This window comes from Zosterops lateralis (genome assembly GCF_965231275.1).
Source record: "Zosterops lateralis genome assembly, chromosome: 9".
Taxonomy (NCBI): Eukaryota; Metazoa; Chordata; class Aves; order Passeriformes; family Zosteropidae; genus Zosterops; species Zosterops lateralis.
Genome location: NC_139769.1, coordinates 109,121 through 170,068, shown reverse-complemented (window position 1 = coordinate 170,068; position 60,948 = coordinate 109,121). Strand labels below are relative to the sequence as shown.

Sequence of the window (60,948 nt, the reverse complement as noted above, 5' to 3'; positions counted from 1 at the left end):
CCAGTCCCTCCCAGTAGAACATTTTCAGGACATGAACTGTTCCTACCTCAGCAGCTGGCAGCTAAGACCTCCAACCACTCCAGCAGCAGATACTGAGACCTCCCCAACATCAGCACCACCAGTGGGCACTCACATTCCCAAATGTAACCTTGGTACCAAATCCACTCATGGAGGACCCTCAGTAGTTGCCACTTCATCCTTACAACACACATACAGATGGGATAGTGAGATAGGGCTCAGTCAGACAAGTGTACCCACTGGTCATTTTAACATGACTGGTCCATTTAATGCTCCAGTCTTTATCTTCTCCTCTGTTCCTCCAGATGCCCTTCCCCTGCACTTTTCCTTCATTAGTTTGAATAGCTCCACAGATCCATTTCCAACATTATGGACTCTCAGGTTTGCATCTTATCGGGTGCAAAGTCCCAGTTTGCCTGTAGTTTACTGAGAGGCAGTTTGTTTCTTGTCTTTGTCACTATTATCTTTGACTGTCAAGTTTGTGTCTCCGTATTTTGCTTATGGCTTTCCACCTTTTCTTGTTATCTCACTTGACACGACCTTTGATCAGATAATCGTACTGAAATAAACATTCCTCATCACTTAGTATGACTGTCTGATTTGTGTCTCATCCCTGACTTCCTTACCATTTGTCAGTCTCTTCATGTTCTTGTTTGTCTTCCTCTGTTTCTGCACTGAAAAGGTTTATGGCCAGATATCCTTAAAGATATCCTTTACCATCCACATAACCATATGAAAAATATTTTTTTTAAATCTGAAGACTAATCAAAAATTTGCTCAATTGGTGGAATCTCAAACCCATGGAATCTCAAAGGCTTGTATGTTGGGACTCTTGTTCCAGATACTCATCAAAGATTTAAAAAAGGAGAGGAATACTGAAATGGGAAAATTTGATGCCAATAGTTATGGGGCTGAAAGAATTTCAGATAAGCTCAGGGCAAATAAAATGTAAAATGACATGGATAAGGGGTGCAGAGAAATAATTATGTACAAAGATGAGTTGACCATTACATCCCACATCTTGTTATCATAGATAATGTATGAAAATTTTCACTTTAGTGTTCAGAGGTAAGAAAAAAGGGTAACAGAAAAGCACACAAAAAGACCACAGAAGTTATACTCTTATCTTTTTGCAAGAACATGAGCGACTTTATGATTCTGATTCTTGGACACGAAGCTAAGACATTGTAGAAAGTACTCAAAGATGATTATTCAGCTTGGAAAAGAAATTGCTATGAGGATATAATATTTTTTATTATTTTTTTTATTAAAACATATTTTTTTATTAAATCTTTGACCTAAAGAGGATGACTGCTTCAAAGATGTTATGCTTGAATGTGTCTGTTTGAATTCAAGAAGTAGGGACCACAAATTCATTTGGCAGATGTCTGATTAAAAAGAAACAACCTGAAGCGGTTCTTCTTAGTGCAGAAACTAAGCTGTGGTTCCCAACACATTCAAAAAGCAGCCAGTGAAGTTAACGGAAGAGACATCTATGAAGCATTGTTAAACACAAAGGCATCACCTCCAGCTCAGGAAACTTACAAATTGAAAAAATTTTGGAGGGAAAAAAAAAAAAAAAAAAAAAAAAAAAAAAAAAAAAAAAAAAAAAAAAAAAGTCACTGTGTTATTGGTAAATGATCTGTTCTGGAACCATCTCCTGACCTTTGTTGCAGTGCCATAAACTGGATACTATGCCAAACAGATCTTTGATCTGACCTAGTCCTTCTTTTTCTTGTTGCCGGTCTGTGGAAAAGTTTTCCAGGAAGGGATGAATACTTCATTCTTTTTACGGGAATCCAGTATTGGGATGCACGCCCTTGACACAAAGATTATCTTACCACAGATGCATGTCGGGTGCTGATCTCTGGGCGGGGAAGGGATGAATACTTGATTCTTTTTACGGGAATCCAGCATTGAGATGCATGCCCTTGACACACAAATTATCTTACCATAGGTGCATATTGGGTGTTGATCACCAGGGACTTGCCCATCCCTGGAGGAGGCCCATCTTCGATGCTGCCACTATTGCAAATCAGTTTCTTCCCCTGTAGCAGCCTGTGGTTTCACAATTCCTGAAATCTTTAATCCTAAAGCACGAATTATTTTATACCATGTATCACAATAACAATTAAAAAAACCCGAAAGCTGTAAAGCACTTTAAATTACTAATAAAAATAATAGTTCAGCCTAGAATACAGTAACTGACTTTAAGGGATAAGCATGCTGGTTCTGGCCAGGACAAGGTTAATTTTTGCAGTGGCCAGGAGGCACAGGGACAGGACTCAGAGGTTATTCTTTACCTCTCACCATTGTTGGGGTGGGGGGGGAAGGGGCTGCTTCTAGTTGGAGTAGTCAGGAGTAATGAGCATTTTGCATGTGAATCGCTCTCTCTTTTGCACACTTTTATCATTATTGTTCCACTTACTGGTAATTTTTCTTATCTCCTTGCTGTTCCCAATAAACTGTTCAACCCATGACCTTTACCTTTTACACCTCAGGTTCTCCTCTCCAGCCTGCCGTAGGGGGAGTGAGAGAGGGAGCGGGAGCAGCCGCTCAGCTTTGTTTGGATAGTCACGGTGGGCTCTGAATCAGGGAGTACCATTCCTAAACTACGACATTACAATATCTTCAAACAACCCAATGTCTAGCATTATATAATACAATTTATACTTTTTTATGTTTAGTGGAGGAGCATGGAAAAGTATGGAATTTGCAGAAATGAAATTCAGAGATCAGGTTATGTCCTAGTTTGAAAGACAGGTGTCTGCTAGGGAAGGCAGAATCCTCCCTTGGAACGGAGAATGTAAACCCCCTCCCTCTGAATGATTATAATCTTGAAATTGAGGGGCTCTCAGGCACAGATATGAGGGTAGGAAAGAAAAACGAGTTCAAGATTCCTGGACACATGAGCAGATGGTGCTAGGTCCCTAGGACTGGGCTCTAGTGATGACGGTGAATTCTCCCCGTACGTAAGCAAGAACTTGACCTCCTTGCTCCTTCCCATGCTGAACGCGCGAGGGCAGCAGCCCCCACAGCCCCGTGCTTTTTCCCTGCCCCCAAAAAATCTCAGGGCTTCTCTCCCCTTGAGGGAAACTCCCAGAGATAAAAGAAGTGTAGCCAAATGCCACACTCCTCTCTCGACTTTGGCCACTCTTTTGTTTTGCTTAAGTACCCATAAGTACCCAGTAGTTAGTTTCCTAGCAACTTTTAGGAAAAAAATTCTGTAAGAAAAAAAAAAAAAAGAAAAAGGAAGAAATCTAACCCCCAACAGGTTATTATCTGACTGTACAAACTCAGATTATGACTAAGCAGTGTCAAATCTTGTGCACATAATCCATTTAGCTTGCTCCTGTAAGAATGTGTCTCCCTCCATGTTTTATTGTTGGATTTATTGCCCTGAATATCCTGCCAAGAAACAGATGCTGAATTCTTCTCTCTAGCCTGCCACAGGAGGAGGAGAAGAAGAGCGAGTGAGCGGCAGGGTACTTTGTAGTTTGGAGAGTCTCAGCATGAGCACTAAATTGGGGAATACCATTCCTAAACCATGACAGTGAGCTGTAGTTTGTAATGTAGTAATCTTACTGTGTTTACTTGCTAAGTTATAAATTTCAGCAATAAGTATCATGCATTAATGTACAAGAGAGTATTCTAGGTTAATAAAGCAACATACTGTGCACTATACAATTCTTACTGTAGTAAAAGTTAGCAGAGGAATAATAATTAAGAAATATTACACAGTAGTAAGCATTTGAGAAAATAAAAATGGAAGACAGATGCTGTATTTCCTGCTTCAGAAAGAAATGAAAAAAAAAAATCTAAGTACACCTTATGGAAATTTTTATCTATTGTCACTCCTTATATAAATAAGTTTGAACCTCAAAGTTCTAGTAGTTCAGGCTTTGACAGATAACCTTGCCATCTTTCATATCCCTCTATTTTCAAACACTTAGTAGACATGGACCATCTGGGCTTTGAATTTTCTCCTCCAGATTGGCTTTGGAAAAACTATTGTTACAAATGATTAGAAGCCAATCCAAAATAAAAGAATTTATTTAGCAATTTTCCAAGATCAAATTAAAAAGCCACAATAAAATCGGACAACACAGATCAAATGCTGGGTGGACAGGGTGACAGCAGCAACGGTGCCATCCAACCTTGCCCAGAAACGCTGGGTCTCGGAGTAGGGTTTTTATACAGTTTTTCTGTCTGGAAGGTAAGTCTATTGAAAGTTCGAATATTCATGCGTTTCTTTATTCCCAGGTAAGGTTTTGAAAAGGTTTCCCCCGTAAGTATGAAAGACATCTCAAGAGTCTTCCGTGACTCTTCCTTTGGGGTGCTGGTTTGATCATCCTCGGATCCTCCACAAAGATTGATACCAGGCCTTGAGTAGCATCCTTGATGAATGGGTCCAGCCCTGTCGTTTCTGTTGCAAATTTTGTGGTTTCACAGCTGCACAATGGGCCTTGGAATCCTGGAGATGCCCCCGAGTAGCTTTTTAATAGTCCAAGCTTTTAATACAGTATTTTATACGCGAATTTATACATGACATCTATCACACTATGTTGACAACACAGTGCCAAAAGAATTCTCATTCGTTTACTCAAGGAGATGTGAAGAGAGGCAGCAAGAAAATTTGAAGGAGAGAAGGAAGGTAAGCAAGGGTATAGTTTCATAAGTGCAAGCTGCATAGTGAGCAGCTGGTTTTAGTACCTTAACCCAGTTGCTCCTGTCATTTAGCAGAAATGTCCTGGAATACCTTTGTCTTGGCTCCACAGATTCTTTCCTTCCTTTTTCTGGAACAATTTCTGTTCTTTAATGTCTACAACCCTGCAGGAGATCACAGATGGTTAGCAGCTTTTTACAACAGAAGCTTGCTTCAATAAAGTATAGACATCTGTCTTCAGAAGCAAGTACCAAATTTCATATGCCAAGATGTTTCTAGTGTAAGGCTAACCTGGACAACAGCAAATGTTTCGGTGTATTCCTGACTCAGTTTCTTCAATTGGACAGTTTCAGACAACCACCTTCTCAGTCTCTGTCTACACGAACAGTTCAGTTCAGGTGAGGAGCATAGTTTTGAAGGGAGTCTCCAAATTGTCCCCACTTACTGTCTTACTTGATTCACAGAGAGAATCTAAGAGCACATTAATTGATTTTTGGATGAAATTTACTTGAAGACATGGTCTAGGAATGTACCCAAAGTGTTCCAACCCCTTACTAGGGAACACTATCAAGCTGGAAGTAAAAACACTCCAAAATGTTTTTTAGGTCTTAAATACAACATTTCACTGTATAAACCAAACAGCATTGTTCTGCTTTACTTCCTGATGTCATAATTCCCTCAGTGTAATGATTTATTCCAACCTCTGCCTTAGGGATGTCCTCAACCTCATTAAAAGCTGTCTCTTCACCTCAAAAAAGAGCTTATTCACTACTAAAGGGCTATGGATCCTAATCTGAAGGCATCTAGAAATAAAGTTTCATTTCTGATCACTGTGGGATATGAATCACTCCCTGCAGCTAGGAACTATGCTTAGTGTATAGCATTCTTACAGGTGTTAATCATGATCAGTCAGCTGAAGTTGCTTGTTATATAGGACAGGATATATTACATACAACATCAGCTTTTCATACATACTCTGAACCCATCCATGTATCTTTAGAATTTTGATGTGCTCCATCTTAGCATATGCATGGTATAATCCATGCCGCAAACAAAAATTAAAACTTTAAAGCTCTCAAATGAGATTAGTGTATTTCCTTATATATCATCACAACATAGTGTTGTGATGACAAATAAATTGAGGAATACAAAGATATTGCATACACATAAACCACACAAATAGTTAAATAATATATAGACAGAAAATGGACTGCTCAGTAATGAAATTCCCACACTATATTCAGAAACATGATCTATGGAAGAGAACCCAGATAAAACTGAACACAAAACGCAGACTTTGAGTGCTGGTATTTAAAAGCTTCACTACAACTTTACACTCCAAAGGTATGGTGTACTTGAAACAGGAACATACAGAATCTTCAAAAATACTTGAGCAACATAGAGTTATAAATTATGCTTATGCCTTTTACTCAATTACCCTTAAAGTATAGGGAAAAAATTCTACTGATATTAGAGTGAAAAAGCAGCAGTCTATGCTGCTTTTCACTCAATCAAAGGTGCCTACATGCCTCCCTTAGGTAATCACCTGCAATCACAACAGTACGAAGTCTATAAAACAGTACAATCATCTCCTTTCAGACAGTTGATAAATATGTCTGGAAATAACTTTTATATGGCTAGTTTTCTATCAAACTGTTTCATTGGTATTAACTACAAAATCAATACTCTCAACTGTCAGAAACAAAACAAGCAATTAAGAGCCAAACATAAAAAGGCAACAATGATGGAAAAATATTTGTTGCATATTATTTTGTAATATTATGCAAAATAAAATGTTATTCAAAATCCAGCTTCCAGCAAAATACTTTTGTTAATCCTGTTAAAATTTCACACCAAATAAAGAATTCACAGAAAAATCAATGGCTGCCATTTTTCTTGTAATCTTTGATTTAATAAACAGTTAAATAACACTGCTGCACAACAGTGAAACAATTATATTCAAAAGCGTGTATTTTATGCACCGCAGATAACTTCCAAAAGCATTGCTTTTCCTTTAGAATACAACAGGAATTAAGAGCATTTATAAGAATATTTTATGTAATTATCAACACAGTTGGTAACAACTCCTGTGTGCCAGGCCCAGTCACTCTCCCGTTCCTGGCACACCCCCGAAACACGTGTTTATGATTCCCGGAGGCGCAAATTACAGTGAAACTGCTTACACGGGCTGTTCTACTGACAGGTGAGTGACGTGGCTGACCGGAGCCAGCCTGGGACACTCAGCAAACAGGATCGAACCGCCCCGGCCCAGGGCACGGACACCCCGCCCGCGGGCGAAGGCCCGGGCCGGTTCCTCCCCCAGCGGGCGCGGGAATAGAACCCGCCCGGGGCCTCCGGCAGGAGCGGAGCGCGGCCGGCGGGGCGGGGCAGCCCCGGGATTCCCCGGCTCAGTGGGCGGCCGCCGTGGCACCGCCCCGGCCACCCCGGACCGCCCCGCGAAGCCGCCGCCGCTGCTGCCGGGCACTCCCGCCGAGATGGCCGCGCTGAGGGCGACGCGGGTGAGCGGCCGCGCCGGGCCGGGCCGGGCAAACACTCGGGGGACACAAGACCGGGGGAGAGGGACGGGACGGGACGGGACGGAGCGAGGCGCTGCCGGTGCTGGCGGGCGGGTGGCGGGGCCGGCTGGCGGGGACGGGCCGCGGGCTCGCAGAGGGCGAAGGGCGGAAGGGGCGGAAGGGGCGGGGCCAGCCCGGGCGCTGTCACCGCCGGAACAGCCGCGGGCGGGGCGGCGGCTCCGGAGGGGAGAGCCCCCGCACTGGAGTCTGCCCGTTCTGCTGCTTTTCCTGCCGCGCAGTATTACCCGGGTTTGCGGCGTAATCATAGCGGTTCGGGCGGGTATTGCCATCTGACGTTCTTCAGTGGAGTTACTGCACAGCCTTTGCGGTTCCTCATGTGGCAAAGGCCGCGCCGTGCTCAGCGTGTCTGGCACCTCCCATTTAACGGTGGAGACGGCTAAACTTCAAAACACCGGAGTTAAGAGTTCAGGGTATTTTGTCCAAAGCATTTCCTTTAGCATACTTAGCTGTACTACCTATGTTATTAAAAAAAAAAAAAAAAAACGGGTGAAATATAATAGTTGGTTTTCTAAAGTGCAAACTTTTTACTGCATTGAACCACCAATATCCTCAGCTTCAAACTAGAAAATAAGAACTATTCAAAACACATTTAGCATTTACACATGCCTTTTCCTGGATTCCCCATATCCAGAGGCAGTCATGAGTCTGAATTACTTGAAAGGCCCTTCACACCCCCTGGGAACAGTGTTAGTTTGCCACAAATTGATGCAGCTTGGCCACAGGTCCTAAGTGTTGTGAGAGTGAAGGAGATCAGTGAGGGAAGAAGTCTCCATCTGAAGCTGGTATCTCATGGATCAAAAGTAATGCTTTAAGAAAAGGAAGCCCATAGGGAGGAAATTATTATATCAAGTTCAACCTCCTGATCTGTTACCCCAGCAACAAACTGCTCTTGATAATTCATTTTCGCCCTGAGATACATGAGGGAGAATCAAGGTTAGTGACCCTTAGCATATTGTTGTCCCACCATTTTCTGTGATGTGATTTTTTTTTTGAACAGGTTCTTTTGTGAGTAGCCTTGTCATACCCTTTTCCTGACAGCACATTCTTCCAGTGTTAGTCTCACCACACTGATGATCAGAGTTGTAATTGAGACAGAGTTTATACAATAGTGCAAGGAAGTGCAGTAGGAGTTGCATCTGAACATCACTACCAGTAGCTGGTCACTGAATCTAACTGCTCCTCAGAGTCAAGGAACAGGAGCGTTGACAAATAGACAGATGGTCATCCAAATTCTTACACGGAGCAAACCCTCATCCTTTGTCACCTGATAAGTCATGCAGCTTCCAGCTGTGAATCCCATCTGTCCATATTTGTGTTTATGAGTTTTTCCAGAGTAATCCTCAGTGTGCATACTATACCACAACAGACATAAGGTCACTGGTTTTAATTTTACAGCTTCTTTCATACAGAGTATCACTTTTAGCATTAGTTTGAATCCAGTACTTTTCCAAGTGTAGGTAAAATCTTTTGGTGGTCTATCCTTAAAAAAAGAGAAGAAAAAACTTTACAATTATCTGACTTTTTTTCAATCTCATCTTTTTTCCAGATAAAATAAGGTGTAATTAATTCTGAGGAATCAAGGTCTTTCTAGATTTTTGTGGTGTTGTTTTAGTTTTTAATATGAGAAATGCAGCAGTAGCAGAAAACTTAGCAAGATACTGTTTCACAATGTCTATTGTTTCTAAAAATTCGAAATGAAAAATATATTATCTATTGCACAGTGCAATCCTGAGGAATTAATAAATTGACATTACCAGCACAGCATGCAAATATGTCATAGCCTCTCCCTCTTCTGTGCCTAGCAGTGGTCCTTCTGCATTTCTTCTTTGAATTTTATAGATGTTTTCAGTATCCTCTGGAAATACTTTTTTTCACAGTGTTGATACCTATTATTGGCAGTATTCTTCATGCTTGTGCTGTGTTATAACCATCTATAGTATAGTAGTATTATTTTTAAGATCCCAGTTTATCTACTGTAACATTTTTGAAGATACTTGTTTCCTCCCCAGATATGTAACTTTCTGTAATGTCCTTGTCTTCTAGAGTTTATGTGATATTTTTTGCATTACTATCAATAATTCAATTATTTTAATGCTAGGAAATAAGTGACTGCTCTGATCACAATTTACATTTTCACAGAAGAAAATCAAGAAGAAGCCTTTCCTTAGTGTTTAGGCAAGTTTGTTTTTGCAATATTGATTTTGGTCATCCTAAAAAATTATCAAATTATGTATTTTTCACTGATTTCCAAACATTTCAGAGATTCATAGCTCCTGAAGAGAGTAAACCATCCTCTTAAAACAAATTCAGACATGTTTTTGCACAATATTAAGACATTCTGAAAATAGCTGTAGCAACAATATTTGGGGCTCTAAATTAAAAAAAGCAGAGAAAGTATTTACAATGAAAAAGAATAAATTTGTGATAAGTATTAGGAGGAAAAATAAACTTCAGACAGTCTGTGGTGTTCTCTCCTATTTGGAGGACAGTAATAATAATAATAATAATCACCACGAGTCAGTGGCAGCAGCTTATTAAAGCAGAGATTATGCTAGGATGTTATGAAAATATTCTGATTTATTGGCTAATAGATAGGTTGTTTTTAAAATCTTGCTAAATCTGCATGTAGGTAAAGAGTGATTAATAGGATATTCACTAGAGGACCAGAAAATGAACTTTGATGAGTGTGTGTATAAATGAAAGAAATATATATTGCTGTGTCTCTGTGAACATAAATTTTAATTATGCTTAATAATTTTAAAATACTCAATTGCACAGTACTTAAAAGTGCAAACAGCAGTTCACTCGCCCTTGGTCCTGTTAAAGCCTGAGATTCCAAGTAGAGGTGTCCCCGTTCATGTAAGTGCTGTGTGCCACATGAGGAACACACAACATAGCCAGTAATTCATTATCACTGCATTAATTGTATTATACTTGATGTGATTCTGTTTCTAGAGAGGGAGGCTACTTTTAAAGTTGTGCTGCAGATAGTTTTGTAGCTTTAGAAGCCTTGAGCTGTAAAGACTTTATACCTCATGTTCTTTTCTTCTTTAGCAAATGCTTCAAACCATCGCAGGGCACGGATGGAGGTCCTATTCTAATAAACCTGCACAAAATTTACATGTAGGCAAACCTGGAGCTGGGTTTAGCTTTGGTAAGTAGTATAGTTTTTGAAAGAAAAGTAACAATAGCAGGCAAATTGCAGAGTTAAAAAGAAATAATACTGTATATTGTAGTTCACCATGAATTAAAAATGAAGGTGTTTTTAAAATATATTTCTATTTAAAAATAGTTTGAAAAACAAAGTAACTTTATCCCAGCTGAGGCAAGGCAGATAGGTGTGTAGTGTTCTTAAGATTTTCTTCTTTTTTTAACTCACATCTGTCTTAAGGGTTTATTTTTGCCAAAGTGTCTTATTAGCTTTGAATACTTACCTCATATTGCTGTTTTCAGTGTTACAGTACCTAAATGTAGTTATAGTTGAACTTGGTTATCAAGAAATGTAAAAAATTCATCTTCATCTTGGAATATTATATATGACATATATACAAGTAAATTTAGAGGATCAGAGCTAGATGTTTGAAAGTGAAGAGTCAGGATCTTTGGGCAACCTCTGTCTTTTTATGCACTTAATTAAAACAGCATTCTTCTTGTTTCTTTTGGTAATACATTTTGTTTTACACAGTCCTCTCTACTTCGTTTTCAATATTTTGTGGATAATTTCATCAGACATAATTAAGTGCATGTAGGGGTTGATCAGGGAACAATGGAGGTTTTCTCCCAGGAGTAAGAGGAACCTGAGCCTTTTTGCTTCCTGGAGAGCCTCAAATAGTGGTGGTTTGGGTTGTCCTGGACAGATGCTCGTTTCTTTTTTGTTGTAGTCTTGACAACTGGCAAAATAAAAGACAGCAGAGGATTTATGTTCTTTTTCTCTTCCTGTTTTAAAATAGAACTTACTGATGAACAGAAAGAGTTTCAAGCTACTGCTCGTAAATTTGCTTTGGAGGAAATTATTCCTGTTGCTGCACAATATGACAAAACTGGAGAGGTAAATCTAGCATAGTGTAAGGGGAAAATTGGAAAAAAACAGACTTTTTATCTTAACCTGCATAAAATTAGAAGTTTTGGTTGCGGTGAATCAGAAGGTGATTTTTCCATGCCTGTTTCAGTATCCTGTTCCACTTATAAAACGAGCTTGGGAGCTTGGTCTTATGAATTCACACATACCGGAAAGCTGTGGTAAGTAAACATTCTTTTTAATCTGTGAAATGAAACAATGAAAAGACATTAGATGAGATGCCTGCGTGTAATTATGGATTCTGTACTGAATAGTCACATACTTGAATAATCTAAATTTAATCAGTAGGCAGGTTGACACATACAAGTGTGTTACTACGTATGGATGTAATCAGGGGACAAATTAGACAGATTATGGTTTAGTAATTTATGACCAGATTTTTCTAGGGTGATTACAGCTGCTTAATGTTCCCCTGGTGCACTGTCAGATGATTAGGCAGAGAAATTAGAAGGTCATCTTTTGTTCTAGTTTCTGATACAGGCTGGAACAATTCAGGAGTATATCCCAGAAGGAGAGTTTTTCAGTTTAGATTAAGTGCAGTACAGCAGAGTCCTGGCTCATATGATGTATGAATGATACAGACAAACATGATATGCTAGAGAAGGGTTTTAGTGAAAGGAATTCATACCTCATAAAATCATTAGCGTTCTCTGGAGTAGCTAATAAATGTGTGAACAAAGGATGGCTGGTTGATCAAGAATGCCAGAGCTTCTAAAATAAGTTTTAAAAGTCATCAGGTTTCATACTGGCAAAATTAGCAGCACAGCCTTGCTAGGTCTTGTGCTATTTGAGATGTGTATAAATAAACTGGAAAAGGGCGTAAATGCAAAGGTGACAGAGTTTGCTGATAATACTAAATTATTCACCATAGAAGAGATGATCTGGTTCAGAGAGCTGCAGGAAAAGGTCATGAAACAGAGTGGGAGTTAAAATGGCAATGTGATTCCAAAAAGAAAAAGTGTTGCACATGTGAAGGGAAAGAAGCAATCTGAACTTCACAGAGAAACGATATACAGTGCACTAGATACTGCCTCTCAGAAAAGATATCTTTGGATCCTGTGAACATGAGCATAATGCTCAAGAAATGGTCAAAACTGTAAAATCTAAGGTCACGAGGGACCCTTAAGGGAATGAATAAAAAATCAGAAGGCATAATTATGCTGCTTCCTGAAACCGAATTGTATTTGCCTCTTTAACTCATTATATAGTCAGATCCTTCGATCTCAAGAGAGTATTGGGGAAATGGAGAAGGTTTCTAAAAGGATTACAAAGATTATAAAAGTTTCATCTTCTGTGTGAGATGTAAATTCTATAGGAGAAATGACAAAAATGTCAGTGGCATGGAAGAGTGTGAAAAGGGATCAACGGTTCACTGTCCCTTTCAGTATAACTAGAAGGCATCAAAATATTGTCAGCAGATGGTAGATTCAAAACAGGTGAAAGGAGATGGTTCCAAATGCAGTGTGGAATTAATTTGCAACTTATTGCCCTGTAGAATATAGGTGCTAAGATTTTACATAGATTCAAAAAGAGACTGGATAAATTCATGTAACAGATGTCTGTCAAGGGTTGGCATAACAAAGATACCAAAGAGAATTATTTCTTTGGCCGAAGAAGTCACTTGAAAGTTCAGGAAAATATTTTTGAGGTAGTTGTTACTGTATTTGTATGTTGTGTTGTCCAGTTTCCTGCAGTGTTGGCTTCTGTCAGGAACAGATTACTGCGTTGGTTGTCTACTAATACGGACACTGTTTGGTTCCCAAATGCTTTTGGCTCAGGAGCCCTTTCTCTGCTTCCTAGGAACTCTTAATTCTTCAATGTACAGTAGTAAAAAAATGTGAGCGGTACATTCTTGCCACTTTGTGCAAGTTGTCCCACATTAATCAAACAATAACTCTGGACACATGATACCTAATTTTCAAATCACCCATTACTCTTCTGACGAAGATTTAGTTAGAATGCTTGTGTGAGAATGCCTAACCAAACAGTACACAATTATATGTATGTGGAAGAATACATTTTTGTTAATTTTGTTGTGTAAATCACTAATATTAATGCGTTATAATTTAAATCCCCTTGAGTAACTTAAATATTTCAACCGTAGGTGGCCTTGGCCTAGGCAGTTTTGAAGCGTGCCTTATTACAGAAGAGTTAGCTTATGGATGTACAGGGGTTCAAACTGCCATTGAAGCAAACTCCCTAGGGGTAAGTGCCATGTTTCCTTACATCCCTTAAACTGCAATCTCTGCACTTGAAAGAGCCAGATTAAGGTCTAAATATTTTCTTTCAGCAAATGCCAGTTATTATTGCAGGAAATGAGCATCAGCAGAAAAAATACTTAGGAAGAATGACAGAGGAACCAATTATGTGTGTAAGTATTATGTGCTGTATTGTGGAATGTTTCTAAACCATATTAACAGTATTACTCCTTTTTCTTTTCTTTTTTCCTCTTTTTTGCTATTTTTTTCCCCTGAACACTTACATGTACTCACAACTTAGCCCTTTTTGATTTGTATGTAAACAGTGACATTTACTGAAAATTAGCAAATACCTAATGAGATGCATCCAGTAAGTAAATGGAAAATTATCCCCATCCTAAGTCACTTCCCAAAAATCAATAGTTTTTATTTCCCTTTCAAAAAGGGTTGTAGACGTTTAAGAAAAATACAAGGTTTGTGTAAGGAGACCCTTAACTTGAATGGGAATTAAACTCTATCTGTGATCTTAAATATTACATAAAACAGTACTTGCTGCATAGAAAGAAGCAAAGACTTGTGTACAATGTATCTAAATCTACAACTAAGCCTCCTAAATTGAAGGACTCAGTAAACATAAAACGTTACTCAGTGCTCTTATTTTCAGACTTTAAAGATCCTCGGCTTTCACATCAGAATTTTTGAAGCCCGAGAAAGTAATAACTTAAGGGTTACAGAATGTTTCTGTTTGATTAAAAGCCAATTTTATGTATTATTATGGATTTATAAAGAAAATTAACCCTTACTCGGACAGCTCTCTCCAGGGGGAAGGGGTCTGTGTGTTGGGTTGTTTGGGGATTTTAGTGGGGGTTTTGTTTGTTTGGTGCTTGGATTTTACCATGCAGTTCACTTAAACCTTCATGCACATAATCTGCATTAATTTGCAGTTGACTAAAGATAGAACTTTTATTCCCCAAGATTTCACATCTTAATTTCTTTTAGGCTTACTGTGTAACAGAGCCTGGAGCAGGCTCTGATGTGGCTGGTATAAAAACAAAGGCTGAGAAGAAAGGAGATGAATATGTTATTAACGGTCAGAAGATGTGGATCACAAATGGAGGGAAAGCGAACTGGTATGTTAACTGGTGTCACAGTTCTATGCTGTTATGTAGTGGCTTTACCCCACCCCTCCAACCTCAGTGAAATTCTTTAAAGACCTATCCTTTAAAGACCTATCCTTCAGAAAAAAAATCTGAATGTTTTCTGTGTTTCAGCAGATTACATTTTAATCTCTGCCCAGTTTAGCAGGATAGCATATGCAAATGCAGTCTCGAGTGCTATGCAAAGCCTAAAAAGGAAAATGAGTGATGACATTGTGACTCCACATTCAAGAATGGTCTCTTGAATCTTGAAACTATCAAAATTAAATGTGATTTAACTAGAAACACCTCTTACTCCTAGTGAAGCTAGGAACGCTGTTAGATTGTACTGTTACTTTTTATTTTCTGAAAAGAAGACATTTTTCCATCTGTCAAAAATTGCAGATATGGCTGTGTTGTCTGGAACGTGCTATTACAATGTAAACCTCTTAAATCATGTCTTGCATCACACTGATTGACAACACGGAAATTCCCCTGAATTTAAGTGGAAAAAACTTTATACACTTAACCAAAAACTGAATATCCTAGTTATTTTTTTGTTGAAGCCAGACCCACCAAAGACAATCTATCAGATTTCTTTTGACCTTACTGAATACCATAAAAGTGATTTACAGCTGTGTAATTTCTAAGAGAAATACTTATTTACAACTTACACTTTGAAAAATAAAATCAAGATCTTTGAAATCAGGTGATAACTCTTACATCCAAGAATGTCTGCCCTATGCATTAATTTTTATGTAAATACTATTAATAGGTTTCTTTTGTACTATTTGGGAAGCTGTTAACATCATAAAGACTTACAATACATGGAGAAGGTAGGGAATCTTTGCATGTTACGAAATCTTGAATCTTTGTAACTTTTGCTCTCTTGCTCCCTGTCCTTTTATTTTCAGGATGGGCAAGAAAGAAGGGTTGTTAACTCACAGACAGAATTTATTATATGGTAGAAATGCACATAAAGATATTTTAAGTGCTAGATAAATATCTCTCGTTAATTGTGAGGATAAACTGCATCCATCTGTTTTATTTTACACTAGGTATTTTTTGCTAGCACGTACTAATCCAGATCCAAAAGCTCCTGCAAGCAAAGCCTTTACTGGATTCATTGTGGAAGCAGATAGCCCGGGGATCCAAATTGGAAGAAAGGTGAAGACTTTATTTCTTGTTCGACAAGCCAGGAATTATTGTTCAGTTCTAAACCAATAATAAAACAAATGTACCACTAAAGAAAAAAGACTGTTACACAACTGAACAGTTTCATATGCTAATGTACAGCCAACATAGAGGAACTATTCATAAAACATTAATTTAAAGCTATTAATTCAGAAAAGGAATTATTCTGAATGGTCTAAAGTCAGATGACTACTTTGAGTGGCTGCAAAAGAGTCTTTGAGAACTACTGTATTGGCAGGTGCCAATATATAAGAAGTAGTATGCCTTGAAAGAAGAAGCAAGTTGGACAATTTTGACCGTAAATACACACCTAGTGAGTTTTAATTTTAGCTCATGCTGGTCAAAGAAGAGGCCTTGGAGATACCGATGCTGGTTCTCTCTTTACAGAATGTACTCTTTTTAATAGTAGGTAAAACTGAATGTTGAACATTAGGCAAGAAATCTGAAAACTTGAAAATCTCACTTATTTATTCATTTGTAGTACACCTGTACTTCCTGCATATTAGATTCTTTTATTTTCTTTTTCCACTTGCATCCCAAAGATAGTTGAACTAAAAGAAGACAAGAAGACTGATTACAGCAACAGAAAACTAATCTGATATGAGGAGAAAGTAAACTGCCCAGCTTAGACAAGTTAAGAGCATGCTGGTCTGCCAGTACAAAATTAGTATTTGTCTTGTATGTGGTAATTTTTAGATTAAGTGTTTTGGGGAAGAAAAACTATATGCTTTGAATTGATAAAAGAATGAAAACATATTGTACCTTTGAATAATCCAATTTAGTAGCATATCTGTAAATCTCCCACTTCAGGAAATGAATATGGGTCAACGCTGCTCAGATACAAGAGGCATTGTCTTTGAAGATGTGAGAGTCCCAAAAGAAAATGTATTGATAGCTGAAGGAGCTGGCTTTAAAATTGCAATGGGAGCTTTTGATAAGACCAGACCACCTGTAAGTATCAGAAAAGAATTGTTTATAAAATAGAGCAGGAATTTCTGATTTTTTATTCTGGCCTGTATTCAATTTAGGTAGCAGCTGGTGCTGTTGGATTAGCAAAAAGAGCCCTTGATGAAGCTACTAGATACGCTTTGGAGAGAAAAACCTTTGGGAAACCAATTGTTGAAGTAAGTATGGGGGCAGACAGACTATAATAAAAGCTTATGTTTTCATACCAGATTTACTGCTACTGATTTGTCAAGGTTATTCCTTGATATTTTTATTTCCTTAATTTTTATATCATACCTCTGCCATTTTGTGGTTTCCAAGTGTATAGGTTGCACCATAAGTAAACTTAGCTATGTGGTAACTTCAAGAATTTTTCAATGATTTTTCAAGTTATCAATGATAGTAGTAAAAGCAGAAAGAAAATTCTGCCCAGAAGCTCAGAACTATGTACCAGCAAGGCATATTTAAGTTTTTCAGTGCTAATGGAGGGATTTTCAGGAAAGAAGAAAACATCTGAGGTATATGAAACAAGAGATAGTATTAACGCCAGTAAAATACATTGTCCATCATGCTGCTTACCAGTTTTGAAAAAATATGAATAAACAGCAAGCTAAATACCAATCTCATAAATAGGAAAGAACAACTTCAACTGCTGTTTAATCAGTATTTAATCCCTATGACTAAATGGATTTGGAAACTGAAAACTTAAGAGTATAATTCAACATACATATATGAGAGTGTGATGCATATTCTGTAGAACTTCTCTTGTACAATTACTGAATTTTTTATTAAAAAAAAACAAAAAAACCACAAAAAACCCCACCGTATTAAGGAGATTATTACATCTTTCTTGGATGTCACATAGGCAATATTAACCTAGTTTATTTTCATCATAGCACCAAGCAGTGTCTTTCTTGCTTGCTGAAATGGCAATGAAAGTTGAACTCGCTAGGATGGCTTACCAGAGAGCTGCATGGGAAGTCGATGCTGGTCGCAGGAATACCTACTATGCTTCCATTGCAAAGGCATTTGCTGGTGACATTGCAAACCAAGTAGCTGCAGATGCAGTACAGATTTTTGGAGGAAATGGATTTAATACTGAATATCCTGTAGAAAAACTAATGAGAGATGCTAAAATCTACCAGGTAAGTAAAAGAAAATGTGATAATGCATAAATTTTATATAGAATAAACTAATGGCTACTTACTTCAAATCATGATGTACATATATTGAAAAAAAGTTTTAGAATGAAAGCAGGAATCCTTCCATTTAAAGAAAGTCATTCAAATCAGGAAATTACTTCCATACAAAAGTCATTGCATTTGATGAAAGCTAAAACTGCGTAAGAGAAATAAGTTACATTGCGTGGTTTTGGTTTTTTTCCCCCCTAATGTGGTAACTCGTTGCAGTTCTTGGATTCCAAATTTTGAAGTTTTTGAACTCTTAGGAAAAATATCCTGATCAAAATACCAGGTATTTTGCTTGCTTTAGTATTCTGTAAGTAGAGGTGGTTTACATATCATACCATTCTTGAAAAATTTCAGAGATGCAAATCTTCTGACCATCTGTCTGTATCCTGGATTGATGTCTGCTTATAGTTTAGCTGTCTTCCTAGCCTGAACACTAAAGCAGTTTATTACCCAAATTACTTATGAGGGAAGAAGTGGTTTTTATTTGGTTGGGTTTTTGTTTTTCTTTTCTGTTAAACTTTGAAACTTTGGTATTATAAGCTGCATAGAAGGCTGTGGCTGCGGTAGCACCAGTATTGAGTATCATGGTGTTGTAGTTTAACCCCAGCTAGCAACTAAGTTGCCACAGAACTGCTCACTCCCTTCTCCTCCCTGCTCCAGAGGGATGGTGGAGAGAATTGAAAAAAAAGGTAAATCTCATGCATTGAGAATAAGAACAGTTTAATAATAGAAATTAAGTAAATGAAGGGTAAAAATGAAGGATTTTGTCTTGCAATTATTTTGTCCATGTCTCTTGATTTTATCTTGCACTTCACTGTGCTTTGCTGTATTACTGCTCAATTCCAGATGGTATATACTTTTGGCCATATGTTGCATGCAGAAAAACATGATTTTTCAAATTGTCTTTCATATGTTTGATCTTTTTTGGTATTACATGATCCTTTTATTGTGTTTACTGATAACATCTTTATGTGTCCTTACTGTGTCCTAGTTTTGTCTGGCTACAAATCTAGGCTACTTTGGTAGAAACTCTTAGGTTTGAAAACCCTTAAATTTGGGAGATTTCCACACTTTAATTCCACTTCTTTAATTGTCAAGGAATCTTGAAACTACTTCCATCAGCTTATAAACCAAAACCTTTACTGTAATTACTTAAGACGATTGTGAGTTGTGATGTCTTTACACTTGAATTCCACGGCTGTCTTCATCAGCAAGTGCAAATTTAGTGCAAAAGGAGTGGTTTGGTAGATTGCAGGAACAGCTGCCGAGACCCTGACAGCTACACTCTAAGCAGTTTGAGCAGACTGAGTTCATAGCCAGCCTGTTTGGTCCCTTGGAATGTATGTTCCTGATAGGCATCCAATTGTTAGGGTCCAGGTGCAAGCTTGGACCATTATGGCTTTCCTAGGGATTGGTGAATCTTTAGTATAGAGAGAAAGCAGAGCTTCCATTTCAGTTGGTTTCAGAAGGCACCTAGTATTCACAAAACACAGTCTGCTCTGTGGACTGGATCAACATGGGGTACAAGCGGCAGCAGGATTCACCTTGGGAATCAACAGCTTGTTCTGAACCAGAATGCTAATGTGAACACAGGTTATAGCATTCTTATTTTTAAAATGCTCTTTAAGGTTCCTGGAAAGATTATTCCTATAAGTGAATTTGCATGATTTTCAGCAATTTGCCAAAACAAGTTCTGGCAGAACTGGGAGCCACAACATTAAGACCTCTAAACTATGTTGCCTCAGCCCTTGGTTAGAGTGCAGTATGCCTGTGGAGCAAATGTCCTCCTTTGGCATTAGAACTTCACAGGTGCTTTTTTGTCTATTGTTGACTTTGCTGCCAGCAAAGAAACAGAACAGGGGGATGATGTGGGCTGTTTCTAGAAGACAATGCAAGAATAAAGAAAAGCACAAACAAAACTGTATGGGAGAGAGTTCTAGTTAAGAAGAAACAATGGAAACAAATGGATCAGAGACAACATATGGTATGACCTTGAAAGGCTAGTCAAAGACAACAATTAAGGAAAAGTAATCTTTTTCCTTTCTCCCCATGATTTCAGATCCTACTTTGAGAAATCTAAATAATGTATTTTCTTCCTGAAATAAGAGGAATGTTGTCACCTGTCTGTTTTCATGAGAGCCCTACTGATTTTAGATAAGAGCACCTGAGAAAACAAGACTTCTTCAGTATCTTGTATGAGTTACATTTCATTTAGCCCAGTGTTACTATTCTGTCACACGGAATTTTCTCTGTTTTTTCTGTCTTCCTGCACATCCTAATCCACTCTGGATTAGTGCCATGGAGGTTTACAAATGTACACCTGTTAAAACATTTTAAAAAACACCCAGTAACATTATTGCAATTCTTCTTTTCAGATTTATGAGGGAACCGCTCAGATTCAAAGAATGATCATAGCTCGTGAACATGTTGGCAAATTTAAGGCTTAAAAAATGTCTAAAGTGCGTCTGGTGCTCCTGTAGTGTTCTGTGTTCCTATGGAAAAAGATTTTAGTGTGTTTCTCAATAGAATTAAAAAGGGATGAAGAAAAGAAATCCTTCAAAATATTTTTATTATGTTCATTATTATGCACTGATTCTCTTCTCACTCTAAAATAAGATAATCAAAATGTAATTTTTGACAATTAATGCTGCATTTTAATAAAATATTTTTAAGAGAAGTGTGGTTGGTTTGTATTAATTTTGCTTGTCATATCACTTACACCAGAAAACTAACCCAAAATACAATTTCTGAAGTATGTTAATAGCTGTATTTCAGTTTCTCTATGCTCTTGCCCCAGGCAGCTGAACAGCTGTTCCAGTTGGGCACCAGGAAAGCCTGCATTGCTATTGTCTGCATATGTCTGTGCTGAGGATATATATACTATCCAGCTGTATCAGTGTCAGCTTGAGAGAATCTGGCCTTTAGACTCTGAAGCATGTAGGTATTAAATGAGCATGAGTCACTTCAAGTGAAAATGTGTAGCTTTCCCTTAACAATGACTCACAGTAAGTTTTTTATTTAAAATCCAGTATATTTAAACACAGAATCACAGAGTACACCAAGTTGGGAGGGACCCACAAGGACCATCAAGTCCAACCCCTCGCCCTGCACAAAAATACCACCCTGTGCCCCAGAGCATGGTCCCTGTGCTGCTTGAGCTCTGGTAGCCTTGAGCCCATGACCACTGCCCTGGGGAGCCTGTTCAGTGCCTGACCACCCTCTGGGGGAAGAATCTTCCCATAATATCAAACCTAAACCTCCCGACTCAGCTCCAGCCATTCCTTCAGGTTCTGTCTCTGAGCACCAGAGAGATGAGATCGGTGTCTGTCTCTTTTCCCCTCACAAGGAAGTTGAAGACTGTCATGAGTCTCCCCTCAGACTTCTTCAGGCTAAACAGACCAAGTGACCTCTGCCACTCCTCATTCAGCTTCCCCACAAGGCCCTTTACCATCTTCATTGCCCTCCTTAGTATGCTCACTAATAGCTTCATATCTTTCTTGTATATAAACCTATTATTCTTTTCCATCAATGTATGTACTTTTTACAGCAAGCAAAATGTATGTTTGCAGCAAGAACAGACAAGAAGAAGGAATTAGATTTTTTTTTAACCTTGGATAGACCGTTCTTGGGAATGCTGGCAGAATGGACATTCCTTGGAGTTCTTGAACAAATTACTGGATACATAAGGCTGTACTGGGTCTAGTTCTAGGCTCCCCTGTATAAGAAAGGTGGGGACTTAAAGGAGAGAGTCTAACACATGGCCACTAAAATATTCAGGGCCTGAAGCATCTGTCACGTGAGAAGAGGCTAACTTTTTAGCCTGGACAAGAGAAAGCTCGGGTAATTTTATCTATGTGCATAGATACCTGATGGGATGCACTTAAGAGGAGGAAGCCAGCCTTGGTAGTACCCACTGACTGGACAAGAGGCAATGGGAACAAATTAAAATACATGAGATTCCACTGGAAGACAACTTATTCTTTTATTGTGAGGGATGTCATATGCTGGCAGAGGTGGTGGAGTCTCTGATACTCAAAACAACAGGTAGTTGAGCCACTCAACGTGCTCTAGCTAAGCCTACTTGATTAGGTGGGTTGTGCTCCATAATTTCAAGAGGTATCTTCAAACCTCAATAATTCTATTAATTTATTTCCATTTTCCCTCCCAAATGTCCTTGCCTCTGTCTGGTCTCTTTCATGTGTCATCTGAATTTAGTGCTGGATGGTACTATTACTGTCATCAGGTATAAGCTCTGCAATCCTTACCTCTCGGGTAAGCTACCTGGGAAGTCAGTTCTTTAAAGAAAGTGTTTAGTCGCTATAAATTACTGACTTTCCTCCAGGAAGACTCATACTGCAACATCTTCGGTAAGTATTTGACATATATAAGAAACAGACCGCACTTTTGACTGTCCTATGCAATTATACAGCATTATACATAATACTTCCTGTTTGATGTTCCTGCCTGCTACAGTTCAGGAACATGTGCCAACATCAAGAGCTGGTAATCACGAACATAATCACCCAAGACGGTTTAAATTAGGAAGCAAGAGAGACAGTATTGAGCAAAAGGACAGTTATCTTTACCCGTTTTACCTGTGACTAAATTCTTGGATTTGCTTTTCCATAGAACTGAGGAAGGAAACCAAACTTATTTCTAAACGCTGTCCTGTTTGCTGCGATTCAAGAAAGTGAACAGCTGGAGTTAGTGCACTTTAAATTCACTACGTGTTTCAGACCAGACGGCCTGCGGAGGCGGAAGGCCGCGGCCGCCGCCGGCGCCCCTCAGGGCACAGGGCACAGGGGGGCCCGCGCGGGCAGCGCCGCTCGTTCTGCGCAGCCGCCGGCGGGCGGGGCCGGGGCCTGGCGGGCACAGCGAGGCCCCCCCGCCACCGCCTTCCGCTTCGCCTCTTCCTGTGCGTGCGGAGACCATGGTGGGTCGGGGGGTCCGTGTTGCGGTTCGTCTCGCCTGCGGGAACGCGTTGTTTTCTAGCGCGCGGCTGTATCGGCCTTGGAGGAACGCGAGTCGCACCGGGTCCGCTCGGGGGGAAGGGGGGGCACTCGCTCTACAGCGGCCCCGGGAGCGCGCGGGATGGGCCGGGCCGGGCCGGGCCTGGCGGGGCCGAGGGGGCGCGGGGCGGCACGGCCGGGCCCGGGGAGGGGCTCCTGCGTCCGGCGCTTCAGGTTATTCTTGGCGAGCTGGTGTTATTTCTTAGCTTTATTGCAAGGTTCGGTTCTCAGCTTTTCCCGGGGAAGGGTTTGTCCAGGCTAAACAGCGATGGGGTGAGATACGCAACCTGCCCTCGGCTCAGTATAGCTAGAGAGATGTTTTTTTTCCCAGAGTCGCAGTCATCGGTGTTGGCTACATTATGCTAAGGTGCTAAAACGTTTTGAGCTGACATTGCAACTGACTTGTTGGCGCTTTTTACAGGGGACACCGCAAAAGGATGTTATAATAAAACCCGATGCCCCAAGCACCTTACTTTCAGAAAAACATGCGGACTATATAGCTTCATATGGAACAAAGAAAGATGATTATGTAGGTATCAGCGTGTTACAGTACAGCTGTGGTTTTGTTAACAGTAATAACCTTTATTTATTCACTCAGAGTTAAGGGTTATATGCATGTTGACAAGCTAATTATTTTTTTATCCTGCAATCCAAAGTATTAAAAAAAGGTGCCTTTTTAAATTTCTCTAGGTCTGTGATGAGTTTTGGCATGTATTATCTGACTATAAATTTGAAGATTATCATTTTAGCTCTGTAATTACTCTGAGACCTGAGAAACAAGCTACTAGCATCTTCAGCCACTAGAATGGATGAAGCAGAGTTGCATTTGCATGTTACTCTTTTGATGGGACGACTTACATCAATTTTATAGTCATAAGTGGGATTCCCCTTCCAGCAGGTGAAAGTTACCAGTAACTGCTTACGTGAAGAAAAGTTGCACTTACCTTTACTGTTCACAAATCACACTAACCACTGTTGCTTTCAATTGTATTGCATGTAAAAAATAATGTTTATGTAGTATAGGTGGTGTAATCAATGTAAGAAAATTCAATATAAAATTTCATTTCCTAGTGCAACTTCAAATTATACAGGTTTTGGCACTTGGAAATAATAGACTTGTTAATTTTTGAGACTAGTTGAGATGGCAATTTGAGGGCTTCCTTGAATCCCAAGATAATAAGTGATCTGAAGTGAATTGGCACGCATCTCTTTGTGCCTAATTTGATATTGAGCTTGATGCTTTGAACTAGAAAAATACTAGGGAGGAAGGGAGTGTAGTATGTGTTGGTATCTACATGTGCATTTTCCAGTATGTATGAGTGTGTATATACACGTGGGTGAGGTACAGAATACCTGTGAGTGGCTGATGTGTAGTTGCTAAATGGGTGGAAGATGGTTGACTAACTAGAAGCTATTTGTGGAAGTTAACTAGTGTATTTCCATTGCGCTATATTCATGGTGTGCTTATCTGATCAAGACCTTAAATAATGCACTGTTTAGGAATACTGTATGTCGGAGTATTTGAGGATGAGTGGTGTGTACTGGGGGCTGACAGCAATGGATCTCATGGGGCAGCTGCACCGAATGAACAAAGAAGAAATCCTGTCATTCATCAAATCGTGTCAACATGAATGTGGTGGAATAAGTGCCAGCATAGGTCATGATCCTCATCTTCTGTATACCCTCAGTGCTGTCCAGGTAGGTGTAGCAGGGTAATTTTAGAAAAAAGTGTTTGTGATTAAGATTTTGATGAATGCAGATTTATGAACCAGTTACTGTTGGATGCCCACAGCAAAAATGATGTCAGTGTCTTACTGGGAAAAAATACCTAATCGACAAAATGGTAGGATTTAGCTGTATCACTTTCTAAACATTGTCATATTAGGGAGTGTTTTACTTTTGATGGTCAATTAATGGTTACTGCATTGTTGCCAGTTACGTAAGTTATCTTAAAATACTCCTTAGCTGTAAGTTTTGCTGAAGCATTTTATAGATAATACTTGATTTTATACATTATTATTCATGTATGCTGAGGTGACAGATACATATGACCGGCATAAGAGTAAAATCTTTTATTTTTATATGAGTTTTTTGGGGGCGCGTACTTTAAAAATTGTACTAGTCTGTTGAGCACTTTATTTATTTGGTGCATACGCTCCCCCTGATAAGAAGTAACTCTTAATCTTATTTTTTCACTGCAACTATCTCCATTATAGGCTTATTTTCTCACTATTGCTTGTGCCTTTGTTTTGTTCTGTTTTCGTTTTGGTTTGTTCTGCTCATGCAAACCATTGTGTGAAAAAGTACTGAAAAGGCTAAAACACTTCTGAACAATTAGCTTGATTGTTGTGCATCTCTTCAGCCTTATGGATAAAGTATTTTAATGGCATTACAAATAATATGGCGTTATTTTCTAGACAGAAACTATGCTGCATTTAAGCAGCATAATTTAAGGTATTTAAGGTATTGGGTTTGAACCCCTCAGGTAGGACAGGATGCTCTAAGGTTGATCTTTATTTACCACTTTAGCACTAGAATTACTCTGAATATTGTGAGAACTAGGATACTAAAGTTTCTTCAGTCTGAACTTTTCCAAACTGTCCAATCCATCTCTTTTCACAAATCCCCTTTCAGTATAAGGGGGGTACAATATGTAAGGTTGTTACCTTACATATTAGATGTGTTAGTTCTTAAATATAGACTTGATAATACTAGGAGATATTTTCATGTTAACTAAATCGAGCTGTGGCTGTGCAAACTGAAAAAGTGTTCACAAATGCTGATGTAAAGTTTTTGTGGTAAACTTAACCAGCACATCTTAATGAGTATGTGTGGTCTTAGCAAACAAAACACTGTTCAGTCCTATCTGCATATCCAGGATGTTTAAAGGGTCACGTCATGTGTTCCTGTCATCACAGTTAATACTGATTTGTTCAGATTTGCATTTAGGGTGCATGCTGTAATTATATATTTTCTCTTGGAGCTGTACATTCTTTTTTTTTGAATTTTCCATAAGACCTAAATTTTATCTAACAGTTGAAAGATTCCAGCTAACTAGGTTTAAAGTCAGTGTCGAGTGTTTTTCAGGATTGGTATTATAATATTGCTTAGTTTCAACTTGTTGGTTTTTTTTTTTTCATTTTGTTATATATAATTAATTCTTAATTATTCTCTTTACTGATTATGCAAGTTATGAGTGAAAACATGAAGTCAGATGGGGCTCAGAAACAGTATTGTTGTTTTCTCAAGGTCATTGGCTGCTGAACCCCGTGCTTAGGCGGGGACAAGCAGATCACCCAGCCTCTTGACTCTGGGTTTCCCTTCGGCTCCTGGAAATAAACCTTCCGGAACTGATCAGGTGTCAAGGCCGTCTGCCTCTCCTGGCTGAGCGAGCCACGTGGCGTGTGTGGAGTCTGAGCTTGACTGCTTTGCCTGAGTTTCCCCAAGCGGCCTTTCCCCTGGAGAGGCTTATTGGGATCTAGGCTCCAGCTCAACTCCAAAATAACACAACACCAAAACTACTAACGTGGGAAAAAAGTTTACTTTAATAAACCCTACCGAATAGTATTCAGAGTTAATTAAACCAAGTCTTTTATAATTTTTTTTTTTTGCTAAGAAATAAGTTTTCTAAATTTTTGCTTCTCTTTGATTGTTACTGTGTCCTTTTTTCCCCCTCCAGATTCTTATCTTATATGATAGTCTCCATATAGTTGATGTAAATAAAATTGTTGAATATATACAGAGCTTGCAAAAAGAAGATGGATCATTTGCCGGAGATGAATGGGGTAATTTTTGGATCTTTTAAATGTACTGTCTAGGTTGACTTGTGTAAGTCTGTAAACTTAAGATTTCTTCGAAAATGGTCTTTTTGCATATATATTATACATAAGCACTTTTATTTTTTGAGTCATAAAAAAGAAGGGTTTGTGAAGGACAGAATTAGGTTTCATTCCTTTAATAAATATTCTCAACTGCAGTTCCATTCTTGTATTAAGAATAAAGTGTCCAGTTCTTAAAGAAGAAAACCTCTGGACATTTTTAAGTTTAACAGTACCTTGATATACTAGATATGCTTTTTCGTAAGGAATGTTTTATACTTTCTGTTTGTTGGCAGTTAGTAATGATCTATATCCATGTCAACTGTGAAAAGATTTTTCACTATGTGGGAGTGAGAAAAACTGGGTTTATACTCATGAACTTCTGTTAATAGTGATTTTTTTCCTACATAGAAATTCTTTATGAACAAACATGTCATTTTTAAGCTGTGGCATAAATATTTAGTCACTCAGAAACTATCACCATAGAAGACCTAATTTTTAGGAAGATCTATTGCATAACACTCTTGTTCAGGTAAAATTCAGCAACTGAGATCTTAGTAGTATTTATATGCTACTGTAAAGGTAGATGATATTCTGTGTGCTAAATTGGTTCATAGTTTGCTGCGTCCTTTTTGTTGAAGGTTATCACAAGTGTACTGATTGCACAATGGATTGACATTATTTCCAAGAGGCTCAGCTAAAGGAGTGCGATTCCTGATGTAGGACAGAGCAGCAGATGTTTGGTTTATGTGTTTCAGCTCATCAGTTTCTTAAGAAGAGAAGTCTGGCAAAAGTTTGACTGAGAAACTGAATGTTTGCAGCTCGGTTCAATTTTAAATTGTGACTTCAAGTATTAATTGCCTGGAGTTTGTGCTGCAAGGGTTATATTGGACTTGACAGGCACTCCTTCTGTTATAGGTGTAGGGGCTTTGATTTTTCTTCCAGGCACAAATATGCAAAAGAAACCTTGTAACTTTAATTAGATTTCCCCTAAAACAAGAAATGACTTCTGCTTCTGGCTGGACTTAAGGCAGAGCAAGAGTTGTCAGATCATTTTTGCATTATTTCCATTGCTCCACGATTATCTGTAGAGCACTACAGATAAACTCTAAAATTAAACAATTGTTTGTAAATTACCACTAGCTGAATTGATTTGGATATGTAGCTGTCCAGCTCTAAATGAGTTGTGGACTTCTGTGCGTAGTAAAACATACAGATCACTTAAATTCTGGGGGAATAATTGATAAGCTGGAAAATTAAATTTTATGGGGGGATTTTTTAGCTGATTTTTGGTTTTTGATGTGGAACCTAGGATTTTAACATTTTCTTCCATATTTTAGTAGTGATTTAAATGTATGTTTGTTGAAAAAAATAATCTTATTTCATTCCTTACCCCCCACATTATAGGAGAAATAGATACAAGGTTCTCTTTCTGTGCTGCAGCAACTCTTGCACTTCTGGTAAGTCCTAAACCATCACTTGCACAAGTAGAGAATTGATTGGTTCTGCTCTTTGGTACTGCTGAAGTTTCTGCAGAAGATCAGCTTGCTAGAATATCAAGTGCATTAGTTATTTTCTGACTTGCAGGGAAAGCTGGATGCTATTGATGTGGGAAAAGCAGTGGAATTTGTTTTGTCCTGTATGAACTTTGATGGAGGATTTGGTTGTAGACCAGGTTCCGAATCACATGCAGGACAGGTGAGTTTCTCTTTATATGGAAATATTTTAAATTAGCAAGCATCACATACTACCTATAAATGTTTCTTTACAACATGTATCAGTGATGACAATTTATGTACCTCTTGTTTCCCAAATGCCTGATTCCAGTATCTTAGTTAAAATAAATGAGTAGGTAAGTAATCTAATCTGAGAAGATGAGTCAAGACTCAAGAGTTTAGTCTAGGTAGAAAAAAAGTTCATAACGGAACAGCTTTTCAGACTGTATTTCAGTCTTCAGATAATGATTTTGAAATTGCTAGCATCAGGATTTTTAGAGAATTTGAAATGGCTATCACTGGAGACACTGGACGAGATTTATAACTGTTTCTGACACAGATCATAATGAGACAAAGGTCAATCATATTGTACGTTTGAGATTTATCAGCCAATGAACCTGAATAAAAATGAAACATAAATCCTGTTAAGCATTATGTAATTTTCTGAGGAAAGTCAGTTTTAAGATGACATACCAAACTTAGTAATGGGAATATTTATCTGCCAGAATCACTAGTGTTATGCACTGTTATTGGTGACAGTGAATTCTGAAAAAAGCTCTGTAAAATAAAATCTATTTGAGAAGAAAAAAGTGGTATAATTAGAACAAATTAAGGAGTCTTCTGGGGAAGACAATCTAAATAACTTCTTTCAACAGGAAATTTACATAATTTAAATAATTTAAAGTTAAATTTACCCTTCATGTTTTTATTTCTTTTCATGGAAGAGTTTAGTGCACTTAACCTGAATGTGTGAAAAAAGTCAACTTTTAATGCTGTTGCAGTTATCCGTTTATTTTGCATAATTATGGTGCGTAATGCCATAGCCAGAATTCACCTCATCACATGAAAATACTGGAGGCATTTTGTTGGCAAGTGTTGGGTTTCTTGCCTCTTCTTTGTTTAAAATCAGGAAAAAAAGTTAAATCTGTTACATGTATTTACCTTACAGTTTTATGTACAGTAGCCTTGCCCATATAATCTGAAAGGCTAGACTATGTTCTACTGTTCAAGGAAGTCAGTTCAATAGCTGAACCCACTCTGTTTGCAGCTGGCGTTTCCTGTGAGGATTAGATCTGTTGTGCTTATTCACATACTCCTTAAAAAGTTCTCTCTTTCACCTCCATGGAAGTTCAGTCGTTTTCTGGAAATGTTGCCAAAACTGATCTCCTTTTATGACCTGGTGACCTGCTTAGCAGATGAGAGAAAGGCAGTGGATATGTCTACCCAGACCCGAGTAAACCTTTTGACAGGCTTTTCCACAGCATTCTCCTGGAGAAGCTGCAGCCCATGGCTTGGACAGGTGCGGTCTTGGCTGGGTGAGAAAAATAGGCTGTGTGGCCAGACCTAGAGAGTAGTAGGGAATGATGTTAAATCTGGTTGGTGAAGGGTCGCAGATGGGATTCTCCAAGGCTCAGTTTTGGGCCAGTCCTGTTTGATATCCTCATCAGTGGTCTGGACAAAGGAATCGAGTGCATCCTCAGTAAGGTCACAGGAAGGACCAGTTTGTGTGGGAGTTTTGATTCATGTGAGAATCAAAACTCAGAAGGCTCTGCAAAGGGGTCTGGACAGGTGGGATCCATGGGCCAAGGCCACCTAACTGTGTGATGTCCAGCAAGGCCAAATGCTGGGTCCTGCACTTGTGTCACAACAACCCTGTGGGATGCTCCAGGTTTGGGGAAGAGTGGCTGGAAAGCTGCCCAGCAGGAAAGGACCCAGGGGTGCTGGTGGACAGGAGCTGAACATCACCCCAGGTGTGCACAGGTGGGTAAGAAGGCTGTTGGCATCTGGGCTGTACCAGTCACAATGTGATCACTGGAGCAGGGTTGTTGCTTTCCCCTGTGCTGGCACAGCAGGGACACCTCCAGTCCCGAGGGCAGTTTGGGCCCATCGCTTCCAAAAGGACATTATGGTGCTGGAACATGTCTAGAAAACAGTCAGGGAGCTGGGGAAGGAGGTGGAACATAAGGCCTGTGAGGAGCAGCTGAGGGTACTGGAGTGTTTAATCCTGAGCAAAGAAGGTTCAGGAGAGACTTTACTGTTCTACAACTACCTGAAAGGAGATTGTGGCAAGGTCTCTTCTCCCAATCAGTTAGTAACAGGACAAGGGAAAATGGCCTCAAGTTGCACTGCAGGGGAGTTAGGTTTGATATACAGAAGAATTTCTTCACCGAATGAGTGGTTAAGCATTGGAACGGGCTCCCTAGGAAAGTGGTGGAGTCTCCATCCCTGGAAGTGCTCAAAAAACGAATACATGTGGCACTTTGTGATACAGTTTACTGTTATTTGGTGGTGTTAAGTTAAAGGTTGATCTTGATTTTAGATGTCTTTTCCAGCCTTAATGATTTAATGATTCTTGGCTTTTTTTGCTACGCTGCTTTCTTAGTGACCACATCAAATGTGACTAAAGTATGCTGTTGCACCGTAAATGTTACCTCCCAGGAAAAATGTTACTAATTTTTAAATTAATTATTAAAAGGGGGTTAATCAAGGCAGATACGGTACATGGCACTTTGAAAGTAAGTGTGACATTACTGAACATCCAGGGAATTGCCAAGATAGTTAATGATCCAGATTTGCCTATTTCTGCTAGGTAATTCATTTGGTCTCTCTCTGCAAGCGTTAGGGTAAAAGGCAGGTACAGGAACAGGAAGGCAGTTTGACCACTCTGGCTTGAGAGTCTGTGTTTTTAAAATAAAATTACATGGCTCTCTCAGATCTCCTAGGATCATTTTCTAAACCTTGCATTAGTGTCTTATATTGGTAAAATACTACTGCTGTGTAACTAAATTGGGCTACTGGTACTTTTTTACAAAAGCAGCTGTAACAATAACATACTTTTCTCAAGGAAGAGTCATTGAAACTAAAAGTTGGAATGTGGGCAAGCTTATTTTGTATGGTTTACATGACTGTATTGTTGCTTTGAGATCTTCCTGAATTTAGTCTGCTGAACTATACTTAGTTTTTTAATACACAAAAGATTTATGTCTGTAATTTTAGATCTATTGTTGCACAGGATTTCTGGCTATAACAGACCAGTTGCATCAAGTAAATGTTGACTTGCTGGGTTGGTGGCTTTGTGAACGTCAGTTACCTTCTGGAGGTCTCAATGGACGACCAGAGAAGGTATTGTGTGGCTTCTTTTCTTTGTTCAAACCTCAATAGAGATTGTTTTTTTTTTTTTTTTGAAGCTGAACTACTTCTGCAAAATGTCATGACTTCTATAAAACATTTAGTAAACTTTTCAAAGAAGTCAGGCCTTCATCCTGATTCTTTCTTTTGTTAATAACACTTGTCATGCAATCCTCAGTATAGAAAAGTACACATACTGAAGGATGTCTTGCTGACCACTTGAATAGTTATCCTGTTAAACTGGGTCTTTAATATTTTTGGACTTTGGGAATGATCTTTTCTATAGGCTTTGTATAAAAATTACAGTTTTACTGGATGTAAATCCTGAGTGTCATAGTGTTCCACATCACACTAGAAATTTGTGTAACCTAGGATAATCTCTGGCAAATAGATAATCAACCAACAGATTCCCCTGCTTCCCCCCTTGCCCCCAAAATACAAATAGTTTATATGAACTTCTTTGTATTTCCTCTTGAAAAAAGTGCTATCTTATGTCTCTCTTATGGAATGTGAAGTCTTTAAAATCACATTCTTGTGGTCTTGTTTTCTTGAAGGGAAGGAGTTTGAAAAAGATATTTTCCCTTCCTGAAAACAGAAGCCCCCAGAAAAGAGTTTCTGTCAAGAAACTCTTGTACTCCAAAGACACTGAAGCGTTGTGTCTCTGCAAGAGTATTATGACAGCACACCTGGTAATGTGCAGAATTACCAGTTAAATTTGCAACATTATATTTAAAACGAAATCAAATTTTAATCTGCTTCTCTGCTTGCCAGTTACCTGATGTATGTTATTCCTGGTGGGTGCTTGCTTCTTTGAAGATGATTGGTCGGATACAGTGGATTGACAGAGAGAAACTGCGCTGCTTTATTTTGGCTTGCCAGGATGAGGAGACCGGAGGATTTGCTGACAGACCAGGAGATATGGTAAGTATATTTTTTTTCTAAATAAAAGATACATGAAAATTTCAAATGGAAATTGCCACTTTTGCTTGAGTGTAACTCAACTCATACTCTGGGTGGGGTTTGCAGAAACTGCAGTTTACTCTGAAGGAAGAAGAGGGTAGAATTGCCATTGAAGGTGTACTTAGGGAGCGTTCTTTATAATGCACTTGTATCCCCCTATGAAGTCAGTCACCATTCCTCACAAAATCTGGTTTGGTTCCCATAACACATCCAACACAAACCATTTCTCACAAGACTGTTTCAAAGATCTGTGTAAAAACAGTTTGGTGATGGGTTTTCTGGTGGGCATGTGGGTTTTTTGGGTTTATTACTGTTTTGTGAAATGACCTGCAAACCAAAGTCTGGTGTAGGTTAAGTAGTCTTCAACTGTCTTGGTGGTGTTGTCTGATCTGAATAAATCATGAATTCTTATTAAGAATCCCTACACATTTCATTCTTTGCTAGCCCAGCCACTGAGTAAATCTTGTAGCTGGCATTCAGCTACAAGAGGGAGGAAGAAGCTTTTGTGATAACATTGCTGGGAGGCTGGTGGTATGCATTTTTTGCTTGTTTAGAGGGCAGTTATGATTTAGCCGATCTGTTCTCTCTGGTTTCAAGTGGAAGTAATTGATAGTGTCCCAGTGAAATGGCAGATAAAGTTTGTATCTTTCAAGAGTGCTGGACAGATAAAGTAAAAAGTCTTATGAGAATTCATTGCAGTTCCTGTCGAACACTTGGCTTATCTGTTAATGGTCTGGAGAGGTATTAGCTGTTTTTATTGCAGCTGCCCATGTCTGCTCCCTTCTCCACAAATGCATTAAAAAATAAAGTAACTTTTTTTTTTTTTTTTTTTTTTTTTTTTTTTGCAACTGGCTACTTTATTCCCAGTTGGGGGAAAAATCTATTAACTCCGATCTGTCATTTGGAAAGTGTTTTTTGTGTTCTTAAAATAGGAAGAGTTTTGTATTTCTAAGGAGCTTACAGGAAGACCTTTTCCCTTTTCAGAATTTGCCAAGAAAAGCCCTGAAATTTAAGTCTAAATGTTTTTCTAGCTTTGAGTACTGAAATATTTGTGTCTTGGAAGAGCAGCTCTGCAGAACCTTTTCTCTATATCTAAGGAGCGCAGCTTTGGGAGAATTTTTCTACATTATATTAGCAATCATTTCATATTATTTTTACCTGTCTTCACTTGCTGAAGCGCAGAAATTTCCATTCCTGTATAAATGTTGACGCCCAGATTTTTGCTTTGTTCCTGCAGAAACTCATTCCTAACAGACCTTGTCTTTTTGGTGGATTTTGTGTTTGGGTTGTTTTTCATTTGTTTGTTTTTGTGGGGGGAAGAGGAGGTGGTGGTTGTGTGGTTTTAGGAGTATAGGTTTGGGGAGGTGTTATTTATAGTTATGAGAGGTTTTCTAGCAAAATAGGTTGCCGCTTCCCTCTTGAGGCTTTACAGCACAGCTCTGTATTTGGAGACCATTAAAGAGCATTATGATGTAACACATGGGGAATTTATCGAAGGGGTACATGTAGATGATCTAGTTTACTTTTAAAATGTTAATTATCTTTGCTTTTACCATCCTGTGATACTACATGCTAATAGACAAATGTGAATGCTTTTTTGTCTAACTGAAGAATTGAAAATGGTCTTAGCAGCAGATAATTGGCAAGCATTCCTGAGTAAACCATAGTGTTGTAAATGCCTGCTATGGAAATTGTCTTGCCTGTCAACACATGTTAGCACAAATGAAAGTTTATTCAGTTGTACTGTTCTCCCCAGCCATGGAGATTTTCGGTTCTCTTGCTGGCAAACAAAAATTTCATTCCATAGGAGTGAAAAACTGGTTGACTTTTGTAAACAGACACACATGTTCTTTTTTCTCCCAGGTGGATCCATTTCACACCTTATTTGGTATTGCTGGACTGTCTTTATTAGGAGAAGAACAAATTAAGGCTGTCAATCCTGTCTTCTGCATGCCAGAAGATGTCCTTCGAAGAATAAATGTACAGCCTGAGCTTGTAAGCTAAGCCTTGGAGGGACAAAATATGACCAATTGCTTTGGTTTTACTTATCTCATCTGTGAAACTGTCAGCATATTCTTCTTTCAGATGTGTTTACATTATGGAAGTAAAGCAATAGCTTTGCTGTGGACTTTGTCACTTTATAAATTGTGTCAGAACAGGCTGGTTCTCATAATCTGAGTGTTAACATGTTCTTTGGTTCATTGGTTGTATTCTAAGATGTAAGATGTATAGAAACATTTCAGTTCTGTATCTAAATGTTTGGGCCTTGGCTTTTTTTTTTTTTTTAATATTCAAATCAAAGCTTGACTATATGAATGCTTACATTTTCTATTCCTGTAATATCAACCATGCTAGTACTGGTCTTCATACAGGCCTCTTTTGCAAAGCACTTTTAAAAAAAACCAAAACAAACCAAAAAAACTCCCAATAAAATCCTACCTAAGCCATGCACTTAATACCACACACTTATGTATTTAATTCTTCCTGATCACGTTTGCCATCACTTTTCTATACTGAGAAATAGCTGCTTCTTCTCACAGTAATTCATACCAGTAAAACCGTAATTATGATTATTTTAAATATATAAATGTCTTCATTTATTGATGAGTCCCTTAGACAAAATTCCACTGATACTTGAAATACAGCATACCTTGAGTATGTGTAGTAAAACTTGCTAACATTAAATATTCTAGAGAAGGTCTTTGTCGGACAGTGACTTGTAATTGAACATAGATTTGATTCTAAATTTGTTGCTGGGTTGAAATCCTGCTTTTGTAGCTTTTAACACACTAATTGTCAACACTCGATTATGGCATAATTGAAAATAAAACTAGCTGTGGACAGTACTTGTTCCCTGAAGGGTGAAATCCTATTTGTCTTCATAGAAGTGCTAAAATTGCCTCTTTACATTCCACACATCCTAGCTGAGACTGAATGATATTCCACTTGTAATATACAGTAAAAATATTCAACAATTATGAAGGGGAGGAAGTCTTTGATAATCTCTGTACTTCTGCTTAAGTAAGGCCTGAAGTTGTTTCACCTGTACTTCACTCAGCAGAGATAGCCACCCAATATTTGGCCTGCACACTTTTCATACTAGCAGAACTATATATTGATGTGTAGTCATTTAAAATAAAACATCAAACTCATTGAATAGAAAATATGGGTTTAGGCTACAGTATTGGGAATTAATTTGATAATAGTAAAGACTACTCTAGCCATGAACAGCTTTTGAACTAACTTCAGTCACAGGAACAAAACTGCCTTTTAGCACTTCAGAAGTAAAGGCTTTATCTTGAGTACAGGAAAATAGCACCAAGTCCAGTTTGGCTGGAGGGAGTGCCTTAGTCACGGCAGTCAAGTGAACAGTTGCTTTTTCTCCTCTTAAGGATGTGTCGTTATATTGTTTTTGTAGTTTTGCAGGAAAAAATGCTTCAAGCGGGAGAGGGCTACAAAAAAAATACATTTTCTATCACCTCAAAGGACCAAGAACCAGCCTTAAAAAGGTCTGTTCCTTCTACCAGGTTTCATATCCCCCTCACATCTCCCACCACTGTCCTGAAAAGCGTCGTCTCTTCCTGCTTCTGTCAACTCTGAAATCCCAAATCACTGTTGCACCACAACTACAGATCTTGAATCAACTTTCTCCCCCCAAAATGCTGACCCTTAAATTATCAAAAATCTGACAGATCTCGAATCCAACAGGCTACACTCTGCCTGGTGTAGCCTTGCTGGCATCTGATTCCAAATTCCAGGTCAAGAAAGGCATCTTTCATTGTCCCAAAACGGGTACCCAAACTCCATTCACTGCATCTCGTGCAGAATTTTCAAAGACAAAAACCAAACCCACGGTATGGCCTCAAACTTCTGTGCAAACCTTCCTTTAGAATAACTAGAGTGATTTGGGTCCCTTGCAGTGGTAACTTTCTTCAGAAATAGCAGAGCATTTGAATTATGCTGATGGAGGTGAGAGGAATGGCATAGCAGGCTGCGCGGAGCAGGTGAATGCTTATGGGCGTTAGTGCACACCTTGTCTTCTTTGGTTTTTTGGGTGCCACAGGAGATGCTGTGCAACAGGTGAGTGGAGTATTGTCCACTACTGAGGACAGTATTTTTGTGGAAGAGGTCGGTGTTGGCTGCCGTGACCCCCAGCCCTGTGTTTTTGCAAATGATGAAAGAGGCACCTACTTGCTGATGGCAGCAGCATCCCAGTTAAATCAACGTTGTCCTTCTTAAGGAGTGGTTGTTACGTGCAGCCCTCTGAAACCAAAATTGAAGAACCAATGGTCTGAGAGGGTAAAGTGGAGAGACTGCCGAGGGGGATGGGCGAGGTGCTTAAATCAGTGCAGTGCTGAGGGGTGTTTAGTCATGTTTTGGTGCTGAGAGCAGGTGTGGGATTCATTCCACATGGCGAACATGTGCTGGGCGCGGCAGTTCCCGCCTGTGTTCGGCCTAGTCCGGCGGCGTCTTTCTAGATGCCGAGTTGTTTTTTCTGCATACGGTAGTCTTGCATGTTACGGTCGTGCCGTGGTCATGAGTAGCCTGTGTGCGCTCGGGGTGGAGCTGCACAAGCTCAGAGCACTCCTGGTACTGCTGCTCCGCTGGGCCCCGTACTGCGGGCCGGCTCAGCCCTGCCAGCCGCCCGCCCGCTGCTCCGGGCCGGGGATCCCCCTCCGCCCCTGCCGGGCCCTGCCCGCTGCGGCGGGCCTGGGGCGGGGCGGTTCTGCGGGCCGGGGCGGTTCTGCGGGGCGGCTCTGCGGGGGGCGGATCTGCGGGGCGGCTCTGCGGCGGCCCTCAGGCGGGCCGGGGCGGATCTGCGGGGCCGCTCTGTGGGGGCAGTTTGCGGGGCGGTTCTGCGGGGGGCGGATCTGCGGGGCCGCTCTGTGGGGGCAGTTTGCGGGGCGGTTCTGCGGGGGGCGGATCTGCGGGCCGCTCTGTGGGGGCAGTTTGCGGGGCGGTTCTGCGGGGGGCGGATCTGCGGGCCGCTCTGTGGGGGGCAGTTGGCGGGGCGGGGCCGGGCCGGGGGCGGGGCCGCCTGTCCGTGCCGGAAGTGACCCTGCGCGCGTCATCACCGTCGCCCTCACCGTCGTCGTCGTGATCACCATCATCATGACAACGCTCCGCGCTTTCACCTGCGACGACCTCTTCCGATTCAACAACATGTGAGCGCCGGCTGTCCCCTTTCCCTGCCCCCGAGCCCCCGCACGCTTCCCCGCCCCGCGGGGTTCTCGGGGCGCCGCGCCGGCCGGGCGGGCCCGGGCCCGTGGTGAGCGCCGCTCTCTCTTCCCCCACAGCAATCTGGACCCGCTGACCGAGACCGTATCCTTCCCGTCGGGGCAGGGGCGCGGGGTCGGGCGCGGGCGGCGCAGCCGCGGGGCCGCAGTTACTCCTTAACCGGGCGCCCAGTACGGGATCCCCTTCTACCTGCAGTACCTCGCCCACTGGCCCGAGTATTTCATCGTCGCCGAGGCGCCCGGCGGGGAGCTGATGGGTTACAGTGAGTGCCGGGTGTTCCGGCGGTAACGTGTCCCTTCGTTGCCTATTTCGGGGATTATAACGCGGGAGCTTTTCTTACTCTTCGCGTTTACCAAATATCCAGCATGAAAGAGGAACGTTGTGTTGCATCTTCCCGTATTTTTAATGTCTTAAGGTATTACGCAGCACTGTGGCCTGTAGCTTCTAGTTTGATGTTCCTAGCGCAGCGAGGACCCTTGGCTGTGGTAACATCCACCCGTATTTGGTGAATGGGTATTTCTGTAGTCTGAAATTTAGTCCCTAGGCTCCTTACACACAGTCAGTGAAAGTGCTGGGCTTGCGTTTTGCGTTGCCTTGTAAGGGAAAGTTCTGGGCCTGGATGTAATTTGCTGTGGAATATTTGTGTTTTTCAGAAATCATGCCAAAGAGAACGGCCAGGAGGTGGGGTGAGGCAGAGTAATGGTTTTTGCAGGGATCTAGGAAATGAAAGTATTTGACATATTAAAGCTGAAAATATGTGTGCTATAGAGAACTCTGTATCCACCACACTTGTTGCTTACCAGCAGTGACTGTGATATCTATAAAAGCACAGAGTGGAAGCGTGTGAATGTTCATTAATAAAGTAAAATTGGATTGGCCCAGTGTAGAAAGGAGAGAAACTAGACAAAAAAAACCTCAAAACACCATCCCCACCTCCTTTTTTTGTTTGTTTGGTTTGGTTTTGGAATTGTTTGTTTGTTTGTTTTTCCCTTGAACACAACATGTTTGCAGTGCCTTAGCCTTCTATTGCCAGACTGGCAAAGCTTCCCAAGCTCTATTCCCCCATAATGTCCAAAAGTCTCAAATACTTGCTGGGATGGTAGTTTGGCATTTCTAGCCCTCTGCTTCTCCTTTATTTTAGTCAGATCTTAAATTTTGGGTCAGTGAAAGACTTGTGAAAATTACATAAAATTTGCATTTAGAAGTCACTTCAAGCAAGGAATTTGCAAACTTGTTGGTTTTTTTTACAGTAGTCCAGAAACTGCTGTAATGTTTGAGCAAAATGACATTTTTAGTGGCTGCTGAATCATAGAGTGAAAAGGGTAGACATCCCTGTTTTAGCCTTTACCACAACCATTGTAACGTGTGTTTATCCGTGGCTTATTCCTCTTGTGAAGTTGTCTGGCTGTGGGCAGTGCGTTACTCCAAAGGTGCTGCTGCGCTGATGCTCTTTATGTTCACAGTCATGGGCAAAGCCGAAGGCTCTGTGGCTAGGGAAGAATGGCATGGACACGTTACTGCTCTCTCTGTTGCACCAGAATTTCGACGGCTGGGTTTGGCTGCTAAATTGATGGAGCTCCTGGAAGAAATTTCAGAAAAGTGAGTAGTATGTTTATCTTTAAATTTATCTTCTAAAGTAATATTTTAAAGTAGTATTTCTACAGACATCTGTACCTGGTGTACGTGGCAGAATTTTGCTTTACGTTGGTGTTTGATTTTCGAAATTATTCATAGTTGGAGAACAAGAGTTACGGAAGTTGCTTAACAGTTTAAAATCTCAGAGTTTCTCTGAAAGCTGACTTGCCAGAGTGAGGAGGACATAGCCTGAATTCCAGTAGAGACACTCTGTAAAAGAACATTTCTTGACAGGAAAAGAGCTTTGTGAAACATTAACACTGTTTCCTGTAGGGCCTCCAGAGTACTCTCAGTGACTGTGGGCTTTGTGAAATGCCCTCAGGCACAATCCTGAACAAATATTGTACTGCAGAGGTTATCTTAGCTTACTTGTCATCCCATGCTTGGTTACTGACAAAATTTAGTTCAGTGTCAGATGAACTCACTGGGAAATGTCCTTAACTGATTCTGGTAGGGCAACCCCATTATGGTTGGTAAAATTGTAAAACAGAATGTTTTGAAAAAATTGCCTTGTGAAACTAAGAGTCTATCATTTCCTGTTAGGCAAATGAATTTTGTAACTTATTCCACTTCTCCTAACCCAGCAATATAAAATGTGGATTTTTTTTTTTTTTTTTAATAATATATGGATTTAGGCATGTGGGGGGTGTTTAGCTTGTCCTTTCTATTTAAATTTCTGGACCCACTAACTGGGGTAGAAGGGCCATGCGACAAAAATAAAACAAAATCCGTGTCTATATGTGAATTTTCCCTTGGTAAAGGAGTATATCTACTACTACATTGTGAAAGATGTTTGATTAGTGTAGTACATCAGTCTTGCTTTGGTTTCAATACAATTTATGTGTTGTTACTTAGAAATACATTTATCTACTATTATTTAATGTGGTTTTGTTTGTTTGTCTGTTTGTTTGTTTGTTTGTTTTCCTCCCCTGCTAAAGAAAGGGTGGATTTTTTGTTGATCTCTTTGTGAGAGTATCAAATCAGGTTGCTGTAAATATGTATAAGCAACTAGGCTACAGTGTGTACCGGACCGTCTTAGAGTACTACTCAGCTAGCAGTGGGGAGCCAGATGAAGATGCTTATGGTAAGTTCTTGTTCGGTCTCAAATTGAATGGAATGATTCTCACGTTGAGGGTTCCTGGGCTTGTTTGTAAGACTATTGTTATTTTCTTGGTATATGAAACATTTTCAGATAGTTGCTGATTAGTGGGATTTTTATATCCTCCTTTAGATAACTTCTCCTATTTAAGATTATATCAGTTACAAAACTTAATCTTGCCATTTACAGTGTTTTGTGGTATCTCCGGCAAAATCAACTGCAAAACAAGAATAAACAAGAAGGAATGTCTTCCTTCATCCTACAGCAGGGAAACTTTGTTTTTCTTGCATGCCTACCTCTAAATTAACAGTTGTCAGAGTTCAGCAATGGCAGAGAATTGGGTGACATTTTCAGTTTAAAAGGCAAGAAACATGGAAATTCAGGCATGTTAATTATGTTAACAAAAGTGAACTATCATGTGCTTCATCTAGGTACTTTTATTAATTATCCTCCCAAAGGATTACATGGCCAGGCTGTGTATTGTTTCTGTTCTTGCGCTTTTTGATACGTAGTACTGTGAAGTACAAGGGCTAGGATAGACACCTACCATTCCTGCATGTGACTTAAATCATACATTTGTCCCTTTAGCCTGTCATTTCCTTTCTATTCACCTGAGTTTCATGTAGTGTTTTATATCAGTTGAAGTCACTGCCACTGAGCAACATTAAGGACATTTCTGTGTCTCGAGGAGAGCGACCGAGATGGTGAGCAGTCTTGAGGGCAAGATCTAGGAGGAGCAGCTGATGTCCAGGAGTTTGTTGCACTTGGAGAAGAGAAAGCTGAGGCACACCCTCATGATAGCCTATAGCTTCCTCAACCAGGGCAGCAGAGGAGGGTGTTGATCTCCTGTCTCCAGTGACGGGACACCAGGAGATAGAGCAAAGTTGTGTCAGGGAATGTTCAGACTGGACGTTAGAAGGCTCTTCATGGAGAGGGTGGTTGGTAACTGCAATGATCTCTCTCCAGGGAAAGGGGTCATGACACCAAGCCCGTCAGAGTTCAAGGAATATTGGTACAACGCACCTAATCATACAGTATAATTTTAGGTAGTACTGTGTGGCACAGGGAGTTGCATCCTTATGGGTCCCTCCCAACTTGAGGTAGTCTTATGATTCTAGGAAATTTACCTTATTTTAATAGAGAATTCACTTAATATGGCTTTGTACAATGACTGCATTAGTATTATAACATTTTTTCTTTTTGCTATAGATATGAGAAAAGCACTTTCCAGAGATACAGAGAAGAAATCAGTTATACCTCTGCCTCATCCTGTGAGGCCAGAAGACATCGAGTAACTTCAAGCTCTGATTCTCATGCAATTTAATAAGTGTCAGGTTCCAGCAACTTATGAATAAGAAGTTTTAGTCCGAATGTTTTTCCTATAAAATACTAAAAAGCAATGTTGAGAAGCTGACTAACACTGCTTCTATTGGTAATGGCTGTAATACTGCCACACGAAACTATTATTTTTCCTTTCACATATTGGAGATTTGGAGACTATTAAAATAGAATTACCTCCTGTATATGGTCTTTTCTTGTTTTTTTTGCTGCAGCTGGAATTTAGTTCTGTTTCAGGAAGTGTCTCATTGTATAGTCTGCAATTTAACAGTTCCCATGGCAGGTTAATTGCAGTGGAAGAAGGCAGATGAAGCCAGGACACTCAACTGGGATCCGCCAAACCCCTGCCAATCGCAGGTTACCAAATAAACCCCCAGGATACAAAAGCTCATTTGATTTCCTGTCTTTTCCAGTAAATTGTTGCTTTCAGCTGGAATGTTTTCCTGGTATCATTGTCCTCCTCCTCCATGGATTTGTAAATAGAATTCCTGACTTTTGCTGAGTTGAATTTTGTTATTCCAGCAATTGTGGCTCTTTGGTTCCACTGAAACTTCCCAACTCTGCTGAGAGTTTCAGGTGTCAAATACAAGTAATATTGGAGTTTCTTTGCATTGTTACTCCCACAAAATAGAGATAAATCTTGGATAGGTGTAACTAGACCTGTTGAATTCCTACTTCCCTTTAAAATCAGAGCACAGGCAGCAGATTTAAAATCGTCATTACATTAACTTCTACCAACTTCCTGACTGTTCCAAAAGTTTTCAGTGTTAGAAATTCCTGAGCTTGTTTATTGGGCAAGCTGGGATTTCAGTATTATTCCTTCATTTTATTTGATGTTTTTCTTTTCTCTGATTTTAGTGAGGGAATATTTATTTTTTACAATTTTCCATCCTAATTGAGATTTTGCTACTTCTTAGGGGACATTTCCAAGGAAATTTACCCAATTAATGGTGGTAAATCAGGAATGTGTCAGCACCGTATCCACAGAATTCTGGGAATTCCCAGGAAATTGTGTTAAGTGTTTAATTGCCATGATTCATCTCTTTCTCAAGTTCAATTTACTGCATTTTTAATTACATAAGTTCCATTAAAACTTAAATCCTGGCCTAGTTGCTGTTCCTTGGACACAATGGAGTGGTTCTTTCCTGCCTTGGCACATGTGGATGCTCATCCCGAGTGAACTTCCTGCTAAAACAAAATTTGTTTCCAAGCAAAACTGGGAATTGTCTAGAAAACCTTATTTTCTGGGACGCACTGGGTTTGTTTTCCCTATTGCTGCATAATCAAACTCCTGGGGCTGTTTTAGGCAGTGGCATGAGGGGAGAGCTGTGTTTATTTAATTTTGTATTTTGTTTTACTTACTGTTTATTTTTTACTTTTTGATTTTTGTATATTTTTATGTTAAATATTGTGGTTAATTTTTTCATGAGTTTTTTGGTTTGTATTTTTTAAATGTTTTTGGTTTCTTTTATTTTTATATTTTTATTCTATTATTTATTTTTTATTTTTTATTTTTCTTTGTTACTATTTAAAATCTTAATTATTCCTACTTTTTAATTTTTAAATTTATGGATATTTTAGGTTTTACTTTCATGTTATGTTGTATTTAAAAATAAATTATATTTTTAATTTATTTTAATTTTTATTTCTTTCATTTCTTTTTTTACTTTTTAAAAACTTTTTAGGTTTTTTTTTAATTTTTTAAAATTAGTTTTATATTAATTTTTTTTTCATGTTTTCTTTATTCCTTTTTTTTATCTTACTCTTTTTACACCGAGTATGTGGAAGGTTGGCTGTTGGCAAGGAAGAAGTTGAAAAAGACCTGCCTGTCCGCTGGACGTCTGGATAGACTTGAGAGCACAGTTAGCAAAACCCTCTGTATTTTCTGCTAAATTAAAAAACCTGAATGGAGAAAGCTGTGACACCGTGGTGCCTTTTTTTCCTTTCAACCCCTTAACAGGTCTCATTCTCCGCATGCACATTATTACCAGCAGTAACTTGATGTCGAGGTGTATTTCAGAGGCAGCGATAAAACAAAGTGGACATTTTATTTTGTAACTCTCCGAACCTCCTTGTTTATTAGCCAAGAAATCCAAAATTAAGCAAACAACCCAAAACAAAACTCCCCACAAACAACCCCGCCTCCCCCAAAGCACACAGAAAGAGAAAACGCGCCCATATTATTTTAAAAAATATTAAATATTTACCCCTTAGCCAACCAGGGTCCTTCAATTCTAATTAACTGTGGTTCTGATTTGTTAGGTTAATGAATTCATATGGTTTAAAATATTGTTTAAAATAGCAAGAAGTAAACACAAATTGAAAAACACCCCCAAACCAAATACAAAGAAATAAGAAAAATATAAATAACAAAAAGAGAACTATAAAATATGAAAAATAATATCAATAGATCCACTCTATATTATTACATGTTCCATATAGTAGAATATGTAAAATATACCAATTCTAATGTACATGATATAATAGATAAATTGTAATGATTAATAAAAATATCAAGAAATAAAAGAAATATTGAAATGTAGCCCAAAATGAAGGCTTTTTTGGTTTCGGCTTCGTCGATGGCAGGATTCTCGTAGTTGTTGTGGTTGGGGGTCTTTTGGGGCCTTTATTTTCGGGGATGTTTGGAAGGGGAATTTTTGCCGCGTTCTTTTCTGCCTCCGCTCCGTGCGGCAGTGCTGCCACCGTGTGGACACAGAGCGGTACTGCAGCTCTCCCCTGTGCCGGTACCCGAGGCGCGTAGCAGCCCCGGGCCGAGCTGTGCGGCAGTGCCGCCACCCTGTGGATATAGAGTGGTACTGCAACCCCTCCCCGTGCCCGTCCCGAGAGCTGTGCGGCAATGCTGCCATCGTGTGGATATAGAGCGGTACTGCAACTCTCCCCCGTGCCGGTCCCCGAGATGCGCAGCAGCCCCGGGCTGTGAGCTCACGGGCAGTGTTGCCGCCGGAGCACCGAAAGATCACGGCCAAAAAGGCGAGAAAAAAATGAGAGGACCCCCGGGCGCGTGGCAGCCGGCTGCCTGCGCGCGACCTGGACCACGGAGCCGCCCGGGAGCGATTTTTCCGCGGCGTACGCGGGTGCGTGGACAAGGGATGGGGGCTGAGCGGCGCCATGACAGTGTTTGGGCAGTCGATGCTTTCAGGGGCCTGTGCGAGCAGCCGAGGGGGACATTTAGCGGGGGTGCCACAACTAAGATGGCGGCGCGGCTCGCGGCTCTTGACCTTCTAAAGATGGCGGCGAAAAGGGCGGGAAAAAATGAGGACCCCATGTGTGTCTCTCAGACTGCCTGCACAAAATCCCGACCATGGCGCCGCCCGGGGACAATTTTTTGTGGCGTTTCCAGGTGTAGGAACACGCGCTGTGTTTTCAAGCGGGCCGCAGACGGGTTCAGGTAATTCATTTTGGTCAGGCGCCTGTGTTAGACACCAAAGGGGGCCTAAAGGGGCGCCACAACCAAGATGGCGGCGCGGCTCGCGGCGATCGACCTCTTAAAGATGGCGGCAAAAAGGGCGGGAAAACGAGAGGACCCCATGTGTGTCTATCTGGCTGCCTGCACAAAACCCCGACCATGGCGCGGCCCGAGGGAAATTTTCTGTGACGTGTCCTGGTGTAGGGACACGGGCTGTAAGTTCACTCGCGCCGTGGCAGGGTTCGGGTTGATGGATTTAGTCAGGCGCCTGTGTTAGACACCGACGGGGGCCTTATGCATGCCACAAAAAAGATGGCGGCTCGACCGCAATTTGCTTCAGCCACAACTAAGATGGCGCCGAGGCGGGGCGAAAGTGACGTAATGCTCCTCGCAACCGAAAATAGCCGGGGTGTGACGAAAGTGACCGAGTGTTTCCGAATAGCCGAGAATAGCCGACAGTTGACGGAAATTGACGAGTTTCCCCGAACAGCCGAAAAGAGCCGACGGCTGACGAAAATGACCGAGTGTAACCGAATAGCCGAGAATAGCCGACGGCTGACGGAAATCGCCGAGTTTCCCCGAACAGCCGAGAATAGCCGACGGCTAACGGAAATCGCCGGGTTTCCCCGAACAGCCGAACCCAGCCGAGTTTCCCCGAACAGCCGAACCCAGCCGACTTTCTCCGAACGTCGCCCCCCTCAGCCGAACCGAACGAGCCGGGGGCAGTTCCGGGGCAGTTCCGGGCCGGTGTCCGCCGTCACTGCCGCTTCCTCGGCGGGCCATTCAAGGCGGTGTCGGGACCGCTGCCGATCCCCCGGCGGGCGGGACACGCTGGCGCTGTGCCCGGAGCTGGAGCACTCGCTGTCGCCGCTGGAGCCGTGCCGGGGTTCCCGGGGAAGGCAGCGAGGAGAAGCCAGTAAATTAGAATTAATGTAGAGGGGACACACCAGGCACAGGTGGGAGCTGTGATGGATAACGAGGGGGCGGTTCCAGCCGGGGGCGGTTTAAGAGGGGGGAGCCGCAGCTCAGTTCGGTATCGAGCCGTGGGAAATGAGGAGTTCGGGCTGTGGTTCTGGCCGCGGTTCCGGCCGTGGTTCGGACTGTGGTTCTGGCCGAGGTTCCGGCTGTGGTTCATGGAGCGCCTGCGGGAGCCTCTCACAGCGCACGTGGATTTGGAGCCCCTGGATTTGGAGCATTTGGATTTGCCGCATCACTACGGGAGCCGACGAGGGACAAACCTTCACGCGGGGCAGCAGGAGAGTTAAACCACTATTGGTTTATGGGGGAAACTTTTTTTTCCTTTTCAGCTTCATCTTGCTAATCCCTCTCTAGTGCTCCCAGAAGAAAAAGGGATTATGGGGACAAAAGGAGTTGAAATTGAGCAAAAAAAAAAATTCCTCTCCTCTTGCTGTTTGTGTTTAAAATGGAGGGTATTTCTTTTCACCTGGAATTTTAATGAGTTGTGGTATTTCTATGCGGGTTTTATTCAGTTTTGTGTTCTTTGGTGGGATGTAGCATTTTGTTTGATTGTTTGGTGTTTCCTATGATGTGTAATTTGGTTTTTGAGTGAAGATAAAATTATGGGGGGTTGTATTTGAGGAAGAATTAAATAGCTTTTTTTTTTTTAGGGATGACTAATGTGTTATTTGGATTTTGTGTATTATATGTAGGGATTCACGTTGGATAGGGCTAGGTTTTTTTTATTTATTATTTTATTTATTTGGTGGTTTTAAGGTGTTTTTTAATGTTTTGTTGTGTAGACTTTATTTAGTTTATAGTTGCCATATGACGAGGGTTGTGGTGTATTTGTTTCATGTTAGGTTTTGTAGTTTACATGTTGGTCAGAGTGTTTTTGAACCCAGTTTTACCCTTGAATTAGTTTTGGTGGGATGTTGTGCTTTTCAAGGGTGTGTTTTCTAAAGTTTATAATGGTGTAATTTGCTGTAGTGTGAGGTATAGGGGAGATTTTTATTTATTTAGTGGTGGCTTTATAGGGTTTGTTTTAGTGGATTTGAGATAGTGTGATGTCGTTCATTTTTTAGAGATTCTTAATATTTATAGTCAGGTTATTGTTTATTGCATTACAGGGGTTTGTTTATTTAGCATGTTTGACTACACATGTTTGAGGTTATATGTTTTATAGTTTTGGAAAATTTGGGAGATATTGTTTGTAGTTGATTGGCTCTTTTGGTTTTGTGTGTATTTATAGGTAGTGTCTTTGTTTTGATGGTTTTGAGGCATTATGAGTTTACTGAATTAGGAATAATTGTTTTTGGTGCAGTTAATTTACATTTGTGCTATTTTTATTTTTGTAGATTGATTTGTTTATTGTCGTGCTTCTCTGGGTTTTTCAGTCTGCAGCAGGTTTAAGCAGTCTGAAGAAAAAGTGAAAAAAAGGCTTTGCTTTAGCTGGCTAAAACTAACAAAGAGCAAAGGAGATCTGTGCTGCAGTCTGTCTGTGCTTGAGCTGAATAAACTGGACAGGGAATGTGGAGGAGTGACCACTGTTTTCTTAAAACAAGCTGTGTGCTTTTTCTTTCCTTGCTTTGCTCTCCAAATCAGTCTGAAAGGTACAGAAGGCATTTTTGAAGTGTTTTAAGTATTTGAGGGGTTTTTTTTGAGGTTTTTTGGCACTTCAAGTATTTGTTTTGGAGGAAGTTTGCTTGGGGTTTTGGGATAGTTATAATGAGATTATTTTATTTTTATTTAGGTGCTTTTTTATTTTAATTAGGTGCTTTTAGGTTTTATTGCAGTTAAAAGTTGAGCCGTTTTTGTTATGTTAGTAATCAAAATAGGTTTTGATTTTGTATATAGTGATTGGTGTAGGGATTGATATAGGGTTTGTATATGGTGTACTGGTGTTGACTAAGGATTTAAAATTCTGTGGTTTTGATGCATTAGGTTAATGAATTTATATAGTTAAAAAAAATGGGTTTTCTGCTTCTTCTTTGGTTAGAGGCAGGTCTTTAAGTCGGGGGTTCTGGGTGTATATTTTGGTTGTTTTTTCAGGGGAATGGACATGGGGTTATTTTCATTATATTTGGTGGCATGAGTGTGGGTAAAGAGTTGGCTTTTTTTTGGTGGACGTTTGTTTGTGTTTTGTTTTCTGAAACTGATATATTTGTGTGGTGAGGGGAGTGGTGTTTCTGGTGTAACTCTAAGCCTCCATTATTGTTTGTGTGTTTCAGGTGGTCACTTGTATCACACTGAGATGTCCTCACTGACTGGCCAACAGCCCTGCTGAGATCATCCTTGGATGTTTGGTTTTCTTTATGGTACGTGACTGAGAGACAACAGCCCGGTGACAGCAGGAATTTCCCTGAGGGAGAGGTGGCCTTCTTTGGCACCTGATGTGAATTCTCATCCCTGGACATCCCAGAGATAAGTGAAGGGCTAAAAGCCACAGAGGGGATGAAAGTGGGGTGTGGGGTCAGGGGTCACTGGGAGGGATTTTTGAGTCGGGTTTGGAGATGGGGATGTCCAAGATGTGACCCCTTTAGGGCACATAGAGGGAAGGTCTCACAGTGCTGAGGTGTGCAGGGCAGAGCAGTCCCAGGGCACGTCATGTCACTTGTCTGTTGTGCACTCTGTGTCTGTTGTGTGTTTTGTTTTGTGTGTCTTTTGCATTTAACCCTTCAAGGGGTCTTTTGGAGACCCCAGGCATCGTTCTTAACATCTCCCTATTCCTGGTGCTGATACCAGGCCAGGCATCAAACCCTTGACTTGGGAGCTCAGAGGCTCCTCAGAATCCATCTCTCTTCACAAGTGTCCAGGCTGATGCCTTTCCAGGTCTTGTTCTGACCTGTATCCACAGCTGTGCACTGCCACCATCCATTCTGGTGGATTAGGTCTTGTCAGAATGCAGAGACAGGTAGATGATTCTGACCATAGGATTCTCAGGCATCCATCTCTGCTTTTCTTGGGATCAGTGATCCCGTTGGCATCTTCTTCCTGCAGGGTTCTCTGAGCCTGGTCAGCTCCCCATGGGTCTTACCTCGGTCATCTCATTGCGAGTTCTCTCGGTCCTCAGGGTCATTCTTCTTGCTGAGATATTTCTGTCCCTGTTGTGTCCCCCCTTTTGTCCTGTCCTGTGTCACGGGTGTTGGTGTGTTTGGCCTGGGCTGCTCTGCCTTGTTGCTTAGTCTGGGTGTAGGGGGAATGGGACAAGTCTTGGGTGTTGAAATTTGTCATGTGGGGTGTAGTTGGGCTGTAGAGGGCATCCCTAGATGGACACAAAGTGCCTGCAGCTGTCAAGTTCTCCTGCAGCACTTTGACTCTTGTCCTGACTTTGTTTCAGGTGCAGATGGATTCAATCCATGGCAGAGTGCCCCATCCCGGGTGAGGGGGCTCCCCTGAGAAGGTCAGTCACTGTTTGTGTTTGCAGGGGAGTGTAAATGGTGGCCATGTTACAGCACTGCTCTTTGTCTTTGTTTTTAGGAGGCAAAGTTGGCTCTCTGCAGTCAAGGTGAAGTGTATGAGGTGAGCAGTGATCAGTGGACAGAAGCAGTAGGTGTTGCTCAAGTCTCACTTGCTGGTTCTACTCTAAGCATTCACTGTTCTGTTTTATTTTATTTTAGGTGGTCCCTTTGCAGATGAGCTGGCCCAGGATACCAGAGGAGGGTAGATGGGTGCAACATTAGGGTTCACTTGTGCTGTGCTTCAGCCAGAGCAGGGAGGTTGCTGTTTCACAGGAACTCAGCATGATTTTTCCTTTTTTGGTTCTTTGCAGGTGCTGCTGCTGCCCCAGGTGTGCCAAGGAATAGAGGGAGGGGGTGAGTTGGCACTTGGGCAGGTGGCCCACAGGTGAGTGCTGTGCTCAGTGTGTCCCTTTTCCTTTTGCTGGGTTCACTCTGGGCAGCCTCTGGAGTGGGGTGGAGATCTGAGGGGGAGCCGGGACAGGGGTGCAGAGGAGCCCCAGGGGTGACTCTTCTGGAGGGGAATAGTCACATTTTCTGTTCTGTGGTCCCAGGTAGTGTGAGGAGGTGCACAGCTGGAGTTTGGATATGGCAGCACCGAGGTGGAAGCAGAGAACGTCTCCAAATCCACGGAGCCAACACGTTCATTTCTGTCGAAGATGGATTTTGTCTGCTCGTATTCCAAAAGCTGAGTGTTGGGGCTGGTGGTTGGGAGAAGGGGAAAAACCTTTTCAGTCCCAGGAGGCAATTTAAAGTTACCTTAGAGGAGAGGGCCCTTGTGGGATGGACCCCTCAGGAGTAAAAAAAGAGAGAGGGTGACACAAAGTGTCTGGAGCTGTTGAGTTCTCCTGCAGCACTTTGACTCTTGTCCTGACTTTGTTTCAGATGCAGATGGATTAAATCCATGGCAGAGTGTCCCATCCTGTGTGAGGGGGCTCCCCTGAGAAGGTCAGTCACGGTTTGTGTTTGCAGGGGCGTGTAAATGGTGGCTATGTTACAGCACTGTTCTTTGTTTTTAGGAGGTAAGGCTGGATCTCTGCAGTCAAGGTGAAGTGGACGAGGTGAGCAGTGGTGGGTGGACAGAAGCAGTTGCTTCTGCTGGAGTTTCACTTGCTGGTGCAACCCTAAGCCTCCTTTATTGTGTGTTTTAGGCAATCCACTTGCACTGCACTGAACTCCCCTCTCACCAACTGGACTGCTGTCCCAGTCTGCCTCATTCATGAGCCCTTGGCAACATTACAGGACTCTGTGGTGAAGCCTTGACCTTCTCCCTTTGAAGGGGCCATCCAGGTGGGCTTTGGTAACAACCAAGGAGTTGAGGTGTGTCAGGGAGGAGGAGGGAGGCTCTGCTCAAGTTTCAGCAGTGCCACATCACCTTGTCTGCTCTTAACCCAGGCACACCCCGCAGTGTTGGTGTCTGAGCAGAGCTGGAGCACAGGGCCCGAGGACCTGGGTGTGCTCAGGAGGTGGTGAGTAGCAGAATTGCTGGTTTTTGGCCAATGTGCTGCTGAGATCACACGGTCACATTTGCTTTTCTTTATTGTAGCTGAGTGAGAGACACCAGCCCAGTGACAGCAGGAATTTCCCCGAGGGAGAGGCACCTTCTTTGGCTTTTGACATGGATTTGCATCTCCAGATGTCTGAGAGATAAGTGGAGGGCTGGGAGCCACAGAGGGGATGAAAGTGGGGTGTGGGGTCAGGGGTCACTGGGAGGGATTTTTGAGTCAAGTTTGGAGATGGGGATGTCCAAGATGTGACCCCTTTAGGGCACGTGAAGGGAAGGTCTCACAGTGCTGAGGTGTGCAGGGCAGAGCAGTCCCAGGGCATGTCGCGTCACTTGTCTGTTGTGCACTCTGTGTCTGTTGTGTGTTTTGTTTTGTGTGTCTTTTGCATTTAACACTTCAAGAGGCCTGTTGGAAACCCCAGGCATTGTTCTTAACATCTCCCTATTCCTGGTGCTGATACCAGGCCAGGCATCAAACCCTTGACTCGGGAGCTCAGAGGCTCCTCAGAATCCATCTCTCTTCACAAGTGTCCAGGCTGATGCCTTTCCAGGTCTTGTTCTGAGCTGTATCCACAGCTGTGCACTGCTGTGATCCATTCAGGTGGATTAGGTCTTGTCAGAATGCAGAGACAGGTACAGGATTCTGACCATAGGATTCTCAGGCATCCATCTCTGCTTTTCTTGGGATGAGTGATCCCGTTGGCATCTTCTTCCTGCAGGGCTCTCTGAGCCTGGTCAGCTCCCCATGGGTCTTACCTCGGTCATCTCATTGCGAGTTCTCTCGGTCCTCAGGGTCATTCTTCTTGCTGAGAGATTTCTGTCCCTGTTGTGTCCCCCCTTTTGTCCTGTCGTGTGTCATGGGTGTTGGTGTGTTTGGCCTGGAGCTGCTCTGCTTTGTTGCTCAGTCTGGGTGTAGGGGGAATGGGACAAGTCTTGGGTGTTGAAATTTGTCATGTAGGGTGTAGTTGGACTGCAGTGGGTATCCCTAGATGGACACAAAGTGCCTGGAGCTGTCAAGTTCTCCTGCAGCACTTTGAATTTTGTCCTGACTTTCTTTCAGATGCAGGGGGATAAAATCCACCCTCTTTTTTCCCCCGAGTATGTGGGAGGTTGGCTCTCAGCAAGGAAGAAGTTGAGAAATGACCTCCCTGTCCGCTGGACGTCTGGATATAATTGAGGGTGCAGTTACTAAAAATCCTCTGTATTTTCTACTAATTTAATAAACCTGAACCGAGAAAGCTGTGAACACCGTGGTGCCTGTTTTTTCCTTTCAGGTCTCATTCTACCCATGCACAGTATTACCAGCAGGAGCTTGATGTCGAAGTGTATTTCAGAGGCAGAGATAAAATAATATAGACATTTTATTTTGTAGCTCTTTGAAGCTCCTTGTTTATTAGCCAAGAAATCCAAAACAAACCCCCTCTCCCCAAAAGCACACAGAAAGAGAAAATATGCCCATATTATTTTAATAAAGATTAAATATTTATCTCTTAGAAAACCAGGCTCATTCAATTCTAATTAACTGTGGTTCTGATGTGTTAGGTCAATGAATTCATATAGTTAAAAATATCGGTAAAAATGGAAAGAAGTAAATACGAATTGAAAATAATACAAAAAAATAAAAATATAAGTAACAGAATGAGAACTATAAAATATGAAAGATAATAGGAATAGATACACTATTGATACACTATATTATTACTTGTTCCATTTATTATAATATGTAAAATATACTTAATATAATGTACATGATATAATAGATAAATTTGTAATGGTTATTAGATATATCAAAGTAAGAAATAGAAGTTATTTTGAAATGCAGCTTAAACTGAAGGCTTTTTTGGATTCTGTGTGGTTGATGGCAGGGTTCTCGTAGTTGTTGTGGTTGGGGGTCTTTTGGGGCATTTATTTTCGGGGATGTTTGGAAGGGGAATTTTGTCCACGCTTTTTTTTGCCTCCGCTCCCTGCGGCAGTGCTGCCATCCTGTGGATAAAGGTCGGTACTGCAGCTCCCCCCGAGCCGATCTGTAAGGCAATGCTGCCATCCTGTGGATAAAGATCGGTACTGCAACTCTCCCCCGCGCCCGTCCCGAGAGCTGTGCCGCAGTGCTGCCATCCTGTGGTCATACAGCGGTACTGCAATTCTCCCCCGTGCCGGTATCCGAGGTGCGCAGCGGCCCCGGTCTCTGAGCTGACGGGCAGTGCTGCCGCCCGAGAACCGAAAGATCACGGCCAAAAAGGCGGGAAAAAAAAAGAGGGGACCCAGGGCACGTGGCAGCCGGCTCCCTGCGCGCGACCCGGACCACGGAGCCGCCCGGGAGCGATTTTTCCGCGGCATACGCTGGTGCGTGGACACGGGATGGGGGCTGAGCGGAGCCACGGCAATGTTTGGGCAGTCGATGTTGTCAGGCGCTTGTGCGAGCAGCCGAGGGGGACATTTAGGGAGGGTGCCACAACCAAGATGGCGGCGCGACTCGGGGCGCTTGACCTTCTAAAGATGGCGGCGAAAAGGGCGGGAAAAATGAGGACCCCCGCCATGTGTGTTTATCAGACTGCCTGCACAAAAATCCCGACCACGGCGCCGCCCGGGGACAATTTTCTGTGGCGTCTCCAGGTGTAGGGACACGGGCTGTGGATTCAGCCGCGCCGCAGGCGGGTTCGGGTTACTAATTTTAGTCAGGCGCCTGTCTTAGACACCTAAGGGGGGGCCTTAAGGGGCGCCACAACCAAGATGGCGGCTCGGCTCGCTGCTTTTGACCTTCTAAAGATGGCGGCGGGGAGGGGCGAAAGTGACGTAATGCTCTCTGCCACCAAAAAAGGCGAGGTGTGACGAAAATGACCGAGAGTTGCCGAACAGCCGAAAAGAGCCGACGGCTGACGGAAATAGCCGAGTATAGCCGAAGAGCCGAGAATAGCCGACTGCTGACGGAAATGACCGAGTTTCTCCGAACAGCCGAGAATAGCCGACTGCTGACGGAAATAGCCGAGTATAGCCGAAGAGCCGAGAATAGCCGACTGCTGACGGAAATCGCCGAACAGCCGAACCCAGCCGAGTTTCCCTGAACGAGCCGCGCCCGCCCGAGCCGGGGGCAGTTCCGGGCGGCCCCGGCCGGTGTCCGCCGTCACTGCCGCTTCCTCGGCGGGCCATTCAAGGCGGTGTCGGGGCCGCTGCCGATCCCCCGGCGGGCGGGCGGGACACGCTGGCGCTGTGCCCGGAGCTGGAGCACTCGCTGTCGGCGCTGGAGCCGAGCCCGGGGGGCTCCCGGGGAAGGCGGCGAGGATAAGCCGGTAAAACGCCCGGAGTGCTCGTGTGGCCCCGAGAGCCCCCGGAACATTGATTTGGGGGGGTCTGTGCCAGCCGCTTATGCCCTAATGGAGTGGGATTTCTCACAAGGCCACGCAGTGATGGACATGGGGAACGGCTTCATCAGGATGAAGGAAGGCTGAAACGACGCGGAAAGAACTCCACAACTAATCCGAGTTGTTAGAGCGGTTTGTATTTATTGACGTGGGGAATAATTTTATCAAAGACACGCATACCCCCCAGGGGATTTGTCCCCTTTCTTATTTTCTGAGGTTTTACATATGCAGGATATCTTACAGACTTTCTTCATAGATATTTATTTTTTGATCTTGCTTATTTTCGTTTGATATGGTAATTACTTTATGCTTTTCTGGGCACGCTCAGTGGTTAGTGGTGGTGGTCTCCAGGCCGTGGTGGGGGTCATTTTTTATTCATTTTTTCACCTTTATCTTTCTCACGTGTGCTTTGGCTTTTTTGGCACAATTTTAAGAGAACGTATTGTTTTAGAGTCTGTGTTGTTTTCTTTACTTGTGCTCTTAATGCTGTTATTCTGTTGTTTAGGTTAGTTCTTGTAGTTCATTTTCTGATTGTGCTGAAGGTTTCATATTTGTAATGTTTAAATATATGCAAAAAAGTAATAAGCACAGTATTACTAAATGCTATCTTATATATTTTAAAATATTACTTGGAATATATTCTATTATACTGTATATGCTCTTTAATTTACTGTAAAGGATTAGTTGTGATTTTTCAGTTTATGCCTCAGAGGCCGGTTTAGATTAAATATCAGGAAGGAATTGTTCCCTGGGAGGGCGGCGGGGCCCTGGCACAGGTTCCCCAGAGAAGCTGTGGCTGCCCCTGGATCTGGTGGAAGGTGTCCGTGCCCTGGCTGGGGCTGGAATGGGATGAGCTTTCCCTTCCACAATTCAGTGATTCTGGTGGTCTGGCTGAGGTCAGTCAGCCTGTGGGGCTGTTGCAAATTCAGGCTGAAAGTTGACTGCTTGTAATTTACACAGTGTAAAGCAAGAATGAACGCTTAAAAAAATTCTGATGTATGATTTTTTTAATATGAAAAGCATGGAGAGAGGTGCTTCCTTTTATTTTCTTCTGATTCAATTGTATTTCTCACTTACAGCACCGTAGAAACCCTGTTCTGCTCTGGCTGCTGAAGGACACTGCAGCATCTCCAGGTGCACCTGAAGGGATCTCGACACCGAGAGAGATTTGTTCTGTTTCTGCATTGACTCTGTTGAAAGGTGAACGCAGAATGTACATGGGTCACCCTGCCAGCTCCACTTGGCTCAGCAGGCATCGCAGGGAGGGCCCTCCTGTCATCTCTCTGGTAAGTCTGGAGGTGGGTTTTTCTGCTGCTCTGGGGCTGTGCTGGGACGCCTCAAATTCCAGTCAGAGGTACTGGGCACTGCTGGGCCTTGGGGACACCACTGAGAGGCGGCTGCTTTGGTTCTTAATACCTGGAAATCCATGGATTGCTGGGTGATTTCCATAATTTCTCCTATTTTGTAGGAGCTGCAGGGTGAGGTCAGTATTCTGAGGGAGGCCATGGCAAAGCTGCCAAGGAGAAGGAACACGGAGCATCCGGGGGCTTCTCCCACCTGAGTTTCTCCTGGAGCGTGCTGCGTGTCATGCTGGATGTTTAACCTGGCTTTGGGGCGTTCTCCTGTGGTCCCGGCTCCAACTGCTGCCCCTGAGCCGAGGCCTTGCTGTGTTCCAGCACTAAACCCGGCAGGTGGGTCCTGCTTTTCCAGCCCTTTAATCCCACGGGCAATCCCAGATTCCCGGAGCTCCCCTGGGCCCAGCCTGGACTCGCTCCCTGGGAGCTGCACTTCAGTCTGCCTGAACCAAGGACCTCCTGTTTGAAACTTTATTCCTGCTGGTTTTCCTCTTGCAGGTAGTTGGCAAAAAAGGAGAGAGCCTGTAGGAAGTGGAGCCCCTGGAAGGCCTTATCCCAGTCCAAGGTTCCCACTTTTCTCTCTGACTCCTGGAGAAACGCCTGATCAGAACCAGAGACTGTCCATTTGATTTCCTGCCCTTTACAGTAAATCGTTGCTTTCAGCTGGTTTGTGTTCCTGGTGTCATCCTCCTCCTCCTCCTCCATGCATTTGTCAATAGAATTCCTGATTTTTGCTGAGTTGAATTTTGTTATTCCAGCAATTGTGGCTCTTTTGTTCTGCTGAAACTTCCCAACTCTGCTGGGAGCTTCATCTGTCAAATACAAGTAAGATTGGAGTTCCTTTGGATTGTTACTCCCACAAACTAGAGATCCTTCTGGAATAGGAGTAAATAGGCATGTTTAACTCCCTCTTCCCTTGAAAATCAGAGCAGAGGAAGCAAATTTGAAATCATCATTCCATGGACTTCCACAGACTTCCTGGCTGTTCCAAAAATTTTCCATGTTAGAAATTCCTGAGCTTGTTTTCTAGGCAAGCTGGGAGTTAGATATTATTCCTTCCTTTTATTTGATGTTTTTCCTCTCTCTGATTTTAGTAAGGCAATATTTATTTTTTTCTTATTTTTCATCCAAGTTGGAATTTTGCTAATTCTTAGGGGACATTTCCAAGGAAATTTCCCCAGTTAAGGTTGGTAAATCAGGAATGTGTCAGCACCATATCCACAGAATTCTGGGAATTCCCAGGAAAACTTGTAAAGTGTTTAATTGCCTCGATTCATCTCATTTTCAAGTTGAACTGAGTGTGTTTTTAATTACATAAGTCCCATTAAAACTTAAATCCCGGCCTAGTTGCTGTTCCTTGGACACAAGGGGGTGGTTCTTTCCTGCCTTGGCACATGTGGATGTTCATCCCAAGTGAGCTTCCTGCTAAAACAGAATTTGTTTCCAAGCAAAACTGGGAATTTTCTAGAAAACCTTTTTTTCCTGGAGGCACTGGGTTTGTTTTCCCTATCCCTGCCTAATCAAGAAAACTCCTGGGGCCTGTATTAGGAAGTGGCATGAGGGGAGGGCTGTGTTTATTTAATTTCGTAATTTTTTTTACTTATTGTTTATTTTATTTTTTACTTTTTGATTTTTGTATTTTATGTTAAATATTGTATTGTGGTTAATGTTTTAATTTTTTTTGTTTTGTCTTTTTAAAATGCTTTTGGTTTATTTCTTTAATTTTTATATTTTTAGTCTATTATTTATTTTTAAATTTTTCAAATTTTTCTTTATTACTATTTAAAATCTTAATGACTTTTATTTTTTTTTTAAATTTATGGATATTATTTCAGTTTTTACATTCATGTTATTTATTTTGTATTTTTAAATTTTTAAATTATATTTTAAATTTATTTTAGATTTTATTTCTTTTCTTTTTTTATTTTTTTATTAACTTTTGAGATTTTTTAAAATTTTTTTTTTGTTTTATTTTATAATATTTTTTTTCATGTTTTCATTGTTCCTTTTTTTTTCCTTACTCTTTTTTCCCCCGAGTATGTTTAAGTTTGGTCCCGCCCCGATCCCGGGCAGTGCAGGGCGGAGCCGGGGGCGGAGCCGGGGGCGGAGCCGGGGGGGGGCGGAGCCGGGGGGGGGGGCGGAGCCGGGGGGGCGGAGCCGGGGGGGGCGGGGCCGGGGGGGGGCGGGGCCGGGGCGGGGCCGGGGGCGGGGCCGGGGCCGGGGGCGGGGGGGCGGGGGCGGGGGCGGGGGGGCGGGGGCGGGGGGGCGGAGCCGGGGGGCGGAGCCGGGGGGCGGAGCCGGGGGGCGGAGCCGGGGGGCGGAGCCGGGGGGCGGAGCCGGGGGGCGGAGCCGGGGGGCGGAGCCGGGGGGCGGAGCCGGGGGGCGGAGCCGGGGGGCGGAGCCGGGGGGCGGAGCCGGGGGGCGGAGCCGGGGGGCGGAGCCGGGGGGCGGAGCCGGGGGGCGGAGCCGGGGGGCGGAGCCGGGGGGCGGAGCCGGGGGGCGGAGCCGGGGGGCGGAGCCGGGGGGCGGAGCCGGGGGCGGAGCCGGGGGCGGAGCCGGGGGCGGAGCCGGGGGCGGAGCCGGGGGCGGAGCCGGGGGCGGAGCCGGGGGCGGAGCCGGGGGCGGAGCCGGGGGCGGAGCCGGGGGCGGAGCCGGGCAGTTCACGGGGCGGGGCCGGTCAGTGCCGGGGTTCTCGGTGTTTGGGTTTTGTCTGGGCTTGTCAGCCAAGTCATAAACGAGCCAACTCGGCTCCTGAACTCTCCAATGAATGTTGGAAACGCTTCCACAGAAGGACACGTTAAGAGTGATTCCAAAGGAATTATGAACCTCAGGCATAGGTACTTTCAGAGGTGGAATCCCCGTTTCAGCCTCGGGCACCTGCAGGAGAAGAGGGGTCCTTATCCACAGCAAGGGAAGCCCGGTGCCCCATCGTGTCAGGTGCAGACAATGAACCGTCCCGGGAATGAACAGCAAGTCCCCTCTGCCTCACCCTCAGACTGAGAGCAGCTGCAGGTGAGAGATGGCACAGGATGGGGAGGGGAGAGAGCAGCCCCAGGTGGAGCTGGGAACAGTGAGGGGGGACAGAGCAGCACAGGTGGAGCTGTGATAGATAATGAGGGGGCGGTTCCAGCCAGGGGAAATTTAAAAGGGGAGCCTCAGCTGAATTCCGTATCGCGCTGTGAGGAGTGAGAAATTTGTATTTAGGTTGTGGCTCTGCTTCATGAAGAGACTGCAGGAGCACTTGGATTTGGAGTTTTACTTCAGGAAGCGACGAGGGACAAACTTCTATACTAAAGAGATAAGCCAGCTTGGGTTTATTGGGGGGACTTTTTACCTTTTCAGCTTCGTCTCACCAATCCCTCCCCGGTACTCCCAGAAGAAAAAGGAGTTATGGAGATAAAAGGAGTTCAAATTGATTGAAGGAACTCCTTTTCTGTTGTTGTCTGTGTTTAAAGTGGGGGAGTTTTCTCTTTACCTGGAATTTTAATGAATAGTGGCACTTTTGTGTGGCTTTTATCTAATATTATGTACTTAGGGGATATGTAGTATTTTGTGTGACTTTTTGGAGTATTATTTGTTATATATAATTTGGTTTTTGAGTGACGGTAACTTTATGGTTGGGTTTGTTTGTATTTGAGGTAGAAATGATTTAAGTAGCTCTTTTTGAGGGACTTCTGAAATGTGTTATTGGGGTTTTGTGTGTTGTGTGGAGGGATTCAGGTTGGGTAGGGCTGTTTTTTTCTGTTTGGTGGTTTTTAGTGATTTATTGTGTGGCTTTATTCTGTTTGTAGGTGGTGTATGGTGAGGGATGTGTGGTGTATTTAATTCATGTTAGAATTCATAGTTCACATGGTCAGAGTATTTTTGAACTGAGTTTCGTTGTTGAATTGTTTTTGGGGGGATATTGTGTTTTTCCAGGGTTTATTTTGTAAGGTTTACAGTGGTGTAATAGGCTGTGGTGTGAGGTATAGGGGAAGGTTTATTTATTTAAGAAATAAAATAAAATAAATAATAAATAAATAAGTAAGTCAGGTGGCTTTTATCATAGGGAGCATCTAGCGTTTGTTTTAGTGGGTTTGAGACAGTGTGATGTAGTTAATTTTTTAGGGTTTCTTAATATTTACAATTAAATGATTTTTTTTTTGTGTTATTGGGGTTTGTTTATTTAGCCTGCTTGGCTATGGTATATGTTTTATAGTTTTGGATAATTTAGGGGATACTGTTTGTAGTCTAATGGGTCTTTTGGTTTTGTGTGTATTTATAGGTGTCTGTTTGTTTTGATGGTTTTGAGGAATTATGGGTTCATTGAGTTAGGAATAATTGGTTTTGGTGCTGTTAGTTTAAGCGTATTTGTGCTATTTTTATTTTTGTTGATTGATTTGTTTATTGTTGTGCTTCTCTGGGTTTTTCAGTCTGCAGCAGGTTTAAACAGTCAGAAGAAAAAGGGAAAAAAAAAGGCTTTTCTTTAGCTGGCTAAAACTAACTAAGAGCAAAGGAGATCTGTGTGCTGCAGTCTGTCTGTGCTTGGGCTGAATACACTGGACAGGGAATGCACAGGAGTAAACACTGTTTTCTTAAAACAGGCTGCATGCTTTTTCTTTCCTTGCTTAGCTCTCAAAATCAGTCTGGAAGGTACAGAAGGCATTTTTGAAGTAGTTATTTTAAATGTTTGAGGTTTTTTTGGTGGATAAAATGTTTATTTTGGAGGAAGTTTGTTTGAAGTTTTTGCTTAGTTATAATGAAATTATTTTATTTCTAATTAGGTGTTTTTAGTTTTTATTGCAGTTAAAGGTTGTGAATTTTTTGTTATGTTAGTAATAGAAAATGGGCTTTGATTTGGTATGTAGAGATGGGATTGGTGTATATGGTGTGCTGGTGTTGATTAAGGATCTAAACTTCTGTGGTTTTGATGTGTTAGCTTAATG

The 60,948-nt window shown here is 41.9% G+C and overlaps 3 protein-coding genes and 2 long non-coding RNA genes across 7 annotated transcripts; 4 read left to right on the top strand and 1 right to left on the bottom strand.

The window, feature by feature from the left end:
- Positions 1-7,115: 7,115 nt before the first annotated feature.
- ACADM (acyl-CoA dehydrogenase medium chain) lies at positions 7,116-20,699 on the top strand. The gene is made up of 12 exons (XM_083867216.1): positions 7,116-7,203; positions 10,336-10,435; positions 11,232-11,329; positions 11,451-11,520; positions 13,464-13,564; positions 13,650-13,730; positions 14,557-14,687; positions 15,752-15,860; positions 16,698-16,838; positions 16,916-17,011; positions 17,729-17,977; positions 20,398-20,699. Exons 1-12 carry the CDS (start codon positions 7,180-7,182, stop codon positions 20,467-20,469), a joined length of 1,272 nt encoding a protein of 423 aa, XP_083723342.1. The 5' UTR covers positions 7,116-7,179; the 3' UTR covers positions 20,470-20,699.
- On the bottom strand, positions 10,675-22,806 carry LOC310912570. The gene is made up of 3 exons (XR_014590682.1): positions 22,618-22,806; positions 11,387-11,542; positions 10,675-11,171 (listed from the first exon to the last, which is right to left on the bottom strand). It is a non-coding gene; the product is annotated as an uncharacterized lncRNA (long non-coding RNA).
- Positions 22,807-22,874: 68 nt separating this feature from the next.
- RABGGTB (Rab geranylgeranyltransferase subunit beta) lies at positions 22,875-35,499 on the top strand. Of its 2 annotated transcripts, none has more exons than XM_083867987.1 (9): positions 22,875-22,955; positions 23,453-23,560; positions 24,532-24,729; positions 26,711-26,816; positions 28,257-28,309; positions 28,437-28,547; positions 31,562-31,687; positions 32,465-32,614; positions 34,517-35,499. In XM_083867987.1, the coding sequence occupies exons 1-9, from the start codon at positions 22,953-22,955 to the stop codon at positions 34,655-34,657; spliced, it is 996 nt and encodes a 331-aa protein (XP_083724113.1). In that variant the 5' UTR covers positions 22,875-22,952; the 3' UTR covers positions 34,658-35,499. The 2 variants fall into 2 exon arrangements, with proteins under 2 accessions (XP_083724113.1, XP_083724114.1); XM_083867988.1 differs by having other exon boundaries at positions 22,948-23,056.
- A 2,172-nt stretch (positions 35,500-37,671) lies between these two features.
- On the top strand, positions 37,672-43,878 carry NAA20 (N-alpha-acetyltransferase 20, NatB catalytic subunit). Of its 2 annotated transcripts, none has more exons than XM_083867408.1 (6): positions 37,672-37,818; positions 37,951-37,975; positions 38,063-38,153; positions 39,355-39,490; positions 40,465-40,610; positions 42,486-43,878. In XM_083867408.1, the coding sequence occupies exons 1-6, from the start codon at positions 37,766-37,768 to the stop codon at positions 42,509-42,511; spliced, it is 477 nt and encodes a 158-aa protein (XP_083723534.1). In that variant the 5' UTR covers positions 37,672-37,765; the 3' UTR covers positions 42,512-43,878. The 2 variants fall into 2 exon arrangements, with proteins under 2 accessions (XP_083723534.1, XP_083723533.1); XM_083867407.1 differs by lacking the exon at positions 42,486-43,878 and adding an exon at positions 41,835-42,148 and having other exon boundaries at positions 37,674-37,818.
- A 7,115-nt stretch (positions 43,879-50,993) lies between these two features.
- Positions 50,994-51,475, top strand: LOC310912533. The gene is made up of 3 exons (XR_014590679.1): positions 50,994-51,095; positions 51,201-51,274; positions 51,352-51,475. It is a non-coding gene; the product is annotated as an uncharacterized lncRNA (long non-coding RNA).
- The last annotated feature ends 9,473 nt before the right edge of the window (positions 51,476-60,948 follow it).

Bases quoted from the DNA above. Each gene is read 5' to 3' on its own strand.
- ACADM (XM_083867216.1), top strand. From the start codon at position 7,180: ATGGCCGCGCTGAGGGCGACGCGG. The intron at 11,521-13,463 runs GTAAGTAAACAT...TTTCAACCGTAG, and splicing joins ACACATACCGGAAAGCTGTG to GTGGCCTTGGCCTAGGCAGT. The intron at 16,839-16,915 runs GTAAGTATCAGA...TATTCAATTTAG, and splicing joins TTGATAAGACCAGACCACCT to GTAGCAGCTGGTGCTGTTGG.
- RABGGTB (XM_083867987.1), top strand. The intron at 28,310-28,436 runs GTAAGTCCTAAA...TCTGACTTGCAG, and splicing joins CAGCAACTCTTGCACTTCTG to GGAAAGCTGGATGCTATTGA. The intron at 31,688-32,464 runs GTATTGTGTGGC...TCTGCTTGCCAG, and splicing joins TCAATGGACGACCAGAGAAG to TTACCTGATGTATGTTATTC.
- NAA20 (XM_083867407.1), top strand. From the start codon at position 37,766: ATGACAACGCTCCGCGCTTTCACCTGCGACGACCTCTTCCGATTCAAC. The intron at 37,819-37,950 runs GTGAGCGCCGGC...CTTCCCCCACAG, and splicing joins CTCTTCCGATTCAACAACAT to CAATCTGGACCCGCTGACCG. The intron at 38,154-39,354 runs GTGAGTGCCGGG...TTATGTTCACAG, and splicing joins CGGGGAGCTGATGGGTTACA to TCATGGGCAAAGCCGAAGGC.